Raw genomic sequence first — 72089 nt, 5'->3', positions numbered from 1 at the left:
GAAGGGAACCCGGGGTATGAGGGGGAAATGCCTAGAACCACAACCCAAAGGGCCGTGGAAATTTAGATGTAGATCAAGCTACCGTCATAAATGCCAAAATGGATGCAATGGAACATAACATGGACATGTATTTCAAACAAATGGCCCTAAACCAAGCACTGGTAAACATTGTACAACAAGAAACTAATTGGTGTGGAGTCTGTGGTAGTGGAGCACATGAAACCAAATTTGTGAGGCAAACCCGAATTCCATGAACTATGTGGGTAATGCGCAAAGAGGTGGAGGTCAGCAAAATTATGGTAATACATATAACTCTAGTTGGAGGAACCATCCTAACTTCTCATGGGGTGGGAACCAAAACCAAAACCAAGCGCAAGGGGCTAACCAATAATGTTCAGAAGGGGCTGGGCAGTAATACCAAAATCATAACCAGGGAGTAAATCCAAATGCACCAAAGAGGGGGGGGGGGGATGACTAATGAGGAGTTACTCCTTCCTTTCATCTGCCGTCGAACCGCTGCCCACCACCACTAGACTCCATTCGGTAATCTACAAATGGATCCAAAGTTTCACCACTTGTCCCTCTCACACTCTACATGAATTCACAAATAATCATTTCCTCTGATTCTTAGCCAAGCTCCATAGATCTGAGAAAAATTAAACACCAAAATCACTTTCTTTTTTAAATTCGCAAAGTTCAGGCCATCTTTATACCACACAACTTACATAGGCATGTAGTTCTCTTCAATATCTATTATTTGATATAAATTTCATGCCGAATTTTTGGTGAGAAGTTTCTCAGCGAATTTATCGCCGCTCATTGCCACCAGTCATCCAACCGTCTACCTCAAAATGGCCCCAAAATTTACCATTTCTTCCCCTCACCATCCTCTACACGAACCCACAAATAATTTCCTTTTATTCTTAATCAAACTCCATAGATCTGAGAAAAAAAACATTAGTTGCCACTTTCTTTCTAAACTTCAAAAGTTTAAGTCATCTTCATCCCACACAACTTATATAGGTATGTAGATCTCTTCAAGATCTATCAATTGATGCAAATTTCATGCTAAAATGCCAATAAAAAATGTTCTGATGAACTTTCTCGGCAAAACAACTAACAACATCAAACCACCACAGCTCCAGAGACCCAACCGAAATCCTCTTCTCCTATCCCCCAACTAAAGTTTTTTTTGTTACAGGTCAAAATTCCGGTGATGTACACTATTGAGATTTGGATAGAGAGTCAAAGATCCGGCGATTACATGAAAAATCAACTTTACCTACAGACTTTTTCTCCAGCATAATTTTGTTAGTATCTCTGATTTGTTTCACCTTTTATTTTTTATTGGTATTTCATCTCTTGTATGGTAGATGTGTTTTTTATTTACCATGGTTATATTTTTTTTACAGCATATCTAGATTTTCTTTATATTTTTATGGTATTGTTTTTGCAATTTTTGGCTAATTTTTGTGTTAATTTGATTCTGTTACTTTGTTATTTTCTATATAGTGAATGTTTGTTATTTAATTGCTATTTTATATTGCTTATTGTTCATTGTTTTAGATGCGTTCAACATTAATCATTTACTACCTGACACATTGTTGAGGATTTTTTTGTTGCTGGAACTTAATATTTGTTTGTGGAACTTTGATCCATCACTCATTAGACCACTATCGTTCGTTGACCATTATTTGAAATTGTGACACTGTGTTTCTAATGTGATTAAAAAGAATTATAGGTGGTGACTCAAAAAACAAGAATTCCTGCTAGTGATGTTGTATGGAATGGAATCTTGTTATTCAAGCATTCCAATAGTATGTCAAGAAAGACTTTTTGCACAAGTATAAGTTTAATCTTTCTAAGGCTAATTGAAGTTTGAGGATTAGTTTTCTTCTTAATTAAACCTTTTGGGTCTTGATTCAACTAATCTAAAACTAATATATTTAATTCATATTGCTTTTCCATCATTCAGTTGCATGCATTGTATTACATTTTATGGGTTTAATAAGCTTAAATTCTAACACTTAAATGTTGTCATACATTTTAAATAAATAAGCTACACTCAAGTGTTGACATGTTTCATTTTTAAGAACTAACGTAGTCAATTGCTCTTCCAAATAGAGACAAGACATGTTAACTAAGCACTGCAGAAATAATGTTGAGTTCATCATTGTTTGTTTCTTGCCTTATAGTGAGAGGATATTGCTTTGTATAAAGAGTTAATGAGCTACCTGTGTTCAAAAGATTTTGCTAGGGTTGCAAAATTTGGGGATGGAACCTTCTTGTTCTTGGTGCAACTAACAGATTTAAGAAGGTTCTAAAAGTTGTTCGTCCGCAATAGCTTTATGGTGTAATTTTAAAGTTTTGGACCAACACTTTTCAAAACCGTCATAAGCAAGTTAGAAGGTTCTATTACAAAATTTTCCAGACCTAGCACAATCTTTTGAACCCAGGTACCTCATAAACTAGGTATACGGAGCAAAACACGCTTCACAATAAGCCAAGAAGTGAACAGTGTTGAACCCAACATCATTTGCACAATGTTTAGTTAGCATGTCTAGGCAAAGCATTGACTACGTTAGGTCATAAAAAGAAACATGTCAACACTTGACTATAGCTTATTTATCTCAATTGGTGGCTTATCTCAATAAATAAGCTACACTCAAATGCTGACATGTTTCATTTTTAAGACCTAACGTAGTCAATGACTCTGCCAGATAGAGACAAGACATGCTAACTAAGCACTGCAAAAATGATGTTGAGTTCATCATTGTTTGTTTTTTGCCTTATAGTGAGAGGATTTTGCTTCGTTTAAAGAGTTAATAAGCTACCTGTGTTCAAAAGATTGTACTAGGGTTGCAAATTTTGGTGATGGAACCTTCTTGTTCATTGTGCAACTAATTGCTTTAAGAGGGTTCTAAAAGTTGTTCGTCTGTAATAGCTTTATGGTGTGATTTTAATGTTTTGGACCAACACTTTTCAGAACCGTGATAAGAAATTTAGAAGGTGGCACTAACAATAAGGTGGTTTCATTATCAAATTTTCCAGCCCTAGCACAATCTTTTGAACCCAAGTACCTCATAAACTATGTATACAGAGCAAAACCCTTTTCACTATAAGCAAAGAAATAAACAGTGATGAACCCAACATCATTTGCACAATGTTTAGATAGCATGTCTAGGCAAACCATTGACTACGTTAGGTCTTAAAAAGAAACATGTCAACACTTGAGTGTAGCTTATCATCTCAATTTGTGGCTTATCTCAATTAATAAGTTACACTCAAGTGTTGACATGTTTCATTTTTAAGACCTAACGTAGTCAATTGCTCTGCTAGACAGAGACAAGACTGGCTAACAAAGCACTGCAGAAATGATGTTGAGTTCCTTATTGTTTGCTTCTTTCCTTATAGTGAGAGGATTTTTCTTCGTATAAAGAGTTAATGAGGTACCTGTGTTCAAAAGATTGTGCTAGGTCTGCAAAATTTGGTAATGGAACCTTCTTGGTCTTGATGCAACTACCTACTTTAAAAAGGTTCTAAAAGTTGTTCGTCTGTAATAGCTTTATGGTGTGATTTTAAAGTTTTGGACCAACACTTTTCAGAACCGCCATAAGCAAGTTAGAAGGTGGCACTAAGAATAAGGTGGTTTCATTACCAAATTTTCCAGCGCTAGCAAAATATTTTGAACCCAGATACCTCATAAACTATGTATACGGAGCAAAACCCTCTTCATTATAAACCAAGAAGTAAACAATGTTGAACCCAACATCATTTGTATTATGTTTAGTTAGCTTGTCTAGGCATAGCATTGACTACATTAGGTCTTTAAAAAAACATGTCATCACTTGAGTGTAGCCTATTTATCTCAATTTGTGGTTTATCTCAATAAATAAGCTACACTCAAGTGCTGACATGTTTCATTTTTATGAGCTAACGTAGTCAATTGCTCTACCAGATAGAGACAAGACATGCTAATTAAGCACTGCAAAAATGATGTTGAGTTCATCATTGTTTTCTTCTTTCCGTATAGTGTGAGAATTTTGTTTCGTTATAAAGAGTTAATGAGGTACATGTATTCAAAAGATTGTGCTAGGATTGCAAAATTGGGTGATGGAACCTTCTTATTCTTGGTGCAACTAACTACTTTAACAATGTGCTAAAAGTTGTTCGTCAGTAATAACTTTATGGTGTGAGTTTAGAGTTTTGGACCAAGACTTTTCAGAACTGTCATAAACAAGATACACGGTGGAACTAAGAATAAGGTGGTTCCATTACCAAATTTTCCATCCCTAGCACAATCTTTTGAACCCAGGTACCTCATAAACTATGTATACAGAGCAAAACCCTCTTCACTATAAGCCAAGAAGTAAATAGGGTTGAACCCAACATCATTTGCACAATGTTTAGTTAGCGTGTCTAGGCAAAGCATTAACTACGTTAGGTCTTAAAAAGAAACATGTCAGCACTTGAGTGTAGCTTATTTATCTCAATTTGTGGCTAATCTCAATAAAGAAGCTACACTCTAGTTCTGACATGTTTCATTTTTAATACCTAATGTAGTCAATTGCTCTGCCAGATATGGACAAGACATGCTAACTAAGCACTGCAGAATTGATGTTGAGTTTATCATTGTTTGCTTCTTGCCTTATAGTGCGAGGATTTTGCTTCATTTAAAGAGTTAATGAGGCGCCTGTGTTCAAAAGATTGTGCTAGGGTTGCAAAATTTGGTGATGGAACCTTTTTGTTTTTGGTGCAACTAACTGCTTTAACAAGGTTCTAAAGGTTGTTCGTCCATAATAAATTTATGGTGTGATTTTAACATTTTGGACCAACACTTTTCAGAACCGTCATAAGAAAGTTAGAAGGTGGCACTAAGAATAAGGTGATTCAATTACCAAATTTTCCAGCCCTAGCACAATCTTTTGAACCCAGATACCTCATAAATTATGTATATGGAGCAAAACCCTCGTCACTATAAGACAAGAAGTAAGCAGTGTTGAACCCAACATCATTTGCACAATGTTTAGTTAGCATGTCTTGGCAAAGCATTGACTACGTTAGGTCTTAAATAGAAACATGTCAGCACTTGAGTGTATATTATTTATCTCAATCTGTGGCTTATCTCAATAAATAAGCTACACTCAAGTGCTGACATGTTTCATTTTTAAGACCTAACGTAGTCAATTGCTCTGCGAGATAGAGGCAAGACATGCTAACTAAGCACTGCAGAAATGATGTTGAGTTCATCATTGTTTGTTTCTTGCCTTTTAGTGAGAGGATTTTGCTTCGTATAAAGAGTTAATGAGGTACCTGTGTTCAAAAGATTGTGCTACGGTTGCAAAATTTAGTGATGGAACCTTCTTGTTCTTGGTGCAACTAACTTCTTTAAGAAGGTTCTAAAAATTGTTCGTTCGTAATAGCTTTATGGTGTGATTTTAACGTTTTTTACCAACACTTTTCAGAACCGACATAAGCTAGTCAGAAGGTGGCACTAAGAATAAGGTGGTTCCATTACCAAGTTTTCCAACCCTAGCACAATCTTTTGAACTCAGGTACCTCATAAACTATGTATACGGAGCGAAACCCTCTTCACCATAAGCCAAGAAGTAAACTTTGTTGAACCCAACATCATTTGCACAATGTTTAGTTAGCATGTCTAGGCAAAGCATTGACTACGTTAGGTCTTAAAAGGAAACATGTCACCACTTGAGTGTAGCTTGTTTATCTTAATCGGTGGCAGCATTGTGCCACGATTTAAGCATATTACACCTATTAAAAGTAATACGTGATTTCAACTGAATGAATAAAAAAGAGTAATAGTAATATAAATTAGTTACAAATTAGTCGAATCAAGACCCACAAATCTTAATTAAGAATACAGCTAATCCTAAAACTTTTATTAGCCATAAAAATATCCAGTATATGATTGTGCTAACAATCTTTCTTGACTGAATTTAGGAATGAATTTTATAACAATGCGTTGCAACTCCACTGATCAGCACCTTGTGGGAATTATATTCAAGCAGATGTATTTTGAGAGGTTTTCATGCTCGATGGAATTGCAACAACTCTTAGTAATAAAATTCTTTCTTCTAGGAAGAAGTAAACTTCCCCTTCCTATCACGTTTTGTTATTTTTCTTGTTTAATCATTAGCTTCATATTTTTATTGCATTGCTATTATGTACTAAATAAACTATCTCATCTTTACTTAAATTAGAGTTTGCAGCGACAATTAATTTTGAATCAGCCAAAGAGACAAAGAGTATTTATGTGTAATTATGATTTATATACATAAAAAATTATTACTTTTTTATAGGTATACACCACAAAATTGATAAGGATCTACTATAGTCACATCTTATGGAAGGGATATGTATATCGAGTCTCTATACAACTTTTAACACTATTCTCATTCGATAACAAAGTCTTGATATATGTAAAAATGTGGAAACTAGAATTTTTTAAGAAAGAAGAAAACAATATTAAGACATGAACAATTTACAGTCATGGCGTTGACATTCACATTATGTGTTTTGATATATTAAAAAATATTTTAAATTTGAACACTTCAGATATTATGTGAATTTGACTTCTTTTGCTTTCTTTTGTCCTCATTTTGTACTTAAGCTCTCATAGATGAAATCCAAACAGATTAGAATCAGAAATGGACATAAACAATCATTGAGGACATAATTTGGTGAACTAGAAACCTAATATGAGTTTGAAATATCTGACTCATCATGAAATTTTTTGGAGAATTTCAACTTTTTGTTCGTTGGAATCTGTTATAGCGGGTGTCACGTCGCTATTGTGGTGGAATTAAATCCTCCCATAGTGGGTGTTCATGCTATGGCGGAGCCGCTATAGTAGGTTAGGCTGCTATAGCAGGGTTAAAACATAGCTTATGCTGAAATTCCCCTACAACACTCATTATTCTATAATGCTCATTTTTGGAAGAGGAAGGCAAACCTAGGGTAATTTTCTTCACTTTTCTACTAAATTCTTTATTAAAGATAATTAATTCATTCCCCTACCTTATTATTGTGATTCCTAGGCCTTAGAATCCTTGTTGGGTGACCTTAGAGAGAGTTTGACTTGAATTAATGGTGGAAAACCTAGTTTTTGTAGGGATGACCATAGGAATCACATGGAGTTAGGATTTGATTATAATCCAAGTATTTATAGGTCATTATTCATTGATTGTATATTTTGTTATAGTTTTAGACTAGGAACAAGTCAATATTCATAAAAAGGGAAAGACTCATGTTCAGTAGAGCTTCCAAGGCTTGATTCATAAAAAGGGGAAGACTTATGAAGCCAATATTCATGATTATGTAAAAGTAAAGAATATGATTTGAAATTTTCAATGTTTTCAATCACATGCAATGAATGTATTTACTTGAGTGTATACGTGTAATGTTTATTCATTGTGGTTATGATTGTGATGTGTGTTTGATAGTTGCTCTGGTACTATGCCTCGTAAAGAATATCCACATGGTTGTCTCATATACCACGCATGCTTGGGTACCATACATGGTACGAGAATATCCATAAATGGTTTGCTCCGATACCACACCGATACACTAATGATTTGTGTGTGGGTTCCATGAGAGAACCTGGTTGAGTTGTTGTGCTATGGTTGTTTATTTTTGGATATGCATATCAACTCAAGGCGAGGACTCAGAGTCCGAGTTATTCTATAACTGTGATTTAATTATATATTATCTATTTTACTAAGTTGTAGTTTTTTGTTCATATTTCATATAATTGGAACTAGCCGATGATCCTATCAATACATGGTGGTTGTGTACTGATACCGCACTTTCTCTTTCTTTGTTGAGTACATGGTATATCTAGGTGGCTCATTCTAGACCTCTACTATGAGATGAGTGAAATTCAAGACTGAGCTACTTCTTCAGGGTTTCTATATATTCCTCTTATCTTCTTAGTTCATCTCTTCGAACTTAGAGTTTTTAGACTTATGTTTTCTTGGGTTTTTGAGGTTGCATCCATTATTCTAAACAATTATAGTTTTGGTAGACAACATTCAATTTCTAGGGGGTTAATTTCGCAAAGTTTTGGACTTTTATTTATTACAAAGGTGATTTTGGAATTATAAAAACTTGTCTTGATTTATAAACTGGTTATTTTAATTGTTCTATGGATTGTATGATAGTAATTAGTTTGTTCTCCCACCAGGGGTTAGTGTGGGTGCCACTCATGGTAGGTTGGGTTCATTAAACCATACTACTCAACCAATATGAATAAACCTAAGTTCTAACCTCCTAGAATCATTCTAAGGATTCAATAACATCAAGCAAGATTAAGGATCAACCTTAATTAAGCTTATCGACTATATACTAAGCTACTAACCAATGGCCAAAAGTATTGTCTAAGGATCATGCTAACCTAAAGCCTTAGACTACAGCCTTCCTGACGACCGATACTACTAAACATACATATATTCTAATTAATCCAAGTCAAAAAGAACGAACCATAACCTACCTCAAGGATGAAACAACACCTGAACCTTTATTCTTAATCTTTTCCTTTTTCTAAGGGCCTCCGAACAGTGCCACACTATCAAATAGTGACGAAAATGTCAAAAAAACAAGAAAAATGATACCTAATTTTCAATTAAAGAATTTGGACCCGAAAATCAGGTCAAAATAGGATCATTGGACCCTTACGTGGACTATTAATTTTTACTCTATTCACAAGGTCTCAACTAGATCAAGGAACTTGGGCCCCGAAAACACGCGCAATCCAAATACTAGTAAGCTCAAAACAGTCCCATCAAATTTAAACTCAAATATTATCAATATTGAAGAAATTAAGAGAGAAAATGATAGAACTTACGAGTTTAATAGATTACTAACGACCCACAATATGTTCCCATGCAATCAACTAACAATTTCCCACTAATTTCTTTCATGAATCAAGCTCCAAAATCATCCCAAGGAGTTGATGTTGTAAGAAAATGCATACTGAGTTCGTGGCTAAAATTTAGAATTGTCAATTAATTGCCTTCATGAATACGGGACCTAGTCAACGAACGCTGAGGTCAACTTGGCAGACCCTCTGCGAACGTGGGACCTTTTCCACGAACACTAAAGTTAGGTTGATTGATGCATATATGGTTGGCATCTATGGATATCATATACCTGGTCCGTGAATGTGTAGTACATGATGCACCCGCCAGGGCTGCATCAGGTGCACTTTGGAGTTAAGAAATATCTATGATGGGGGCTCAAGATTCATTTGGAACTCCGAATATACAAATTAACTCTGCTACCCCACTTAAATAGACATTTGGGACTCAATGCAATTGAAGAAACCATCAACGGAGGATGTCTCATTAAAATTTTGTCCCAAGTTAACACTTGCACAAAAATGAACAAAATGCAAAACATCACAAGCCCATCCCGATCACCTTGGGATCCAAATCAAAGGTCATTCTAGAAAAAACTTGGCATTTCAAAGCTAATAGAACTAAAATAATTTTTATCCAAGCACATTTACCAAGAATGTTGACCGAAGTCAAACATTTGCCAAGCTTCTCCCATAATGGCTCAAACTTACGCCGAAGGACTAGGAACCCGGGCCAACCATGCTACTAGACCAAATAGACCTTATAGAACTGATGGAACTAACGAACATCTCATACGATGTTAGATTCTTCAGATATTGACCAAAGTAAACTCTTTCAACTTAAAACTTCCATAAAGGGAAAAACTTCCACAAAAACTCCACCGACTACCTTAGAAAATGTGCCTACAATCCTAGCATAACACAAATGCTACACAGAAGCTACAGAAAAAGGCAAAATAATTAAAAGAAGCAAATACAAGAAAATGACCGCAAGGGTCTTTACAAAGTCCACTACTAAAATGACTTACATCCTCGAAAGTAAAAGAGAATGAAGTACCTAAAGGATTGAAAAGATGAGGATATTGGGTCCAATGTCAAGCTTGGCCTCCCAAGTAGCCTCCTAAACAAGATGTTGCCTCCAATAAACCTTCATCCATGGGATCTATTTAGACCTGAACTTCCTGACCAGGCTGTAAAAAATAGCCACAAGCTCCTCTTCAAAATCCAAGGACTCAACAAGCTGAACCAATCCTACTAAAGTATGTTTGAGACTCATCTGGAACATACCTCCTTAACATAGAGACATGAAAAATAGGGTGAACACCTAAAAGAGCTAGAGGTAAGGCGAACTCATAAGCCACTTCACCAATTCATCTCATCTCGGGTGCCCAACTCTCTCTGAATAGACCTTCAAAAATAGTAAGTGAACTAAGTACCACGATCTAAAATGATAGACATTAGCACCCATGCAAATGGGTGATCTTCCAAAAGTAAATCTGAGCTAACCTCTTTGAACTCTAGGAATTCTAAACCAACAAAAAGTGAGCAGACTTGGTCAATAAATCCATGATAGTCCAAATAATATAGAAACTCTTAAAAGTATGTGTCAGGCCTACGACGAAGTCCATAGCTATCAACTTCCATTTCCCCTCCGGATGTGTCACGACCCATACCTTTGTGAGTGGCACCCACACTCACCCTCTAGTGAGAAAACCAACTACTAACTCAAAATTTAACCCAATCAGCATTTTCTTTAACCAAGTTATTATATAAAATAGTAGGAAGACAATTTTAATTAGACAACTAAAGGATCAAGTCCCCATAAACTCAATCAATATACATCAAAATAAAATCAGGAAAGAAGAGAAAATGTCTAAAATTAGAAAATGTAATATTCCACAGCAATATTAAATCACTAAACCTTGTTTCTTCACATTCGTAGAAGGAAAGACTAAACAGAATGAAGCATTAGGGCTTTCTAGTGAAAAGATAGAAGCTAAGGAAGATGGTAGAAAAACACCATCAGTGATTTTGATTGTGTCATTTTCAATCTTGTTTTATTTCCATCAGAGGATTAAATTATCCAAATACATAACAAGTTTAGGAATCTAAATAAAATTGAAACAAAAGTATTATCTGATTCAAACAATAATCATGTTGTCTACAAGTGTGGTTTCAATTATTTAGATGCCTTTAGAGAGTCAGTAAAGCAAAGACCTTTGGGTTTTTCAAATGTTAACTTTAAGCTCACTTATCCATCCTCAAACTTTGAGATTGCACTTTTCCTGTTGAAAGGAAACAAGGGAAAGTCACAAGTAAAAGTAATTAAGTAAAATCTTAAGGGTGACATCAATCATGGAAAAATATAACAATACAAATATGATTGAGGAGAAATCATAGTTGGAAAGTCTGATAATAGGCTTACTAGAGGAGGAAAGTACAATGATACAAACAAATTCGTAGACATCATGCATAATAGGATGCCAAGTTGGTTGCTTCCACTTTGATGTTTTCTCATTTTATTTGTAGTGTTAGTATATTGTCCATCTTATGTCAATTAGGATGCTGAATGCACTTCTATTAGGTTCTTGTATGAAGTTGGAGCATAGGACTCTAGCTCTGTTTAATGGATTTTCTCTAGTTACTATGTTGTTGCATTTAATTTGATCAAGAAATTGTTTAAGTTAACTGAGGTTAAAGATAACATTTGCAGACCAAAAGGACTTTGTTGCATTGATTCTCTAAAGGCATTTAATGCATCTGAACAACACTTGTAGACAATCTGAACTTTGTTTGAATCAGATACTACTTCTTTACCTTGTATTTAGATCCCCAAACTTGTTATGTATATGAATAATTTCATCCTCCAATAAGAATGAAACACTAGTAGAAAATAACAGTATCAAAATCATAGATGATGCTTTGCTTTGATCTTCCTCGTCTCTTATTCCTCAACTAAAATTTCCTTGTTCTTTATTGAGTTTAGTCTTATGCTTCTTGGCATGGCAAGGTACATGATCTGGTGATTTAACATCACTGTGGGATATTATATTTCCTGTTTTCAGAGTTTTCTCTCTCTTCCTGATTTCACTTTGTGATATTGCTTGCAGTAAGATCCGTTAAAATATAATGAGTTTGCACCTTATATATCAAAATATGTCATTCTTAAAGGATGATCAAATTATTTATTTATGTAACAAAACATATCAAGTCATTTCTTCATCTAGTCTACTTTTTAATCACTTCATATATCATATTTAGTAGTGAATGAATTATAGGCCAAACAAGCTTTTCTACTACTATGATATTCAAGATGTTAGTAGAGAGTCTCCTTCTATTCAAAAATAGTAACTTGTAATATTTCTCAAGTCAATAAGATGGATAAATAGATTTGAAAATGTTGGTCAAACATTACATAATTCTAATCTAAATAAAACATAAAAGGTGCCACATACAAATGGGACAAAGGGAGTGGTATTTCATTGTGATCATGCAGATCATTTAGTCATGCAGTATTCATTTGCATTGAGAGGGCGAATAAAATTAAATAGGTCCACTACATAAAAAAAGATCTTTAGCAGCAATTAATTAATGGCAATAGCTCAATTGCAGCTAAATATGTATTTTTAGCGGCAATTAGTAGTTTTTGTATATGTCCCTAAAGTCTTTAGTGGCATTGGATCTAATGACACTTAACTAATGCCAGCAAAGACTTTAGCACTCTTTATTAATGTGTTTGTTTTTTGCCACTAAAAGTTATTTTTGTTGTAGTGGTGCCTGAAGCATGTCCTCCAAAACTTGAGTAGTCCTCTCATACTGACCATCAGCCTATGGATGAAAAGTTATACTAAGCTCAACTAGTGTACCCAAGTCTCTCTGAATAAACCTTTATAAATGGTAAGTACATTGTGTACCACGATCTGAAATAATAGACACTACTACCCATGTAGATGGGTGATCTTCCAAGTTTAGATCTGAGCTAACCTCTCTGAACTCTAAGAAGTCTAAACTGGCAAAAAGTGAGCAGACTTGGTCAATAAATCCATGATAATCAAAATAGCATTAATTCTCTGAAATGTATTTGTCAAGCCTACAAAAATGTCCATAGCTATTAACTTTCATTTCCACTCCGGATTGTGTCACGACCCTGGCCATTGTGAGTGGCACCCACACTCACCCTCCAGTGAGAAAACCAACTACCAACTCAAAACTTAACCACATCATTTTCTATAACGAAGTTATAATATAAAATAGTAGGAGGACAGTTTAAAAAGAACTAAAGGATTGAGTCCTCATAAAGTAAATTAATACATAAAAAAAATGAAATCAGGAAAGAATAGAAAATCTCTATAATTAGAAAACATAATATCCTAGAGATAGATTAAATCACCGGACCTTGTTCTTTTACATGCCAAGAAGAGAAAGACAAACCAGAATAAAACATCTGGCCTTCCTGTCAAGAAATAGAAGATGAGGAAGATGGTAGAAAAACACCATCAGTGATTCTGAAGGTGACATTTTCACCCGTGTTTCGTTGCATCAAAGGATGAAATTATCCAAATACATAACAAGTTTCGGAATCTAAATAAAATGGAAACAAAAGTATTATATGATTCAAACACTAATTAATCGTATTTTCTACAAGTGTGGTTCATATAATTTAGATGCTTTTAGAGAGTAAGTAAAGCAAAGTCCTTTTGGTTTTTGCAAATGGTAACTTTAAGCTCAGTTATCCCTCCTCAAACTTTGAGATTGCACTTTTCCTTTTGAAAGCAATTAATTGAAAGTCATAGGTACAAGTAATCAAGAAAAATCTTAAGGGGATGACATCCATCATAGGTTAATACAACACTAAGATTATGACTAAGGAGAAATCAGAGTTGGAGACTATGATAAAAGGCTTGCTGGAGAAGGAAAGTATAATGATATCAACAAACCCATAGCCATCCCTACATAACCGGATGCTAAGTTGTTTGCTTTAACTTTGATGTGTTCTCTTTCTTATGATAGTGCTGGTATATTGTCCATGTTATGTTTATTAGGATGCAGAATGCAATTCTATTATGTTCTAGTATGAAGTTGGATTCTAGCTTTGTTCAATTGATTTTCTCATGTTACTTTACAATTGCATTTACTTTGATCAGTATGTTGTTTAAGTTAACCAAATTTGCATGCCCTCACCCCCAAGCCAACCCAATCCCAACCAACCAAAACTAGAAGAAATGTAAAAATGCTCTCACCTTATAATTGTATGAATATCAAGCACAAATACTTAGGAAACTACTATATTCCTAGAAGATGACCATATATCAATTACAGTTAGTCCTTTAAAGGGCATTTTGGTGTCAAGAGGACGTTCTGAAAGTTTTGCAAACAATGATAAAAGTTATTAGGTTGCTAAATCTCACACAAATACTATAATACCATTTTAGACACTCTAGGTTGCTGCTCTTGGATTGCATATCACCTGAGTTCCTATTAAAAGAACTATGTCACTTTGATTAGAATATCCATAAATGCAAATTCGATCAACTCAAAAAACATATTGATCAAAGTAAATGGAGTTGTTAAGTAACTTGATAAAAACCAATTATATTGAGCTAACATTGTATGCTCCAACTTCGCACAAGAACCTTATAGAAATGAAATTCAGAATCCTAATAAACATAAGATGGAAAATATACTAAAACTATCAACAAAAGGAGAACATATCAAAGTTGAAGCGACCAACTTGACATCCTAGTGTGCAGGGATATCTTATAGGTTTGTTGATATCACTGTATTTACCTTCTCCAACAAGACTTTTACTACACTCTCTAGCTTTGATTTCTCCTTAGACGCAATCTTACCATTGCATTTCTCTAATATTGATGTCATCCCCTTCAGCTTTTGCCTTATTACTAATGCTTGTGACTTTTCCTTTCCTACTTTAAGCAAGCAAAGTAGAACCTTAGAATTTGAGGAGGCATAACTGAGCATAAATTTAACATTTGCAGATGAAAATGACTTGACTTTACTGATTCTCTAGAGGCGTCTAAAGCATTTGCACCACAATTGTAGAAAATATGAACTTTGTTTGAATCAAATTATACTTTTTCTTACTTTTTATTCATGTAACCAAACTTGTTGTGGCTAAGAGATTCTATAGAAAATGTCGTGTTTCCTTGTCCCATAGAGTTACTCTTATTGATTTGGTTTAGATTGATATGTTAGATTTTGATGTTATCGTTGGCATGGATAGGTTGCATTCATGTTATGCTTCTATTGATAGTAGAACCAGTGTAGTCAAGTTTTAGTTTCCTAATGAGCTCGTCCTAGAGCGGAAAAGGGGAAATTATATGCCTAAGGGTCAGTTTGTCTCTTGTCTGAAAGCTAGAAAGATGATTTCCAAGGGTTGCAGAGGGATGTAGATTCTAAAACCCCTACTCTTGAGTCAGTCCCCGTTGTGAATGAGTTTCTGGAAGTGTTCCCAGATGATCTACCCGGTATTCCTCTCAAAAGGGAAATAGACTTTGGTATTGATCTTCTCCCAGATATGCAACCTATGTCTATTCCTCCTTACCGAATGGCTCCAACAGAACTTAAGGAATTAAAAGAGCAATTGAAAGACTTGTTGGATTAGGGTTTCAGCCGACCAAGTATATCCCCATGGGGTGCCCACTGTTGTTTGTTAGAAAGAAGGATAGTTCTCTTCCGAATATGTATAGACTACCGTCAATTGAATAAGGTTACGGTTAAGAATAAATATCCTCTCCTGAGGATAGATGATTTGTTTGACCAACTCCAAGGAGCAAGTTACTTTTCCAAGATTGACCTCCGGTCAGGTAATCACCAATTGAGGGTGAAGGAAGATGATATTCCAAAAATGGCTTTTAGAACCTAATATGGTCATTTTGAGTTTTTGGTGATGTATTTTGGTTTGACTAATGCTCCGACCGCTTTTATGGATTTGATGAATAGGGTGTTTAGACAATAACTTGATATGTTTGTGATTGTGATCATTGATGATATATTGATTTATTCGACAAATGAGGATGATCACATCAATCATTTGAGTATTGTGTTGCAAATTCTCAAGGACCAACAACTCTTTGAAAAGTTTAGCAAATGTTATTTTTTGCTAAGGTCAGTGGCTTTTCTTGGTCACATTATCTCAAGTAAGGGTATTGAGGTAGATCCTAAGAAGACGGATGTGGTAAAGAATTGTCCTAGACCTCTATCCCATTCGGATATTAGAAGTTTCTTGGGTTTGACTGGTTATTACAGAAGGTTTGTTGAGGGGTTTTCTTCGATTGCCTCTCCACTGACCGCGTTGACTCAAAAGAAGGCTAAGTTTATATGGTCCAAAGCATGTGAAAGGAGCTTCCAAGAATTAAAGTATAGACTTATCCGCTCTAGTGTTGACTTGACCAAAAGGGACTTATTGTTTTGTGGTTTATTGTGATGCCTCGAGAATTGGGCTAGGATGTGTACTTATGCAAAATGGGAAAGTCATTGCCTATGCTTCAAGGAAACTTAAGATTTATAAGAAGAATTATCCTACCCATGACCTTGAACTAGCGGCGGTTGTTTTTGCCTTAAAGATTTGGATGCATTATTTGTATGGTGTTCATGTCGATGTTTTTACCGACCACAAGAGTTTGCAATACGTGTTTAACCAAAAGGATCTAAATCATCACCAAAGGAGGTGGCTTGAGTTATTTAAGGATTATGACATGAGTATTCTCTATCACCCCAGTAAGGCGAATGTAGTGGCGGATGCTCTTAGTCGGTTATCTATGGGTAGTGTTACTCATATTGAGAATCATATAAAAGAGTTGGTTCGAGATATTCTTATATTGGCCCAGTTGGATGTTCAGTAAGTAGACTCTACCAAGGGTGGTGTTATGGTTCAGAATTATATTTTGTAGCGGATGCGAAAGCCAAGCAAGGTCTTGATCCAACTTTGGTTAAATTAAAGGAAGCAGTGCTTAAGAAGTCCGTTGAGGCTTTCTCCCAAATAGGAGATGGAGAATTTAGATATCATGGTCGTTTATGTGTTCCTAATGTTGATGACTTGAGGGAACAAATCTTGTTAGAAGCTCATAGTTCTTGGTATTCCATTCACCCGGGAGCCACCAAGATGTACCATGATTTGCGGGAGATTTATTAGTGGAATGGGATGAAGAAGGATATTGCGGAGTTTGTGGATAAATGTCCAAATTGTCAACAAGTGAAAGTTGAGCATCAGAAACCCAGAGGTTTGTCCCAAGACATTAACATTCCTACTTGGAAGTGGGAATATTTGAATATGTAATTTATTAGTGGATTGCCACTCACGCAGCAACAACATGACTCGATTTGGGTTATAGTAGATCAAATGACGAAATCAGCTCATTTCATTCTTATGAAGGTTTATTATTCGGTGGAGGATTATGCAAATTTGTACTTGAAGGAGATGGTAAATTTGCACGGAGTGCCTTTGTCAATTATCTCCGATCGTGGTACTCAATTCACTTCTCAGTTTTCGAAATATTTCCAAAAGGGTGTTGGTACTCGTGTTAAGCTTAGTACAACCTTTCATCCCCAAATCGATGGGAAAGCAAAGTGTACTATCCAAACTTTGGAAGATATGTTGAGAGCTTGTATGATTTATTTCAAGGATAGTTGGGATTATCATTTGCCTTTGATTGAGTTTGCCTATAACAATAGTTATCATTCAAATATTTGTATGGCTCCATTTGAGGCATTATCCAAACTCATGCATTATTCATTTTCATTGAGAGGACGAATAAAATGTAATAGGTTCCTGAAGCATGACCTTCAACACCAAAATAGTCCTCTCAGACTGGATGAAAAGGTGTACTAAGATCAACTAGGGTATTCAACTCTCTCAGAAGAGACCTTCAATAGGAAGTGAATTGAGTACCACGAAAAAAAATTATAGATACTATCACCCATGAAAATGGGTGATCTTCTCAATGTAGATCTCAGCTAACCTCTTTTAACTCTAAGAAGTTTGAACCGGTAAAAGGTGAGTAGACTTGGTCAATAAATCCACGAGGATCCAAAACCCATAAGATATCCAGAAAGTATGTGTGAAGCTTACATTGAAGTCCATAGCCAGACCGTCCCCAATGGCACCCATACTCACCTTCTAGTAAGAAATCAATTACTAACTCAAAATTTTAATCAAGCATCAATTTCTAGAAAAAAAAATTAATACAAAATAGTAGGCAGACAGTTTAAAAACAACTAAAGAATTGAGTCCCTATAAACTTAATCAATATACCACAAAATGAAATCAGGAAAGAAGAGAAAAAAACTCTAGAATAAGAAAATGTAATATCCCACAGTGATATGATATCACCGGGCCTTTTTATTTCACATGCAAGGAAGTGAATGATTGAACTTAATAAAGCATATAGGCCTGCTAGTCAAGAAATAGAAGATAAGGAAGATGGAAGAAAAACACCATCTGTGATTCTGATGGTGGCATTTTCAACCATGTTTCGTTGCCAACAGAGGATGAAATTATCAAAATACATAAAAAGTTTTAGAATCTAAATAAAATCGAAACGCAAGTATTATCTGACTCAAATACTGATTGTATTGTCTATAAGTGTGGTTCGGATAATTTAGATGCCTTTATAGAGTTAGTAACAGCAAAGTATTTTTGGTTTTGCAAATGTTAACTTTTAGGTCAGTTATCCATCCTCACACATTGAGATTGTACTTTTCCTATTGAAAGTCAGTATGTTCAAGTCACGGGTACAAGTAATCAAGCATAATCCTAAGGGGATGACATCAATATTGGAAAAATACAACAGTAAGATTATGCCTGAGGAGAAATAAGAGTTGGAGACCGCAAAAAAAGGCTTGCTGAAGAAGGAAAGTACAATGATATCAACACTCATACATATCCACGCAAAATAGGATGCCATGTTAGGTGCTTCCACTTTGATGTTTTCTCTATTTATTGATAGCGTTAGTATACTTTCCATATTATGATGATTAGAATGTTGCACTCCATTCTATTAGGTTCTTGTATGAAGTTGGAGCATAAGGATCTAGCTCTATTCAATTGATTATCTAAATTTACTATATAGTTGCATTTACTTTGATTAGTGTGTTGTTTAAGTTAATTGAATTTGTTCCCCCCCGACCCCAAGCCAACCCTATCCCAAACCAACCAAAAATAGAAGAAATGTAAAAATGCTCTCACCTTATGAACTTATGAATATCAAGCACCAGTACTAAGGAAACTACTATATTCCTATAAGATGACCATATATCAATTATACTTCGTCATCTACAAAGTTGTTTGGAGTCAAGAGGACAATTTGCAAGTTTGCCAAGCAATGATAAAAGCAATTAGGGTGATAAATCCCACACAAGTACTATAATACAATCATAGACACTTCAGGTTGGAGCTCTTGAATGCATATCACTTGAGTTACCAATAGACAAGCTATGTCACTTTGATTAGAAAATCCATAAATGCAGATTTGATTAACTCAAACAACATATTGATCAAGGTAAAAACAATTTTATAGTAAATTGAGAAAATCAATTATACAGAGCTAACATCATATTCTCCTACTTTGTAGAAGAACCTTATAGGAGTGAATTCAACATCCTAATAAACAGAAAATGGAAAATGTACTAACACTATCAACAAAATTAGAACATATAAAAGTTGAAGCAACAAGCTTCAAATCCTAGTAGTAGGTATTCCTTATGGGTTTGTTGATATTATTGTAATTACCTTTTCCAGCAAGACTTTTATTGCCTCTCCAACTCTGATTTTTCCTTAGTCACAATTTTACCATCGCATTTTCTAATATTGATGTTATCCCCATAAGCTTTTGCTTGATTAGTTATGCTTGTGACTTTTCCTTACAAGCTTTAAACCAGCAATGTGGAACCTCAGAGTTTGAAGAGGCATAACTGTAACACCTTGGATTCAAAAATATGAAAAAATTGATTTTTTTCCAAATAAAACACTTGGGTACCAGCACAAATGGAGCCACACAGTCCGTAGGTCAGACCATGGACCATAGGTGGGACTGTGGTTGGCCATTCCAGTTTTCCAAAATGTCAAGGTTTCAGTATTTTAATACGGTTCAAAAGACGGTGTGTTGTCCAATGCACGAGTTGTAGGTAGGTCTCATAGGTGAGTCATAGACTTAGTGGAATTTTGAATGCAAAAAGTGGGACTTACGGTGGCCATGTATAGATTGTAGATTGACCTACAGACTATACATGAATCCCGTCATTCGAAGGCCTAGAAAAACAAGTTTACGAATAGTTATTTTAAAGGGGTCATGGGTCCAGCCGTCGATGATCGATCTGGACGGTCCGTTGTTGGACCTTTGGACCGTGGGTCCAGCAGTCGACGGGGTATGGCAATTATTTTAAAAGGGGCTTTTGAGACTTTTTCTAATTATTTAAACCCAATACTATGTCGTTCTACCCTTTACCCAGAGCCCTAGATAATAATTTTTAACCCCAAAACACCCAGTTATATTCATTCTCCAAAAGTCCGCAAATTTGAACAAGTTCTCATCTCAAATATTTCTCTCTCTAAGGAAGAAGAAGGAAGTTAGGGTTTCAAGATCAAGTCTCCTAATTCTCCATTGATTTCAAGCTTTTGGCATCAAGGTATGATAGTCTTCACCTATGGAGGTCTTTCCTCCATAGGGTTCCGAAATTATACAATTTACAAGTTAAAAATCTCCAATTGAAGTTAGGGTTTTCTTCTGTGTCATGGGTTCCTTTCAATATTGATATAAGTGATTGTTTTATGAACTATTATGCATGAATTGAGATAATTTCATTTTTTAAGATGAATTCCCATGAACCCATGCTTAACCCATGTTTTCTAGTTTATGATTATTGAAAGTAGGTTTTTGAACTATGCAAGAGGATTTTATAAATATATGCATGTTCTTATGAAATTAATGAAAATGATCTCAGTTTCTTTCCTATTAAAGCATAAATGTTGTTGGTGTTGATTGTTGTGAATGGATTTCTCACATAACACTCAATACATGAATGTGACAGGTTTGCTCATATAAAAGATTCTTAAAGGTTTTCTCAACTAAACTACGAATAAAGTTTTGGGAGCTATTCTAATGGTAAGACAAGAGGTGATTACCAATTTCCCCACAATGATAAGACAAGAGGTGATTACCCATGTCCCTTAAAGATAAGATGAATATGATTGACGACTAATCTGTGGGAATTATGCTAAGTAATTAGTGGTCAGGTGGTGATTACCGGTGTCCCATAAACTATGTGCCATAGTATGTTGTCTTAGATAGACGTTAGCTAGTGGATCAAATTTAGCTAGAAGTTTATGTTTCTTACCTTGTCAAGTGAGTAAACCTATTTTACGTGTGGGATAGACACTCGATTCCATGTTAAAGCTCACATGGTCTCTATGTCATTTAAGGCAAATTTTCCAGAACAGTAATGATGAAGTAAGGTTACTTCTAAAATATCTCACATTTGTTTTAAGATGATTTTACTTGAATTGACCATCATCATGATTGTACTTCTAATATACTATCTTATGTTTTAAATTGGCCTTTGCATGTCATGAAAATTTCCTTTTAGCATGATTGAGTACTTTTATGCATTGATATCATACTGGGTACATTATTGTACTAACACGTACTCTTGCCTACCATATTCTAAAAATGTAGGGTCCAACACTCTGATTTCACATCTCCATGGCTACGGATCACTTAGTAGATATTGAAGATTGGTGAGTCCTATGATCCGAGGACCGATCCTTTTTCTGATTGTCTTTACTTGTAAGTATTGTTTGTGATGTACGAGCTACGTACCGATCACTCTAGATGTACTAGATGGATTTGAGACTATGTAGACTTCACTTCATTTTTATCAAACTCTTTATAATATGAATTGTCGTTTAAAATCTCTTGAGTTTCTATTATCTTGTTTGATGCATTATAAGTGGCTTGTGTATGGTCTCTCGGGGTCCTATGCAACATGTAACGCCTAGGGTATACTTTGGGTGGTGAAAAAATTGGTATTTAGAGCACAATGTTTAGAAAGGTCCTAGGATGGCTCATAAACCACGTCGAGTAGAGTCTTGTTCATAAGTTTGAAGTGCATCACATTTATGAATAAGAAGCTATAATATGATTAGGGAACTCCACTTATTTCATTACTTTAAGTCGTGTGACAGAGTGTAACTCTATATGTCCTCTCTCCTAATTCCTACCCAATGTTTCTGAGGAAATGACCTGTTGAAAAACATACGGTAGGAGGAATGTGAATGAGAATATGGAAAAGAAGCTCCTCAAGTTTCAGTCGACCCTTTGGCCGAATAAGTGACTAATGCGGAGTTTAGAGGTGCTTTTCAAGTGTTGGATCAAGCCATGACAGCTCAAGCTAGTAGGGAGTTTGGGGTCCCTTGAACCCAAATGTAGGTACGGCGGCAACTAGGGTGAGAGAGTTCACTAGAATGAATCCCCCACAATTTCATGGTTCAAAGGTTGAGGAAGTTCCTCAAGAGTTCATTGATGAATTGTATAAAGTGTTTATGATCATGGGAGTGACGCCGATGGAAAAGGCAGAATTTGCCACTTACCAACTTAAAGGTGTGGCTCAAGTTTGTTTCAACCAATGGAAGGAACAGAGGGCGGTTGATGTGGGTCCTCTCGATTAAGAAAAATATAAGGTTGATTTCCTCGATAGGTTCTTTCCCCTTGAAGTGAGGGAGGCAAAGGTATTTGAGTTCATCAACCTTCTTCAAGGAAGCATGAGTGTGAAGTAATATGCTTTGAAGTTTACACAATTGCCTAGGTATGCTTCTAGTATTGTTGTCAGCCATAGGGAAAGGATGAGTAAGTTTGTTTCGAGCGTGTCTGAGATAGTGGTTAAGGAATGTTGTACCCCCATGCTTATCAATGAAATGTACATTTATTTATCATCTTATGGTTCATGCTCAACAAATAGAAGCGAACAAACTTAAGGAAAGATCTAGGAAGGTGAAGAAGGCAAGTACTGGTGATGGTGACTTTTCACATTCAAGGTCTGATGGACATGGTCGTTCGAAGTTCTGACAATGGTTTTCCAGTCATGGTTCCTCCAATGCTCCTCCTAATTTCAACAAAGATACGGTGTCTAACCCTAGGCCTCAAAGAGGAAATGGTAGTGGATCTTCATTGCCTACTTGTAGTAAGTGTGAAAGAAGCATGAGGGTAGATGTCTAGTAGGTTCTAATGCATGCTTTGGTTGTGGTAAGACAGATTTTAGTTACTAAGAATGAAGGAGATAATCGCCAACGGGCTCAACCTAATCCTTCATTCGGTTCTAGAGAGAGTCAGAAGCAAAATAGATTTTATGCACTACAGACTCATCGTGAGCAAGAAGATTCTCCAGATGTGGTTACCGGTATGTTGAAAGCCTTTCATCTTGATGTTTATGCTTTTCTTGATCCCGGTGCTACCTTGTCTTTTGTAATGCCATATGTGGTTAGGAGGTTTAATATTCTTTCGGATGCGTTGATTAATCCCTTTTTTGTCTCTACTCTTATTGGTGAATTAATTGTGGCTAAGAGATTCTATGGAAATGATCTTGTCACCTTACCCCATAGAGTCACTCATGTTGATCTTGTAGAGCTTGATATGTAAGATTTTGATGTAATTCTTGGTAAAGAGTTGGCTAGACCATTATCCCCTTTGGATATTAGAAATTTCTTGGGTCTAGCCGGTTACTATAGAAGGTTTGTGGAAGGTTTTTCATCAATTGCCTCTCCATTGACGACATTAAACCAAAAGAAAGACAAATTCTTATGCTCGAAAGTTTGTGAAAAGAGTTTTCAGGAATTGAAAGATAGACTTACTTCCACTCCGGTGTTGACATTACTGGAAGGAACCGATGGGTTTGTTGTTTATTGTGATGCTTCAAGAATTGGGTTAGGATGTGTCCTTATGCAAAATGGGAAAGTCATTTCCTATGCCTCAAGGAAACTTAAGGTGCATGAAAAGAAATATATCCTACCCATGATTTAGAACTAGTGGCGGTTGTGTTTGCTTTGAAAATTTTGAGGTATTACTTATGTGGTGTTCATGTCGATGTCTTTAACGACCACAAAATCTTGCAATATGTTTTTAAACAAATGGATCTAAATCTTCTCCAAAGAAGTTGGCTTGAGTTACTAAACCTTGATAAGGAAAATGTGGTAGCTGATGCTTTTAGTCGGTTGACAATGGGTAGTGTTTCTCATATAGAGGATAGTAAATGGAAGTTGGTTCGAGATGTTCATAGATTGGCCCGGATGGGTGTTAATTGGTAGACTCCACCAAAGGTGGTGTTATGGTTCAAAATTGTTCACAATCGTCCTTTGTGGTGGATGTGAAAGACAACAAGGTCTTGATCCTACTATGGTGGAATTGAAGGAAGCGGTGCTTAAGAAGTCCGTTGAGGCATTCTCGCAAGAGGGAGATGGGTTGCTTCGCTAATAAGGTCATTTGTGTGTTCCCAATGTAAATGACTTGAGAGAACAGGACTTATCAGAAGCCCATAGTTCTCGATATTTTATTCACCCGGGATACACCAAGATGTACCGTAACTTGTGGGAGGTATATTGGTGGAATGGGATGAAGAAGGATATTGCAGAATTTGTGGCTAAGTGCCCTTATTGCCAACAAGTGAAAGTTGAGTATTTGAAACCGAGAGGTTTGTCCCAAGATATTTGTATACCTACTTGGAAGTGGGAAGATTTGTATATGGATTGCATTGTGGGGTTACCTCGAACCCGGAGACAACATGATTCGATTTGGGTTATTGTAGATTGAATGACGAAATTGGCTTATTTCATTCCCGTCAAAGTTTCATATTCGGCGAAAGACTGTGATAGGCTATACTTGAGAGAAATGTTTAGGTTGCATGGAGTGCCCTTATCCATTATCTCCAATCGTGGAAAATAATTCACTTCTCAGTTTTGGGTTAAGCGTAGTACGACCTTTCATACGCAACCCAATGGACAAGCGGAGCGTACCATCCAAACTTTGGAAGATATGATGAGAACGTGTGTGATCAACTTCAAGGGTAATTGGGATGATCACTTTCCATTGATTGAATTTACATATAATGATAGCTATCACTCAAGTATTGGTATGGCTCCATTTGAGGCTGTATATGGTAGGACGTGTAGATCTCATATAGGATGGTTTAAAGTGGGTGAAGTTGCTTTGATAGGTCCCAAGTTGGTACATGAGCCTATGGAAAAAGTTTGACTTAAAAGAGAAGGGTTGAAATGGCTCAAAATCGACAAAAGTCCTATGCCGATGTTAGAAGAAGGGATCTTGAGATTGATATGAATGATTGGGTCTACTTGGAAATCTCACCCATGAAGGTTGTGATGAGATTTGTAAAGAAAGGGAAGCTTAGTCCCCGTTATGTAGGCCTATATCAGATTTTGAGACGTATTGGTAAAGTTACTTATGAACTTGAATTTCCTAATGACTTGGCAACGGTGCATCTAGTTTTCCATGTCTCCTTGTTGAAGAAATAGGTTGGTGATCTGACATCTATAATGCCATTAGAGAGTCTTGGCATAAAGGATAGCCTTTCTTAAGAAGAAGTACCAGTTGAGATTTCAGACCGGCAAGTTCGAAAGTTGAGAAATAAAGAAATTTTTCTTTGGTGAAGGTGCTTTGAAGTAATCAAGTATTTGACGGTGCTACTTGGGAGGCCAAGTCTGATATGATATCTATCCTCATCTATTTCCCTCGGTCCCTACTCTAACTTAAGGTATTCAGTTCCTCATGGGTTATTCTTTTGGTGTCATGTGTCTTAGATATTCCCATGATTTCCTCATTATGCATGATTATGAAAAGTTTAAATTTTGAGAAAATGAGTTAACTTGATTTATTTTTTCATGTTTATGTGCATTTGAATATGACTTGCATATATACCTTATGAAATGATGTTTTTTGAACATGATTTAGCTTGGAGTTTATATTTCCTCCTTTGATATGTGCATTTATGATTGCTTCATGATTAGGTTGTTAGGTATAAGTTCCTACCCTCCATATGATGTCTTGAATCGCATTCAAGGACGAATGTTCCCAAAAGGGAGATATTGTATGTCACACCCCGACGCTACCCCCTTGACATAACACGGGACCAAGAATCACGAGTGACCCCAAGCTAACCCTGTGTCTAGCATATATCAAGCATACTAAGAATAAATGAATAAGACATGTACTATGCAGAAGCTAAAATAGCGGATAACTGAAAGTGGGAAAACCCCGACTAGTCTGAATATATAAAATATAATGAAAGTCTAGTGATGACTAAAATAACACTTAACAACTCAAGTTGCATCTACTACTATGTCTGAAAAGCCTGTACTGAGTTGAGTTGCTAGGACATGCCCCCAGCTAACTCTAACAAAACTGAAACTAAAAATAATGACTAAAATGAAAGCATTTCTATTGTCCTCAGAATATGAGGACTCACTACTGAAGTTACTGAATGCGTACAGAGAATTGATCTAAACATGATCCGGATGTTGAGTACTTGAACCTACATAATGAAAAGATGTAGCGTACAATATGCGTCAATACTTGGAATGTACTGAGCATGCAGGATATAGATATACTAAGCTGAAAAATATATATAAGTTGAACAATGTATAACTGAGCAATGATATAATCAGAGCAGAGATATAGATACTGAAATATAACTGAAAAGCTAAGCTGAATGCAATGACCAAGTACTAATCAGGAAGATGACATGTTGAACTGTATACTGATATAAATGATGAAAACTTGGTCAATGCACTAAGACTCTGACTGTGGGAGCTACTGTTAACCGACATAAACCATGTGACCTAAATGTGTAGTTCGATGTATACACCCTATCGAGAGGACCCAATATACCTCTCTAACGGTATAAAGGCATAACTGTGGCGTGATCATTAAATTTGATGCCCAACAGAGGGGACTTATAATCCTACTGGGGCAAGTAGTTCTGGGACTATGAGGGTTTGCTGAACCTAGTGCAACTCAGTGCTAAGTCTACTCCCTAATGAATATGTATATGACTTAAATGTAACTGAAATACTGAATAGCTCAAAATACTGACATGACAACTAAGAATGCAACGTTTATATGCTGATAATGTGACATTCAAAATATGAAGTATGAATATTTGTTTAACTGACCTAACAAGTGTAATTGATGAACTAAGAGAATCTACACCGACTAGCGTTCTGAGTTTAACATAAGGAATTAAAACACGTTCCCAAGAAAAACATAATATTTATACTATGGATTATATAGAAGCTGAAATCACAATAAATTCCCAAGAATTTAAAAACCCTAGGTCTAAACAAGCTATGTATAATCAAGGAACTAACTGTATTCTAGGGACCTAGTGGATGAAAGCAACCCACTAGTGAAATCTCACATACCTGGTGACGAAATCTACAAAGAAATTCTTTTGATTTCGAGGTTTAAACTTGAAGAACATTGTTGCTTGTTCTTGAAAGAAACTGGTGCCTCTTTCTTTTCTATTTGTTCTAATTTGGATGATTTTTGGAGGATGAGGGTTCTGGGTATGTCTGACTAGGTTATAAGACTTATTCTGAGTAAAATGACGTAGTTTAAGTGCCTCAACACATAGAGAAAAGACCAAAATGACCATGACTTAAAAGGTGATGAAGGTCATCCACGGAGGGACCAACGGACCGTTGTTTGGACTACCAACCATCAACTACGGTCATGGTTCATGGCTGCCTGATAGGGCTTCACTTAAACAAGCATAACTTTTTACTCTGATCTTGGATTTTAGAAAACTTGGCGGCGCTAGAAAGAGGATTCAATTATCTTTGATTTGATAGGTCATGGGACACATAATTCGTTTTGTGAAAAAAGATATAACCGTTTGAAGTTGATCCAACAACCATTTTCCTCCAATATGCTACTGACCCTCACGACGGTCAGACCTACGGACCGTAGGTCCAACCTCAGACCATACTGGTCGACCATGGGTGGGATCAAAGACCATCAAATTGTAGACCTTAGTGACAGAACCCTACCTACGCTCTATGGTTCTACCTGCGGTCCATCGGTGGTTCTATTGGTACTGGCACCAGTTTTTTGAAAACTAGGATTTTCTCCATTTTGAGATCCGAGGTGTTAGAGTATCTCCCCCTTGGGAATATTCATCCTCGAATGAAGTCTAAACAAGCTGAGTATGGAGGGAAGGAGCTTCAATCCCTACCACCAAGTACTAGAAACTGATATCTAACTGAACTGAGTTCCATGCACATACAAATATGCTGAAATGCAATAATAACTGAGGGAACAAGATATTGAGACTGAAATACATAAGAGTAAACTGAGAGGCTGGAGAGGAACTATTACCTCAAGCTGAGACAGAATCGAAAGGGAAGAGGTAAGGATACTTGGCCATCATGGTTGCTTCTGCTTCCCAAGTAGCTCATATGGACTGACTCCTCCACAAAACCCTTACTAAAGTGACTTCCTTATTTCTCAACCTACAAACTTGACGATCAAGAATTTAATGTCACTTCTTCATAAGTGAGACTATCCTTCACAACCACAATCTCTAATGGTATTATTGATGTCGTGTCACCCACATACTTATTCAACAAGGAAATGTGAATGATTGTATGAACCGCTGCTAGTTCTGCTAGCAACTGTAACTCATAAGACACATTACCAACCCTTTTCAGGATTCTATAAGGACCAACATATCTAGGACTGAGCTTCCCTTTCTTGTCAAATCTCATCACCCCCTTCATAGGTGACACCTTCAAGAAAACCCAATCATCAATTTTGAACTCTAAGTCCATTCTCCTTACATCTGCATATGACTTCTGACGACTCTTGGCTGTCTTTAGTCTATCTCTGATGAGTTGAACTTTCTTCATCGCCTCATGAATGGAATCTATCCCAATCAAGGTTGCTTCACCAACAAACCAACCAATTGGGGACCTTTATCTACGCCCACATAGTGCCTCATACGGGGCTATTTTAATACTGTAATGGAAGCTATTATTATAGGTGAACTCTATGAGAGGTAGGTGATCCTCGCAACTACCCTTAAAATTGATAATGCAAGCTCTCAACATGTCCTCTAAGGTCTGAATGGTACGCTCTGCTTGACCATTTACTTATGGATGAAATGTCGTACTGAGATTTACCTGAGTACCAAGACCTTTCTAGAATGATTTTCAGAAATTGGAGGTAAACTGAGGACCTCTATTTGAGATGATAGGCAAGGGAACCCCATGTAACCTGACTATCGTATTGATGTAGAGTTTGTCGTAATTGTCCGCTGAATTTGTAGTCTTAACAACCCAGAAGTGAGCGGACTTAGTGACTCTGTCCACTATCACCCAAATTGAGTCATGTTTTCTGCGAGTACGAGGTAAACCTGTAATGAAGTCCATGTTTATAACTTCCCACTTACATGTAGGAATGTTAATCTCTTGAGTCATACATCTTAGTTTCTGATGTTCTACCTTAACCTGTTGACAATTAGGATACTTAGCCACAAAGTCTATTATGTCCCCCTTCATGTCGTTCCACCAAAATACTTCTCGTAGATCACGGTACATCTTAGTGATACCTGGATGAATAGAATATCTAGATTAAGGGATTCTGTAAGTATTTGTTGCCTCAAATCACCCATATTTGGAACACATAAGTGACCTTCGTAACGAAGTACACCATCTCCCCTTGGGAGAAAACCTCAACTTTCTGCTGATAAACTGTACCTTTCAACAAATCTTCTGTAATAACCGGTCAAACCCAAGAAACTTTTGATATCTATTTGAGAGGTGGATCTGGGCCAGTGTTGTACTGCCTCAATTTTCTGAGAATCCACTTGGATCCCTTCGCTAGATACCACATAACCAAGGAAAGAGACCGAATGTAACCATAATTCACATTTGCTGAACTTAGCGAATAACTAGCGATCTTTGAGAGTTTGCATAACAACTCTCAAATGAGTCACATGCTCATCCTCACTCCGAGAATAAATGAGGATATCATCAATAAAGACGATAACGAACAAGTCCAAATATTGTTTGAACACCTGTTCATTAAGTCCATTAAAGCTGCAGAAGCATTTGTTAGTCAAAAAGATATAACTACAAATTCATAGTGAACATACCGAGTCCTGAAGGCCGTCTTCAGGATGTCACTATCTCTGACTCTGAGATTATGATAGTCGGATCTAAGGTTTATCTTAGAAAAACAACTAGCACCCTGAAGTTGGTCGAACAAGTCATCAATCTTAGGGATGGGATATTTTTTCTTGATTGTGACTTTGTTCAACTGACGATAGTCAATGCACATTCTGAGAGAACCGTCTTTATTTTGCACAAACAACACTAGAGAACCTCATAGAGAGATATTAGGTCTGATGAAGCCCTTATCTAGAAGGTCTTTCAATTGTTCTTTCAATTCTTTTAGCTCGACTGGAGCCATTCTGTAAGGAGGAATTGAAATAGGCTGGGTATCTGGAAGGAGATCTATTCCAAAGTGGATTTCCCTTTTAGGAGGAAATCCTGGAAGTTCTTCTGGGAACACTCATAGAAACTCATTTACTACTGGGACTGATTCAAGAGTTGGGGTTTCGGAGTTTGAACCCTTAACCCGAATAAGATGATAAATATACCCTTTGGAGATTATCTTTCTATCCTTAAGGTAAGAGATAAATCGACCTACAAGAACTGAACTACTACCCTTCCACTTTAAGACTGGCTTGTTTGGAAATTGAAACCAAACGATTCTAGTTCTACAATCGACTGAGACATAACATGAATGTAACTAATCCATGCCTAGAATGATACCAAAGTTTACCATTTCTAACTCTACAAGGTCTACTGAGGTGAATTTTTGAGAGACTATGACAGGGCAATTTTTGTATACCCTTCTAGCTATAACTAGGTCACTAACTGGAATAGAGACTGAGAGGGGTTCTGAGAGAGTTTCTGGACTGACACCAAAGTTTACTGCTATATGACATACCGTGAGTTTACGGTATTTTGTTGCATTTCACTTAAAGTTTGTGTGTGTCTAGGGCTATATTGTATTAGAAATAATGTTGTGTGTATCATGTTTGCAGGAAATAGGCTTGGATGCAGTTGATGAAGTTGCAAGCTGAAAAGATGAAGAAGTGACCACCATTGGAGCCTCCCACAGACCATAGGTCCAATGACGAGCCGTGGGTGGGAAGTCATAAGTCTTGGTTTGAGAGTTGAGTTTTAGAACTCAAACCACGAACTGACAGGACAGACCGTAGCCCAACCCATAGACCGTAGGTGATGCATCATAGGTGGAACATCGGGAAGTATGACAAGTATGGAACCACGGAGCAAGACGACGGATAGTAGGTCGACCCACGGTCTGTCCTGCACATTCGTCGATGGTGATCTGAGAGTAGGAGGTTCCAGTACCTAATGAAATTGTCTACGTGTTGATCCACAGAGGGTACCTACGGACCGTAGTCGACCCACGGTTCGTAGGTTGAAGCGTCGTTTGAAACCACGTCCTAGCAGTTTATTTCCTATTTTATTTAGGATTTTTTTTCTATAAATAGGAGTTATAAACCTCATTTTTAGGGGTTAGACATTATTGTAAACTCTTAGTTTTTGGTGTTTTGGGAATTAACTTGCAAAGTTTAGCAATTTGATTTCCGAAATTCATTTAATACAATTTTCACTTTGAATTTCAATTGAAGATTTCATGTTTCATCAATTCTACTTGTAAGTTCATGAATTCTTCTTATCTAATTATGAATTGGGAATTCTCAAGCATGAGTAGCTAAATTCATAACTAGGGTTGTGGGAACCATGAGCAATTAACAAAGTATGAATAATAATTAAGTATTTTTTGAATAGTGTTTATGCATGTATTGTTAATTCATTCGCTTAGAAGTCTTTTTAACGATGCGTAACGTTAGAACTCGCCTCGTTCTACTTGTCGAACGAAGGAGGTAGTTAATGAGAAAAGAATTAACAACAGAGATTTAGTGGATTCTATCTAATAGTCTAATGTCAATTGGAGTGAGGGTGAAAACTAAGTCATATATTGATGTGATGTTTAATCTGGGGTAAAGGTAAGGGTTAGTAAAGCATACACCGGTAGTCGAACCAAGGTGCAATGTGAAATTCCCTACTTGGAGGACCAATCACTTAGGGATACCTAACTTACCAACTTTGCATGTAAAACACTAGGATTACTATTATTAGGATTACTGCGTTAAGAGCTTGTGAGGAACACACATACCCTAGTTTCTCTCTCATATTGATAATTCAAAGTTTGAATCTTGCTTACTTGTTACTCAATCAACAATTTGATACTTGCTTACAACCCCTCCCCCCCTTTCGTATACTTGTCTCGGAAATAGTTTGACTAAACGGATCTAATAGTGAGTTAAGTTTAAGTCTAAACCATATTACTCGTGGGATCAACCCCAACCTACAAGTTGGGTTCTTTATTTGACAACGATCGCTTATACTTCTTTAGGGAGGTATAATTTGAGCGTATCACTATATATGGAGTTACAAAAGACAGAGTATCCCCTGGATCTAACAATGCATTAATATCTAAATGAAAGACTCTCAACGTACCATTGACCACATCGAGAGAATATTCTTGGTCCTGGTGAGCCAGAAGAGCATACAATCAGTTTTGGCGTTGACCGCCACCTGTAGTGGACGAAGCACCCTGTTGAGTTGGGTGACCTACTGGTGTTGTTGGAGCTGTAAAGTGAGCGTTGTTGTTGTTACCTCCTTGCACATGTCTGGCAGAATGGAAATCTTTCAACCTATGGCCATGACCACAGCCAAAACACCCCTCTTTGCCAACAAGACACTCACCCAGATGGTTCCTACCACACTTTGGACAAGTTAGCATGATGCCCTACCCTTCTGATCCTGTCTAAACCTGAGGGATGTAGCACTAGCTGTTGAAGGTGCAGGGGTTGTACATTTCTGAAACACCCCAGAAATCTAATTACCTAAGCTAGAGCCCAACATGTACTCTAGTAGCCTAATGGAGTTAAAACGTAAGGTTAGAATCCTAATATAACTTTCCTTACATAGTACTAGGGTTCTAGTGCCTAGGACCCCCCAAGGGTCCTTGAGGAGGACCCAATGGAAGGTCCAAAAGTTGTCAAAAATAACTTGTGACCACGATTGGGCACCCACCAGTCGTGGGTGGACCCACGCTCCGTGGTTGGGAGGTGTGGGTCGAGACTTAGTATCCCCAAGTTGGTCCCCCATTTACCCCTGTCTGACCCAAACCACGGCCAGCCAGGACAGTCCGTGGATGGTGGTCCGTTGATCACCCCTGTGTTGCTACCTAGGTTCGGCCTAAGTGGGGGTAGTTTGGTAAATTACTAATTAATTAATTAAGGGTGGGGACGGTTATTATTAGTTCTTTTAGATATATTTAAGTATTCCTAACACTTCACAACTCACAAACTCAAAACTCAACCAACTTCCCTCCCAAAATATTTTCTCTCTAGACTCCATTGAAAAACAAAGAAGAAGGTCAAGATTAGGGTTCAAGCTCTGAGATTTTCACTCCAATTTCGTGAGGAAAACATCAATTAAGGTATGGGAGCCTTGATTCATGTAATACTTTTCTTCATGAATCCCTTCAACTCTTAATCTCGAAATTGGTAGATTGTTCAAAAACTAGGATTTTCATTCTAGCCATGGGTTCTTCCTAAAAACAATTTCATTATGTTAGTTGCCTTATATTATGGATGATTTGATGTTTAGTAGTGGTTTTTATTGTAAAATTCCCCATGAACCCATGAACTACCCCATGACCCCAATTTCATGAATTGGGATGGTTGTATTGATGCATGATGATTACGATGAATTGTGTCTATGTTAATCTAGTTATTGAATCTTGTTTTATTCATGCTTAAAGTAGTATTTCTAAGTGTGATTGTGAGACTTGGTTCATGACCCTTGAAGGGGGTAAATTGTAAGGTTTTGTGCATATTGATGAAAGTTGTGTGTGAACTTATTATTCACTTGAAAGGTAAAGATCATATGACTATTGGGTATATTGAGGTATTTTTGAAAGATCATTCTCCCCTTACCCTTACACATGTTCATGTATTATTTGTCTAGGATAATTATAATGTTGTTGTGTTGATTGAAAGGCTAGTTCTCATGAAAACACTATGAACAATAATGTGAAAGGCTTACTCACATGTTAATGTTGATTCTAAGGTTGAAAGTCCATCCTTACCTAAATGAATCTATGAGCTATTTCATGAGTTGTATTGAATGAAGGGTAGAGCACTCCTCCACACATGTAAATACAATTCAAGAACTAATTACGTATAATTTGGGAAATAATGTTTAGTACCGAGTGGATATGGAAAGTGAGGTAAAGGCCCTTCCGTCAATGCAATATGTCGGGTCATCTAAAGTAAATTCATGAGATGGAAGCTCCACCGCCAATGCAAGAGGTCGGGTTTCTAGAAGCAATCTCCTTATCCCATAACTATGTGCCCACATAGGACTTTAGCTAGTGGATTCACCTAAAAGCTAATACATGTAGTTCTACCTTAAGCAAGTAGGACACCTTTTTTCGGTGTGGGGTTACACGACACCGGATTCCATGTAGCTCGCATGGTCTATGTCGATTATGGCTACTCTTCCCTATATGATACGATAATGAATGAGACATGAACTATACTATGACTTCTTGGTGAGTTTTACTTAGTAGGAGTGGGGGTATGCAACTTCACTTTTACATTGCACAAGTAGACTTAGTAGGATGTTGTGGGATGGTTCCTTTATGTTATGATGAGACTTAGTAGGAGTACTTAGTATGGTTGGTATTATGGGATGCCAACCATACATTGCACAAGTATTCCTTAGGGGTTACTAAGGTATTGATGTTACCATTATATGAGTGTAAATGTGATTATGGCTTGTCTTTTACATTGAAAATGCATGTTGGTTTCCAAACTTGACAAATGCATACTTTTCAACAAAATTGTCCTTTTGATAATATGTCAAGGATTTAATGCATGCTTCCATACTTAGTACTTTATGTGCTAATCCATTTCTTCTACATCTACTATGAGTGTAGGTTCCGTTCGTTGAGACGTATTCATTCCTTCAAGTGAAGCTTGGGTTGACTATTCCCTAGGCTTTGTGAGTCCTCAAGTTCGAGGACAAGATGTTATTGTTCTAGTATATATTGTACTTCTTATATTGAGACTTTATTGATGTAAAGGGCTAAGTCCCAAACTTTGTATTCCTATGTTTTAGATGGTGAATGAGACAAGGTCTAGACTCTTATGATTTTCTTTATGAAAATGAAGTTTGACTTAGATTGTAAAAGTTTTAAATTTTTCGTATCATTCTTATAGCCTTATGTGTATGATTATTCTAAGGGCTTGTATGCGACCCTTTCGGGGTCAAGTACGTCGTGTTACGTCTAGGGGGTACCCCTGGGTCATGACAAACTCAATATCAGAGCATAAGGTTTTTGGATGATAATTAGGTTGATGTCTCATGAACCACGTCTAGTAGAGTCTTGTTCATGAGTGTGAAGCGCTCTACACTTAGGAATGAGAGACTATAAGATGTTTAGAAACTTTCACTTCCTTCATTACTCTTTAGCCATGCTTTAGAGTCCTAACTCTATGAAGTCCTTTTTTCCTAACTCATCTCCTATGTTTATAGGCAATGAATACAAGAAGGGTGAAAGAGGTTAATATGAATGAGGGTGTTCCTTCCCAAGCTCTTCAAGACCCTCAAATTCCTAATGATGAAGGGGTAATGACTAATGTGGAGATAATGGTGGCTCTCCAAACTTTGACTCAACTCCTGTCGGTTCAAACTCAAGTCGTCACCACTCAAGCCTAAGCTATAACGGCCCAAGCCAACCGAGAAGTTGGGCCCCGGGAAAACCCTAATGTGAGCACCATGTCCTCAAGGTTGAGAGACCTTACTAGGACGAACCCCCCTATGTTCTTTGGTTCCAAAGTGAAGGAAGACCCACAAGAGTTTGTGGAAGAGATCTACAAGATAGTGGATGCTATAGGGGTGACTTCTATTGAGAAAGCCGAACTAGCTGGGTATCAATTGAAAGATGTGGCCCAAGTATGGTACACTCAATTTAAGGAGAATAGGGTTATAAGAGCGAGATAAGTTGGGAAGTATTCAATAAAGCCTTCCTCGATAGGTTCTTTCCCCGTGAGAAGAGGGAAGCCAAAGTTGAGAAGTTCATCAACCTTCGTCAAGGAGGTATGAGTGTCTAAGAATACTCCTTGAAATTCACTAAGTTGTCCAAATATGCCCCATCTTTGGTTCTAATCCAAGGGATGAGATGTGTCAATTCGTGATCGGTGTGTTCGATGCCATTGAAGAAGAATGTCGTGCAGCAATGCTCCATGACAACATGGATATCTCACGGTTGATGGTATATGCTCAACAAGTTGAGGAGACAAGGCTTAGGAATAAAAATAGAGAGGTAAAGAGGGCAAGGACCGATGATGGAAATTTGTCTAAGGGTAAGTTTGAAGGTCAAAGTGGACCAAGGTTCAAGAAGAGGTTTTCCAACACAAAGCTCCTCCAATGCTCCAAAGACCAACAAAGATAGGGTGTCTAACCCTAAGCCTCAAGGAGGCAATAGGGATGGATCTTCCATGGAGAGACCTACATGTTCCAAGTGTGGTAAGAAGCATGAGGTCTTGCCTGTATGGGTGTGTGCTATGGATGTGGAAAAAGTGGACATCAATTGAAAGATTTCCCAACCCGTACAGCCAAAGAAAGAGAGGGTAATCAAGCTCCTCCAAGTGGTTCTAATCCCAATTCTCTCAAGAAAAATCGATTCTATGCTCTCCAATCCCGAAGTGATCAAGAAGGTTCCTGAACGTTGTTACCGGTATGTTACAAGTATTTTCCATTGATGTTTATTTATTATTAGACCTCGGTGCCACTTTGTCTTTTGTTAGTCCTTTTGTGGCTATGAAATTTGATGTGTTCCCCGATGTCTTAGAAGAACCCTTTTTGGTTTCTACCCCGGTGGGTGACTCCGTTGTAGCTAAAATAGTTTATAGGAGTTGTTCCATTTCATTGTCTCATAAAGTCACATTGGTTGATTTAGTAAAATTAGATATGTTTTACTTTGATGTCATATTAGGGATGGATTGGTTGCATGCTTGGTTTGCGTCCATTGATTGTAGAACCCGGGCGGTGAAGTTTCAATTTCCTAATGAGCCTACTTTAGAATGGAAAGGGGGAAACTCTACCCCTAGAGGTCGTTTCATTTCATGTCTAAAATCTAGTAAAATAATCTCAAAGGGGTGCATGTATCACATTGTTAGGGTTATGGACGTTGAGTCCGAGACTCCTTCTTTGGAGTCGATCCCCGTAGTGAGAGAGTATTTGGAAGTCTTTCCCGATGACTTGCCCTGTATTCCTCCTGAATGGGAAATAGACTTCGGCATTGATCTTTTGCCACATACACAACCCATATCCATTCCCCCTTACCGGATGGCTCCGACCGCATTGAAGGAATTGAAGGCACAACTCAAGGATTTGCTAGATAAGGGTTTTATTCAACCAAGCATATCTTCATGGGGTGCACTGGTATTATTTGTGAAAAAGAAAGAACGGTCCCTTAGGACGTGTATTGATTACCGCCAATTGAACAAGGTCACTATAAAAAATAAGTATCTGTTCCCTAGGATTGACTATTTGTTTGATCAACTCCAAGGGGCTACCTTTTTCTCCAAAATAGATCTTAATTCAGGTTACCATCAATTAAGGGCAAGAGGGTGTGACATTCCCAAGACGACCTTTAGGACCTAATGAATAGGATGTTTAGATAGTATCTTGATTCGTTCGTAAGTGTCTTTATTGATGATATTTTGATCTATTCAAGGAGTGAGGGCGAACATAAAGATCACTTGAGGATAGTATTGCAACTCCTTAAAGACCACCGACTATATGCTAAGTTTAGTAAGTGTGAGTTTTGGCTAAGGTCGATTTCTTTTCTTGGTCATATAGTGTCGGGAATGGGTATAGAGGTTGATCGTAAGAATACGGATGTGGTCAAGAGGTTGCCTAGACCCCTAAGTCCCACCGATATTAGAAGTTTTTTGGGTTTAGTCGGGTATTATAGGAGATTTGTTGAGGGCTTCTCATCCATCGCTTCTCCATTAACTGCTTTGACCCAAAAGAAGTCCAAATTTGAGTGGTCGGAGGCTTGTGAGAAGAGCTTCCAAGAATTGAAGGATAGACTCACCTCCGCTCCGGTGTTGACCTTATCGGAGGGTACCGACGGATTCATAGTATATTGTGATGCTTCGAGAGTAGGGTTGGGGGGTGTGTTCTCATGCAACACAATAAGGTGATTGCCTATGCTTCAAGGCAACTCAAGATTCATGAAAAGAATTACCCGGCCCATGACCTCGAACTAGCGGCGGTGGTATTTGCCTTGAAAATATGGAGACACTATCTCTATAGGGTGCATGTAGATGTGTTTACCGACCACAAGAGTCTTCAATATGTGTTTAGCCCAAAAAGACTTGAATCTTCGACAAAGAAGATGGTTAGAGCTTTTGAAAGATTATGACATGAGTGTCCTATACCACCCCGAAAAAGCTAATGTGGTTGCGGATGCCCTAAATAGATTGTCCATGGGTAGTGTGGCTCATGTAGAAGATGAGAAGAAGGAATTGGTTCGTGATGTGCATAGATTGGCCCGGTTAGGTGTCCAACTAGTGGATTCCACCAAGGGTGGCTTCATGGTTCATCATAGTTCCGAATCATCCTTTGTGGTTGATGTGAAGTCTAAGTAACATCTTGACCCTATATTGATGGAGTTGAAAGAATCGATTCTCAACAAGTCCACTGAGGTTTTCTCTAAAGGGGGACTGGGGTGCTTAGGTACCAAGGTAGGTTGTGTGTGCCGAATGTTGATGGCCTAAGAGAGCGAATTTTGGAAGAGGCTCACGGTTCAAGATATTCTATTTATTCGGGAGCCACCAAGATGTACCGTGATCTACGGGAAGTCTGTTGGTGGAATGGCATGAAAAAGGATATAGCGGGCTTTGTGACCAAATGTCCAAATTGTCAACAAGTCAAGGCCGGACACCTAAAATCGGGAGGTTTGTTCCAAGATATAAATATTCCCACTTGGAAGTGGGAGGAGGTGAATATGGACTTTGTTGTGGGTTTGCCTCGTACACGAAGGCAACACAATTCTATTTGGGTGATTATTGATAGAATGACGAAATCAGCCCATTTCATTCCCGTCAAGGTTAATGTTTCGGCGAAAAACTATGCCAAGTTGTATATCAAGGAGGTAGTGAATTTGCATGGGGTTCCTTTGTCTATCATATCGGATTGAGGTACTCAATTTACTTCATATTTTTGGAAGGCGTTCCAACAAGGGCTTGGTACCAATGTTAAACTTAGTACCGTTTTCCACCCTCAAACGGATGGTCAAGCGGAACGGACCATTCAAAACTTAGAAGACATGTTGAGGGCGTGTGTGATTGATTTCAAGGGTAGTTGGGATGATCATCTTCCATTGATCGAATTTGCCTACAATAATAGTTAGCACTCAAGCATTGCCATGGCTCCATTTGAAGCACTATATGGTAGGAGGTGTAGATCTCCGGTGGGTTGGTTTGAAGTAGGTGAGTTTGCTCTAATTGGTCCCGAACTAGTTTATGATGCCATTAAGAAAGTCTGACTTATAAGAGAAAAGTTGAAAACGGCCCAAAGTCGGCAAAAATCTTATGCCGATGTTAGAAGGATGGATCTTGAATTTGAGGCTGGTGATTGGGTCTACTTGAAAATCTCACCTATGAAAGGTGTGATGAGGTTTGGCAAGAAGGGGAAGCTTAGTCCTCGATAAGTGGGCCCATACCAAATCTTAAAACGTGTTGGGAAAGTTGCATATGAAGTGGACTTGCCAAAGGAGTTGGCTCCGGTTCACCCGGTATTTCATGTTTCCATGCTCAAGAAGTGCATTGGTGATCCGGTATCCATCCTTCCCTTAGAGGGTTTAGGAGTTGATGAGAACCTTTCTTATAAAGAAGTCCTAGTTGAGATCTTGGACCGGCAAGTGAAGAGGTTGAGAAATAAGGAAGTAGCCTCCGTTAAGGTTCTATGGATGAATCACTTAGTTGAGGGTGCTACATGGAGGCCGAGGCCAATATGAAGTCCCGTAATCCTCATCTTTTTCCTTCTACTCCTATTCAAACTTGAGGTAAGTAATTCCTCTTAAGTTTTAAGTGTTTTAGGAGTCATGTGTATGGTATGATTTTTCCATGATTTCTTTATATTGTGTATATTCTTGCGAGAATTCATGTTAAAGCATAAATTGAGTTTTCATGATTTATATGTTCCTCATGTTGATTTGCATTTTAGTATCATGATTGCATTTTTGATTTCATGAGGAGAATTGATGAACATGCTTAGTTATGTATTGATGAAATGACTTATTAGCTCCATATTGTTGTGTTGAGCTTACTTGAGTTGGAGAAGGTAGTTCCTCCCATGTTTATGTGAATTGGTGAGTTTCATGTTGCATTGACCATGGCTTGAGATGGAGTTGAAGTTTCCTCCTTTGAAATTGTGCATGATGTGATTAGTGCATTTTTAGTTTTTGCGCATTTTGATGTTTCATGCATGATGGGCTGTTAGTCTAGAGTTTCTAACTTAGTTGGGTATTTAGGTCGTCATTTGGGGATGAATGTTCCCAAGGGGGAGATAATGTAACACCCCGAAAATCTAATGACTTAAGCTAGAGCCTAACATGTAGTCTAGTAGCCTAATGGAGTTAAAACGTAAGGTTAGAATCCTAAAATAACTTTCCTAACGTAGTACTAGGGTTCTAGTGCCTAAACGTCAAGGCATGACCCCCTAGGACTCCCCCCCCAAGGGTCCTTGAGGAGGACCCAAGGAAAGGTCCAAAAGCTGTCAAAAACAACTTGTGACCATGATTGGGCACCCACGAGTCGTGGGTGGACCCACGCTCTATGGTTGGGAGGCGTGGGTCGAGACTTAGTAGGCATTTGGCCATGCGATACCATATCACGGTATGGTATCGTGAGATGGAATCAACGTTTGGACATGCGATTTTACGCTGATTCCATCTCATGATTCTATATCATGAGATGTGATTCCATATTCTCCAAAAACCATGATATGGAATTATATGGTAATTTCAGATCATGATTTGAGATATTTTAATACAAAAATTGATCCACAAGTTTATATTTTGTTAAAACAACCCCACATTTATATCTACTAAATAACCATTTATTTCATATGTAAATAAAATTTATAATCACATCATTACTTTTTAAAATTTATTATTCTCACCGACATAAAATTTATTATTTTCACCAACATATAGTCACTTTAACTCACACCAACCGATTGTTAAAGTGATGAAATATTTATGGTCTATGAGCATGAAAATATTGTTGCGGATGATATTGATCAACAAATGGCTCAAAGTAACAGTGTTGGTTCGTCTTCTCGGTCATATGATCGAGAAATGTAAGTTCAACGTGAGGAAATTGTCAGTACTATATGGGAGGATTATATTTAAGACTAGTGCACTACAATTTATGTTCAATTTTTTTTATTAAATTAAAGTTAGATGAAACAATTACTTAAGTGGAGAACAAATAGCTTTGTAATACTTTATTTTGCGATTTTATAAATTTTTATTTATTTGATAAGATTGAATAAAGAATTGGGGCTATTTTAATAGTTTTACAACTTATGGATTTTTATGTTTATGAGAAAATATACAACACAAAATTTCATATCGCATGTCCAAACAAAACTTTAATTTCATCTTATGATTCCATATCATGATACCATATCATGCTTCCATATCATGATACCATATCGCATGGTCAAACGGGCCCTTAGTCTCCCAAAGTTGGTCCCCCATTTACCCCTCTCTGACCCAAACCACGGCCAGCCAAGACGGTTCGTGGACCCATCCATGCTCCGTGGATGGTGGTCTGTGGATCACACATGTGTTGTTGCCTAGGTTCGGCATAAGTGGGGGTAGTTTGGTAAATTACTAATTAATTAATTAAGGGTGGGGACGGTTATTATTAGTTATTTTGGATATATTTAAGTACTTTTAACTATTAATCAACTCTTTTAATACTTTACAACTCACAAACTCAAAACTCAACCAACTTCCCACCCAAAATATTCTCTCTCTAGACTCCATTGAAGAACAAAGAAGAAGGTCAAGATTAGGGTTCAAGATCCAAGCTTTTCACTCCAATTTCATGAGTAAAATATAAATTAAGGTATGGGAGTCTTGATTCATGGAACACTTTTCTTCATAAAGCCCTTCAACTCTTAATCTTGAAATTGGTAGATTGTTCAAAAACTAGGGTTTTCATTCTAGCCATGGGTTCTTCCTAAATATGATTTTATTATGTTATTTGCCTTATATTATGGATGATTTGATGTTTAATGGTGGTTTTTATTGTAAAATTCCCCATGAACCTATGAACTACCCCATGACCCCAATTTCATGAATTGTGATATGCGTATTGATGCAAGATGATTACTATGAATTGTGTCTATGTTAATCTAGCTATTGAATCTTGTTTTATTCATGCTTAAAGTAGTATTTCTAAGTGTGATTGTGAGACTTGGTTCATGACCCTTGAAGGGGGTAAATTGTGAGGGTTTGTGCATATTGATGAAAGTTGTGTGTGAACTTATTATTCACTTGAAAGGTAAAGATCATATGACTATTGGGTATATTGAGGTATTTTTGAAAGGTCATTCTCCCCTTACCCTTACACATGTTCATGTATGACTTGTCTAGGATTATTATAATATTGTTGTGTTGATTGAAAGGCTAGTTCTCATGAAAACACTATGAACAATAATGTGAAAGGCTTACTCATATGTTAATGTTGATTCTAAGGTTGAAAGCCCATCCTTACCTAAATGAATCTATGAGCTATTTCATGAGTTGTATTGAATGAAGGGTAGAGCACTCCTCCACACATGTAAATACAATTCAAGAACTAATTACGTATAATTTGGGAAATAAAGCTTAGTACCGAGTGGATATGGAAAGTGAGGTAAAGGCCTTTCCGTCAATGCAATAGGTCGGGTCATCTAAAGTAAATTCATGAGATGGAAGCTCCTCCGCCAATGCAAGAGGTCGGGTTTCTAGAAGCAATCTCCTTATCCCATAACTATGTGCCCACATAGGACTTTAGCTAGTGGATCCACCTAAAAGCTAATACATTTAGTTCTACCTTAGGCAAGTAGGACACCTTCTTTCGATGTGGGGTTACACGACACCGGATTCCATGTAGCTCGCATGGTCTATGTCGGTTATGGCTACTCTTCCCTATATGATAAGATAATGAATGAGAGATGAACTATACAATGACTTCTTGGTGAGTTTTACTTAGTAGGAGTGGGAGTATGGGACTTCACTTTTACATTACACAAGTAGACTTAGTAGGATGTTGTGGGATGGTTCATTTATGTTATGATGAGATATGAATGTATGCAAGTATGTTTAATGGATAGTTGTTATGAATGACTTTCCTTATGTTCAAATAATGTATATGACTATTGATTATGATGAGGTCTAAAGATGATATGTATGACTAAGGTAGCTCCAAAGGAGTACTTAGTATGGTTGGTATTATTGGGTGCCAACCATACATTGCACAAGTGTTCCTTAGGGGTTACTAAGGTATTGATGTTACCATGATATGAGTATAAATGTGATTATGGCTTGTCTTTTACATTGAAAATGCATGATGGTTTCCAAACTTGACAAATGCATACTTTTCAACAAGAATGTCCTTTTTATCATATTTCAAGGATTTTATGGATGCTTCCATACTTAGTACTTTATGTGCTAATCCATTTCTTCTACATCTACTATGAGTGTAGGTTCCGGCCGTTGAGACGTATTCATTCCTTCAAGTGAAGCTTGGGTTGACTATTCCCTAGGCTTGGTGAGTCCTCAAGTTCGAGGACAAGATGATATTATTCTAGTTTCTATTGTACTTATTATATTGAGACTTTATTGATGTAAAGGGCTAAGTCCCAAACTTTTTATTCCTATGTTTTAGATGGTGAATGAGACAAGGTCTAGACTCTTATGATTTTCTTTATGAAAATGAAGTTTGACTTCGATTGTAAAAGTTTTAAATTTTCTGCTTCATTCTTATGGATTTATGTGTATGATTATGCTAAGGGATTATATGTGACCCCTTCGAGGTCAAGTACGTCGTGTTACGTCTACGGGGTACCCCTGGGTCGTAACAATTTCTGTTGAAACTGTGAGCGATTTCCATCGCCCGACTTAAGCTGAGCGTATTCATAGTTACCTGCTCTAGCCTTTTTGTTGTCCTTAGCCATTTATCTAAGCTTATCTCCCTCAAACTGCTGAGCGTGAGTCATTTGCCTGGAGTTGTCCATATCCCCTAAAAGCATAGCATTCCTGCACTTAGTCTTCACCAGATTATTATTTTCCTTTTCAGAATCTAAATTAGTAAATACTCAAAGTCGATTGTATAAAAAAATATTTCAATGTTATTTCAAAGATTTTTTTTCTTGTTCCAATGTATGAAGAATTTTATGTTTCGTGGTAACAATGATTTTTAGAGAATGCTTTTTAGAACTTTTCAGTAAATTGGACAAATCCCAAAAATTAAATGCAGTAATCTTACACTTGGAAAAATAGACGCACCATTTCAGCAATTTTGCATCATATTTTGATATTTATAGAAGAAGATTCAAAGACAGAGATGAGAAAGGTATGAAAGAGAGGAAGAAAGATGATAAACCTGTACGTGTTTTAATTTTAAAAAAAATCATTAATCATTAAATGTGTAAATATATTAATTAAAATAAAAAGAAAAATAAGTATTTCTAAAAATGAGTTGATTGTGTAATTTTCTTGTCCACCGTCAATGGATACTAATTAACTTATATCCAGTGACGGACTGACGGTGGACAAGAAAATTACACAATCAATTCATTTTTAGAAATACATATCAAAAAATTTAAAAATAAATCACATAATACTTATATTATTAAAAAAAAAAAAAAAAAAAATATATATATATATATATATATATATTATATGGTAACTTGGACTCTAAATTAATTATATGAGTTTGTTAAGAATTCTTACTTGACTTGTCAGAAGTGAGAAGGATTCTTTCATGCTTTCTTTGAAAAATATGCTACCAAATAGCAATAGAATCATTACAAAATAAAACAAAATAAAAAAAAATGAAAAATAACCCACGCACAATTCTATAATAAATAAAATTCTAATCCCTTAATTTACTCCATTTTGTTATTTACTTTCCACAAATATCTCAATTGTTATTTAATGTTTCTCTTTCATAACCTCAATATCATTCATTTTTCCATAGTTAATTCTGAAAAATATTTAAGAATTGATTGTTGTTTTTAATTATTTTGAATAAATATTTTTTTTTCTTCAGAATAGTTATGTTATAAATGATTGCATAGTGATTCAATTGTTAAGAATTTTTTAAAATGGTGTTATTTTTTCAATTATTAATTTTATTTTTATTAATTCCAACCATGTTGGTTTTGTTATGGTTTAAAACGAATAATTTCGAACAAAAAAGACGTAAATCAATTAACACAATGTTAATATATTAGAAAATATTTATTTTAAAAATATCAATATATTATATGATTTCACATTGAGGGTGAAATATGGTATAAGTTAGTATATTATATGATCTCTAATTGGTAGTATTTATTTCAATAAAAATTGTTATATTAAACGAAATCTTGTTGATATGATATATGGTATAAGTTAGTATATTATATAACCCTGAGGGGTAGCTCAGCTGGTAAAGGCCTGAGGACAAAGTCCTTCAGGTCGCCAGTTCGAGCCCCAACAGGGCCACTGGAGGCATTACAAACCGGCCGCGTCTCCAGGGCCCCGTGGAACTAACCGTGGTGCACCCGCCTTGAAACAGCGGGACCCGATGGGTACAGCTAGTCGGATTCGTAAAGCAACACCCGGAAACCACGGTTAAAAAAAAAAAAAGTTAGTATATTATATAGTGACTATATGATAGCATATATTTCAAGGAAAGTTGGAGTATATTATATGATATCATGTTGGTGTGATATATGGTATAAGTTACTATTTTATATGATGTCTATATGGTAGTATTTATTTCATGAAGGTTGGTATTTTATATGATACCATGTTGGTATGAAATATGGTATAAGTTAGTATATTATATGCTTACATTATCGAACCTTATACTTATTGTACACTGCAAGAAATTTGTACGTTTATATTGAGGTATATTGTTGGATTAAAATATGATATACTATTCTTACTAGATTGATGTCTGAATACCAACTTTTATACAATAACTAGGTAAATTATACGCGCTTCGCGCGGTGGTGAACTACGTCAATAATCTACTTCTGAACATTTGATAATATTAGTGTTTTCGAGTGGGTAAAGCCCCACGATAGCCCTATGATAAATTGTCAAGAATATTTTATTCAAAAATGAAATGAAATATTTTTTTAATCTTAAAATCAAAAAGATTTTAGTCAAATTGCTTATGCATTTTGTTATTAATTCTTCATTTTACTCTAGTTCTTCATTATCAAATTCTTTAGAAAAGATATGTAATTATTTCATTGTCTATATTTGTATTTTTAAAAAGTGGTACAAACATTTTATTCATCAATTGCGAGAGTTTTTCTCCTATTCAAGGCCTCTACATACAGAATCTAAATGTTATACATCTTATGTAATTAGTTGTGTACTTGATAAGTTAATTAAATATAAAAACACATCTCTTGGAGTTCAATGAAATAACGTATGTCACTCAAATAATTTGGATTAAATGATGTCTTGGCAAGTCCCTTATTCAAAACCATTCGCAATCGGTGGCACTACTTTGATAGACAAAAGGCATATTTTGTTGTTTATGTTTCGATCAATATGGTTAATACTTTAATTATTTGCGATTTTTAATCTAATATTTATAAGGAGATAAATATTTCTTTAAGATTTGATTAATATGGATTGATCCTACTTTGAGGGGTAATTCATTGATTCCAATTCGAAATTTGAACCCCAAACTTTTGATTAAGGTTGGGTACAATACTTACCATCCCATTACATTCCTTTTTTTATGTCACTAATCGATTGAATACCTCGAGAAGATAAAAGGTTGAATAACTAAAACTCTAAGGTAGTATGAAACCACCACAGCTTCTGAACACTCAAAAGTCCCTTCGTGGACATCCCATGGATCTTTTGGCCACTGAAAACTCTACAAAAATCAAAGCCATTCATTTCACAAGTTTAAGAATTCTAATCTACATGACACCAATAGTCTAATGATTACATCAAACTCTTGATTAACATATCTTTACTTCAACATAATGATCAAAATCATAAACATAAACAACAAAGTTTAAAACATGTATTCAAAATCAGCAATTAATAACAAAAGCATAAATTAATGACTGTAAAAAATCATACTACAATCTGTAACAATCGAATGAAACAGAAAGGAAAAATGGAGCCCATTGAATTCACATTGTCCCCGTAAGAAAATTATTTCCCTCTAGTACCCGAGTTTTAAAGAAATAGATCCTCTCAGGATAGAATGATTCTATTCAACAGTGTATTGATACAAAAATAACGGTGTCAGTGAGCCACTCAACAGGAGCAAAGTACATGAATATTTAATTGTGTAGAAGAAGAAGAAGTTCAGAATTTTCGTTGTTTTAAAATGAGAGGAAATCCCTCTATTTATAGACAACAAAGGGTGGTGTGAACAAATGCTTATTGTGCCTTATCGGAAAAGTCACAACTCTTTGGAAAAGTCACAACCTTTCATAAAAAGTCGCAACTTTTCATAAAAAGTCGCAACTTTTCATAAAAGTTGCAACTCTTCATAAAAGCCACAACTCTTCGTACAAGTCGCAACTCTTCGTAAAAGTCGCAACTCTTCATAAAATCACAACTCTTCATAAAAGGGAAGGCTAATTTTGGAAATAAATAAATTAAAAAGGAATCCTGGTTTGTGGTGGTGCCAAGTAGGCGGGCCTAGTGTTCTCTTTTATATATATATATACTAGTAAAATTATCCGTGCTTTGCGCTGAAATTTAATATCACAGAATTTATAAAATAATTCTTAAAACCTATCAGTCATTAAAACTAAAACACTATATTATCTTACATACAAGATTATGTAGTAACAAACATTAATAATTTAAAGAGAAATGAAAATTATTACATCTTATCATTTATCCTTAATGACATAAGTATAAATTAATGATTGTAAAAATACATACCAGGATATGTAACATAAGCAATGGTGTCAGTGAGTCACTCAATAGGAGCAAAGTACACAAATATTATATTGTGAAGACGAAAAAGAGGTTCAGAATTTTTGTTGTTTTAAAATGAGAGAAAACTCCTCTATTTATAGACAACAAAGGGTAGTGTTTATTGTGCCTTATCGAAAAAGTTACAACTATTTGGAAAAGTTACAACCCTTCGGAAAGGTCACATCCTTTCATAAAAGTCTCAACTCTTCGTAAAAGTCGCAACTCATCATTAAACTCATAACTTTTCATAAAAGTTACAACTCTTCATAAAAATCGCATTTTTTCATAAAAGTCACAACTTTTCATGAAAAGGGAAGGCTAGTTTTGAAAATAAATAAATTAAAAGGGAATCCTAGTTTGTGGTAAATAAAACAGTATTCCACGTTAAAAAAAAGGTGCACTAATTATATTGTTATTAATAAATTGTCATATTTGTAATTAAAATGTTAATGTTATAAATAAAAAAAATTAAAATAATATATGTAAATTATGGTCTTAAATAGTATAAATAAACAGTAACGAAGCAATGAGAGAAAACATATGAATAATATTCAAAATTAGGTGCCAACAATTATGAATCAATATCAAATCAGCCACCAAACACATAGTAACACTATTATATTTATTTAAACCTAACATCAACAAAAATAATTATAATAATATTTGTTAGCACAAAATTTGATAAAATAAGTAGAATTAATATTATTATTATTGCCCCACGAATAAAATAAATGTTCTAATGAGTAAAATGACAAAAGGAAAGGAGTGTCAAAATTGAGTATCATAATCCATACCATATGGTCGTTGTCGGTGATACGGCGGAAACTTGTGGCCCGGAATGACTTGTATCATGAATACAAAATAAAGGGACAAAAAACATATATGTCAATCAGATATATCCATACGAGACCCTAGATATTACCGAGAAATATGAGTTGGTGCACATAACGATATTTCAAGGTGGAACATTTCAATTGGACATGTACTTAAAGGATTGAGTGGACTTTCCAGTAGCTAATATATTGCCTTAGTTACCCATAAATAGTAGTTATATTCAGTTGAAAGACAGAAATTCTAGACAACACAAAAACAATATACTAATATTCTTGTGGTTCAAATTTTCTGTTCGTTTCTTATTCTTTACTAAGCCTTTGTTATCAAGTTTCATTGCATGTCCACCCTTGTTCTTCCATTTATGCATTTCTCGTCCCAAAGATGGAATAGATTTTCTAAAAGAAATAGGGCACACTAAGAAATAATCTTCAGTCGAAAACCGATAGGCCAATGAACAACGAACAGCAACTCAAGTGATATTCTTACTACTCGCAAAATTCCGATACTTACTATTGATCTGTATTACATTTTGTACACCCATTGCAACATCAGACACACAGGACAACAAAATGGTGCACACGGCTGCGCCAAGTTTCAAAACCAGATATATACTAAAATATCATTACATTGCCAATGTGCATCCAGCAATGTGGAAACTATCATGGTCTTTGACGATAAACCATAGAGAGTGAAGAAGGGCAAGACCTTCCCCAGAATTGTGAGCTGAACAGATATTTAAAATCTCGAGACAATGATGTTTATTTCTCCGGATATAGCAACACAAGAAGCATAGTACCACATCATTGCATTAGGCCTGAAATTGCACCAGAAGTTACAGGTAAGAGATTTTATTATTTTTTTTTAGAAAAGCTGAGTACTGTAATGATGCAGTTACTGCATATACCTTGCTGGCGATGTTGTTTGAAAGCCAATCCAGTCCCTCATATAGCCCTTCTCCAGAAGTAGCACATGTACTCTGGATATACCTGTGAGGGGGGGGGGGGGGGGGTCTTTAGATGCCAGCTTATCTAAGAGGCTAATTGACAGAAAAACGAACTTGATGTTGGTGCCCATATAAATTACCAGTGTCGTTGTCTGAGAGAATGAAGGCCAAGCTTGTCGGTGATTTCAGCCGCATTCATTGCATTTGGAAGATCTTGCTTGTTCGCAAAAACAAGCAACACAGCTTCTCTTAATTCATCCTGCAGAAAACGTATTCAGATATCAAGAACTGCTGTACCCCAAGGAGGTTAGACGGATATCCAGTTTAACATTTATCAAAGATATTTCTAACCAACTATAACAACATCACAATTACCTCATTTAACATCCTGTGAAGCTCATCCCTTGCCTCAACTACACGGTCTCTGTCATTGCTATCAACCACAAAGATGAGGCCCTGTGTGTTCTGGAAATAGTGCCTCCATAGAGGTCTAATCTGCAAGTGCAACACAAAAGATAACAGTAGAAACACAATTTTAGGCTTTTAGCTCTTCTGGAATCAGAAAGAAATATACCTTTAACTTTAAAACACATGAAACCCCCAACAGATCGTAGAAACGACAATTGAAAAGAACCAAGATAGGTACACTTATGGACAAGGTGCTATAGCCAATTCAAATACAAAAGAAATAACGTAAGTCCACTTATATCCATCAAGGGTCGTTTGGTTGCTGGTTAAGACTATTCATATACTAAAACTAGCATAGCAATATCATGCATGGTAGCTTTTAGTTGCTTTGTATAAAATCCAGCATACCAAGAACTGTGTTTGGTTATCATTTTACAATTCCACATAAATAAAACATGTATAAGTTGTGGGTCAAAATCTGAATTGTATAAAGCAGGGTAGAAGATTGAATAACTAACACAGGGATATTCTATTAAACATGAATAACTAGTACATTCATTATTACTAATACCTGCATAAGTCATAACTCTATTCAACAATCTAACGTTCCCTAAGTGCTCAACACACTGCCTCATACTCATCACTTTTGTAAATAATCAACAAACCACAGGTTACGCATAGGAAATTGTGCGACTGAAACTACAATTCTAAGCCAAAACCTGGGTCCACGGTAAAAAAATTCTTTTTTATCGTTGGACACCAGTTTCCATCTTAGCTTTATGTAACTGAAGTTCAGTATGATCAAGCTTTCACGACTGATGCCTCACTCAGACGGGGACTCTTACGAGATAACTTGTTGCCTGCTCTACGGGACACCAATTTATGCCTTAGCTATATGTAACTGACACCAGTTCAGGAACTATCTCCTCAGGCTAAGAGCAAGTTCTTGCAATTTGCTGCCTCCATGAGATCTCAAGGATGAAGAGATAACCAATGTTTACCATGCATCTCACTCTTGACCTTCCATTCAGGGTTAAGGGTGTAAACATGCCAGTTCCACATGTTTGGATCATACACAAGCTTGAGCATAGCTCATTAGCATGTGTTATGATCATCTTGAACAGAAATTCAACTTGGGTCGAACATGTATAGTTAAGCTTTACTTGTTGTGGATCAAACTAGAAAGACAAATATAAAGAGAAAAATCATTTGTGAGCTCGTTTTTGCTTCAATTTTTACTTTTCCTAGTTTGAAACAAAGACTATAGACCATTTTGAAAAGCTTGAACACAACAAATTAGATCTCTAAACAGGTCCAAATGAGCAAGCATATAATCAGCTCTATAATCTTTTTCATATTCCGCATCTCATTTTGATAAAATCTTTTTCACATCCCTTATGTCGTTTGGATAATCTTTTCATATGTTGTATCTCATTTGGTTGATATGAGAAGAGGGTTGGCCCCAAGGGATTTGGTCTAGTGGTGAGAGCACAACATGGGATGTTGGGGTTAGGGCGCATGTCACGGGTTCAAACCATACCATAAACGAACGCTTAGTATTTAAGAGGAGAAGGGCAAAGTTACGGCCAATTATTCAACCGAGTTCCGAACTGTGCACCACTGGCCCTTGAGATATTTTTGGTTGTCCGAAATAAATATGAGCAGAAGGGAGGTAAAGAGTGAGGAGGAGGGGGGTTGGAAGCAATGCCTAAGAGTCGGTAAGTAGCAGTTTTCCACGAAAAGACATGACAACAACGACATGAGGAGAACCGTGGAGAAATGAGCAACGAGCATGTTCTGTGTGGTTGTGTGATCTGTGTATAAAAAATGTGGAAAAAGAATGAAGCAAAAAAGTGTTCCTTATCAAAAAAAAAAAAGAAATGCTGATAGAGAATACATGACTTAAGCCAAAGCTGAGCAAGGATTTCTAACTATCAAATAATACTGGCTCAAGTTAAGTAAATGAGGTGGTGCTGCATTAAAAGCAGCCAAAGCCTAGCATTTTCAGCAAAGACTCGACTCGTTAACACGTCTAATTGAGTGGGAGAGTAAAATCCTTTCCTTCTAACGAATTACCATATCATTATTACCCTTCTCTTCTGACTTCTCACTTCAGGTCATACATTTTCCAACATAAATACATGGTCATAAATGCCTACATGCTCCAAATTCTAGAATGTTTCATACAGAGGCTACACTATAAGCTAACATGTCTCACACATGAAAACCCACAGAAAAGAGGATTTAACCAGTGCAGCAGGTGTTTTTTATGTTGAAAGTCATCCGAAACTTGCAGTCACCTTTATTTGCACTGCCCCATCACTGCTCAGCTTGTGGAGTTACAGTGGGTAATGCTACAGCAAACTAATAAGTCATTGAAGAATTGGAGCGGAAAAGGGTTGGCCGAGAGAAAAGAGGATTTGTGCAACATTAAACCAGCTACTGTTCAGTGCCTTGGTGGATTGTTTGGATTGAGAGAAAGAGAAGATGCTTTCAAGACATGGAAAACATACAGAAGTTGAAGTCAAATTATATTGTTTTTGGTGTAAGATGGAACAAGTAGATGATGTTAAATCTATTTTAGAGGGGTTTAAATCACCACAGGTTTAGAAGGATAATGTGTAAGACTCCCTACTTTGCTGCACATGTACTGCTTCAACAGCATACTCCCTTTCAGTTGTTTATTTACAAATTACCTAGCATGACCTCAAAACAAATGCTACCCTCGAAGCTTCTATGAAACCTTCTCTTAGCCTCACAAAACTCGCCTTCAAAGGTTATATTCCTATAGGTCTCATAGAACAATTCCTTATTTCCCAACTTATTTTCTAGGTTTTTGAGTCTCCCACAGCAAATGCATATTCATAGTATGGTAGAACAATTGTGTAACACATGATGTGTGGAGTAGGATGGGTTCGAACCATGCTGCAAACAGAAGTCTGGTATATTTAAGTAGAGAAAGTTAGAGGGATTGGCCCATTACCTACCAAGTCTCGGACGGTGTGCCACTATAGCACTCAGATTTCTTGGTTATCAAAAGAAACCAAAAAAATAAATTTAAAAAATCCAATGACAGTAGTTTATGAAAAGTCAAAAACATGTTTGCCACAAGATAATTTGCTATTCTTTAGAAGATAGAAGACATGAAACTAGCTAACTCAGTTCAGTATAGCATTGATCATGTTAGGTGTTGATAAAAGTATAGTCAACACCTGACCGTCCATAAGCTCATTAATTCCACATTAATAGAGGTATTCTCAGTAAATTAATATCAATGGGCCAAACTATGCTCAACTAGTTATGGAAGCTTATCAAAGTCAGAAAAGTATGTACTTCTTCATCAGATGAAAAAGTCTTACAAGAAAATCATGCAACCAACACAAATTTTCAGTGAAGGGAGAGAGTGACATAAAGGTTTCGCGTGCTAAAAAGCTTCTTCAGAGTTGATAAACTATTACCAGAAATTTGAGTCATGAAGAACTGACGTACTGCAAGACCCCAGGTAATATAAGACAAAACCAGTTAATCAGGGCATAAGAACTACTTGTACCTTGTCCTGACCACCAACATCCCACACAGTAAAGCTGATGTTTTTGTATTCAACAGTCTCCACATTGAAGCCTATCATTGAAATAGAAAATGGTTCAAATTACATGGCATGATCAAGAAATCTCTCCTAAGAACACCCATGATAAGCATTAGATTAAGATACAAAATTTATGGCTATAATAGCAATCTGCGAAAATTGTTTGATTCCCCAACATATCATCCCCATTCTCAGAGAATACAATATCTCCCATATTAGCACATGTAAATGCAAATAATGTCTAATAATTTTTCTAGAGTAAGCCAATCTTTGGAAGTACACCTATCAAATAACAGTAATCAATGGATAGACAAAACACATTCCTTTTGGCCATACAGATCAATATAAGCTTACTTTCAAGTAGCATACCCCATGATGAGTTAAATCTCTAAACATGCAAAATGGCGAATCAAAATAGGTAAAAGAAAAAGTAAAAGAAAACTAAAACAGATTCCACAGAATGAAGCTTACCAATGGTTGGGATAGTGGTAACAATTTCTCCCAACTTGAGCTTGTACAGAATTGTGGTTTTACCAGCAGCATCGAGACCAACCATAAGAATTCGCATTTCTTTCTTTGCAAAGAGGCGACTAAAGAGTTTAGTGAAAGACAGACCCATCTCCGTTAATCTGAAAAATAACATAAATACTTAATATGAGGGATGAAATCTAAGAAAGCAACTACTTTCCAAACAAAATAATTAGCATATGAATTATTTCCAGGCCAGAACCCTTTCCCCTGTCCTCGTCATTTCTGTATCAATACTTAACAAATCTCCAGTGTTGACGATACCCACCAACACCCATCAATTTCTTCTTAATATTATTAATATGGGGAAGAAGCAGACAAATTTTACCACTTTTTCTTTTTGATGACAAGAAAAACCCGCAGCCGCTATCCTTTGGGTGCACACACAGGGTAAAACTCATACTCCTATGCAATAGCTCGCAAGAGCTCGACCCAAAAGGCAAACCTCTTGCTTTCGAACTTGAGACCTCCAACTTGGAAGTGCCAAGACCAAACCACTAGTCATCCCTTGTTGGAAGTCCCAAGACTAAACCACTAGCCATCCCAAACTGTTAAATTTTTACCACTATAAACACACCATTTATGGTCACAACTTCAGAGGATATCAAAAACAATATTATTGTTACCCTCTGACACACTTTTCCATAATGATCCTGAACAAATGATGAGTTATGAAACATATAATGCTACATGTAAATGTAATAGTAGAGAGGAAGGAGCATCATTTAGTGGCTAAAATTCCTTCAAGGAAACAAAAAAATCACAGATAGAGCAGATATTACAATTTGAAAACGTTGTGATTTCGGAAAAAAAAAACAGAAACTAAGGTCCAAACCACCTTCAATTAGGAGAGTTTCAGTTGGGTAAAGAGATAGATCTGAGATGAGATATTCAAACAAAAAAAGGAAAAGCTGTGTGGTTACCGAAGATCGGCCGATGAGAGAGGATGAAATCAGTAGATCTCTATTGTCCAACAGCACCCACCACTCTCAAAATCTCTTTTGCTCGGTCACCGAAAAGGAGAGGAAGACAATTGTTGTGCTCATCCTGCTATTTATATATAATCTAAAGAGGGGAGCATGGATTCATGTGAACCCACGGCACCCCCTCTAGATACGCTCCTGTATTTATTTCCTTGCAGTTAAATTTTTTTTATTCACTGTGTGTCAGATATTCATATTAGAGTTCGATTAAATTTAAATTTGTGTCGAAAAATACCATACCAAGAAGCTCGAACACCAAATTTCTTAATTAAAAATAAAAAAATATTTATCACTTTATCACAATTCTATTAGTCCGTCAAGTGCTTCTGATTCCTTTATAACTTTGCGGTAATGCGCAGCACTTAAAACGAATTTATCCCCATTTTTTAGGGTAAAAAACAAGTTGTTGATAATAAAATAAAGGTAATATACTAAACTAAGAAGAAAATAAATTAAAATGTTATTACCTCTATTCATATTAGATGGATCTTATTAAAAATATTTGTTTTATATTCTTCCCTTCATTCATTTTTACTTATTACTTATACCTAAAATAGATTTTCATTTTTACTTGTCAGTATTGACATATCAAGAAAAGAAAATAATTCTTTTTCATGTTTTATCATCAGTATTAATTACTTATTTTTCAAAATATCATTTAATAGGGGATAGTTTGATAAAATACATCTATCAATAATATTTTCTTAATGTGTGTGCCAAATCAAAATGTGACTAGTTAAAGTGAACGGATGGAGTACTTGATTACTTATAAAATTAGGATAGAATTAATTATTTTATTCTCATTTTTCCCCTATAATTAATATGACTTTGGAAGTTTGAACGAATTTTAAAGATTCAAAGTTTCTTTTTTCAAGAGGCTAATTAATATGAATAAAGAGCAAAATAGTAAAGTTGATTAATCTATTAATAAATGTGTAATATAGAAAGTGTCCATCTAATATGGGACGGAGGGAATAAGTAAATTATTTTTCTTTTCACTTACTTTTACCTTATTTTTTGTTACAAGAAGAGGGATATAGTTATTTTCTAAATGTGTGTATATACTTGGATATCAGGTAAATTATATGAATATGTATTTGTCATGTATATTGTATATATTTGAGCAGGGTTGTCTTAACCCCTAGGCCACTAAAACCATCGCTTGGGGCCCCATATATTTTGGATCCCCCATTTTTAAAAAACAATTACTTATATATATTATTATTATTTAAAAAAAGTATATGTACTATGAGTGCTATGATTTCTACTAAAGAAATTGCTTATGACTTGAATATAAATATGGTTTTCGTAAGAAACAATTTGATGAAAATATGAATAACGAAATCACTAAGTCCCTCGAAGAATCTTTAGAGTTGATTACGTTATATATATAGAGTAGATCAAACTATTTTTTCACTTTAAAATAGATTTGAACCAATTGAAGCATATAAAAATATTTTTGATTTCTTATTTAGTGGTAAAATATTGAGATTACTAGAGGATGAATTTTTTAAAAAAATATTGTCTTAACCTTGAACTTTCTTTAACACATACTAGTTATTCTGAATTGATGGTTTAGATTTATTTTTTGAAGTAAAAGTGTTAAAGATAAATAATACAAGTAGAAGATAAATGATGTAATGAAAATATTCAATCCAATAAAAGATTTGATTCTTTTCCAAGTACACATATTGTGTTAACAGTTCTTATAACCGTTGCCTCAACCAAATTTTTCTTTGTTCGAAATTAAAATTGATTAAATCTTCTTTAAGATCAACAATGTCTCAAGATAGATTGAATGAATTAACTATATTATCATTTGAAAAGGAATTATTAAAATAAATTGATTATAAAACAATACTTAATGACTTTGCATCTGAAATAGCTAGAAAAGTATACTTTAAATAAAAGCATATAATGAAAAAAAAATTAGGGCCCCTTTCTTAAATTTCGCTTTAGGCCTCCAATGTTATTGAGTCGACCCTGTACTTGAGCACCAAGTATATTATATGGATAGCTAGTTTACAACACATAATATATTGTGTATATTTATCTTACAACACTACGTATATTGTGTGTATATGTATATTACAACACAAAATATATTATTTGTACATTTGTGTTACAACACAAAATATATTTATGTGGACATTCATTTTACAATACTCCCTATTGGATGTCCATGTAAAAACAATAGTGAAAGAAATAATATAGTCATATGCTAGGTTTGTTGACTCATTAAAAAAAATTCCCAAGGAAATTCAGTGGGATAAAATCCAATTAAGAAAAAAGAGTGTAGCGTGTATTTACTCCCCCGATGAAGACATCACTTAACAACTCGAAGACAACCCATTCTAATACTTAGCATAGTTTTGACATATCTATGTAGTTTCTTGAAGATATCTACAGGTTTTTTGAAACTGGCTTATTCTTTATTCTTCTTTAATCATTATCGAAAGGGAGGATGACACTTAGTAAAGCTGTCAATATGGGTTGACCCACTTCATTCGGGCTAACTCATATAGGCTTTGAGTTTTAACAGGTCAGGCCGAGCTAGCCCATTTTTTGTGTGGCCAAAAAATGGTAGGTCCAGCCCACAAGTATGTGGGCTACGGACTTTGTCAGACTAGCCCTTTTTTCTTAAAAATATATTATTTTATAATTTTTTAAATTAAATTATAATTCGAAAATATCATCATAAATATCGACAATATAATATTGCATGGTGTTAGTGTTACTACTTGTTAATCAAATACACAAATAAAATTATTTTTATAATATTTATTAAGTTTGATTTCAAGTAAAAGCATAAATAGCTAAATAGAAATATTATCATAATTATTTTTCAATGATCATAATAAAACACAAAAACTATGACAATATTCCATAGTCTATCACCTATGTAGTGATTCCCTACAAATTTTAGGGAATTTTTTATTTTATGCAGTACATATTTTATAAACATAATTTGTATTTAAATTGTAATATTTTAAACTTTAAACAGATTTTGAGTTTAGACTCTTGTTATTTTTAATAGGGAAACTTACATAAATATACTATATTAAGAAAATATTTACCATTTATAGCAATAACATTTTCTTTCACTTGATCACTTTTAATATATTTATAATACAATTTTAATACATATTATAGAGAACAATTTATAAAGCACATATAATACAAGTTTTATTGGTGAATAATACATTTATCACACATTTTAATACACTTATAATACAATGTGTCAATTTCTTACCAAACAAGCATAATATATTTTAAAACAATTATAATACATATATATTGCATACATAATTCACTTTTAATACATATTGCAGATTTATCATAGTATTGCTACATATTGCTATAAATGATAATAAATAAAAAGTATTGCTAAAATTCGTAATTATTTATTAAAAGGTACATACTAAAGTAATTTTTCCTTTTTATTAATACTCTATTTTTATTTTTTATTTTTATTTATTTTTTATTTGGCCCACAGGCCGACCCTATACATGTTTCTAAGCCCCGCAAATCGACAAGCTTATTCAGGCCGAATAAAAAATTATTTTCTTAAATGAGCTTAAAAAATCGTAGTCCAACCCTATCAAATCACGGGTTAAGTTAGGCCGGCCCAACGGGCCTAGCCCATATTAACGGCTCTAACACTTAGGAATAGGTATTGGTGTAATATACCACAATAGAATAAATTATAGTTAAAAATAAAATAATAATTATAAATAATCATTTAGGCTGAGGTGCGGATATTTTGCCCTCTTTAAGGAGATTCAAGTTCAGTACGACATAATCTACACTGATCCAGCAGTATCACTCTGGACTTATCCCCTCCAGGATACATAGCTCAATAACGCCGTACAACTCAAGTAACCCCGTAATAGTTGAAGAGCCCAAAGCTCCACTAAAAGAATACCTTTGTTCAACATATAAATATTCTCTTTTATATAGTGAATATAGTTGAAGACTTAGAATATTTTTTTTGTCTCAACTCTCTCTTTCACTACTATACACTACAATATTATTTCACATTTTTCATATTTCTTTTTTTACCCCACTTCACAAAGGAAGAAACACCACTATTTACAGATAGGAATAAGCTATATATAAATATAAAGCTAGATATAGAAAAGGTGATGTGGCACCTTTCTATGACCAGCATTTGGATTTTTCTTCTTTTTTTCTTTTTTTTGACATTATTTTATTTTTAATTGCATTTTTATTTCATTTCTGCTACTAATTAAATGACTACTAATAAAAACTTCATAAAATTCAATTAAACATAAGATTGCAGTAAATGCCCAATTGAATATGATTGCAGGCCACATTGTGTCATTCATTCATTAACCTTGAAGGATTTATGAAAATAAATAGATAACAATAAAGATGAGAACATGGGGAAAAAATGTAACGTAAAAGAGAAATTAGAAAAGGGCTTTAGAAATGGGTTAAATAGTATTAATGATTATTATCAAAAAGAATTTATCATTCTACAATTAATGCATATAATACTCATTTATTTATAATTACACTCAAATCCGTTAGTATTTTTTATATGTTATGTTATTAATTTTTTTTAATACTAATGAAAATCATTTACACTTCATAACATTCTTCCTTTTTCATTCAATAGTTTTCTTCTCAAATCTTCATTGTAGTTACTAATTCACTCCTTCATTTGAGACTCTTTTTCCAGAAAAAAAAAAAAGTTCTTTTTGATTGGATCGGTTGCCACGTTCAGGCATAAACATGGGATCGGTTGCCACGCTCCGTCATAAATATGGAATCAGTTGTCACGTTCCGACATAAGCATTGGATCGGGTACCACGTTCCGGTATGCTAACAGTTTGGGTGTGGGTTCCATGAGAGGACCATTGAATTAGGTTCCATTAGAGGACCATTGAATTGTGTTGTGTATCTACTTGTGATTATTACGTTCATATCTAATGATGATTGATATTGGAAGACTGTATGTTGCTCTAAATTGATAACCAATGTGTATTTATTGAGAACGTGTGATGCTACATTGATCCTGAAAAGATGACTAATATAGTATATGTTCGGTATATGTTTGTTTTATAATGTTGTGGTTACTTGCATGTGTTTCTCTTGTTGGGATAGCCGCGTGATCCTACCAGTACACTATGGTTGCGTACTGATACTACACTTGCTTGTTCTTTGTTGAGTACAGGGCATAGGCGGCTATTCATAGACCTCAGCTAAGAGACTATTCAGCGTGACCTGATTCAAGTGTGAGCCAGCTCTTTCAGGCTGCCATGGATCTTTCTTGTTTAAGTCCACTCTTTTCGGACTTTGACTTTTGTTTAAGGTGTTGTTTAGTTTCGGGGTTGTCCCCCTTGTTCTTAGACTTGTCGTTAGTAGAGTTTTGGTACATTGACTTTCAGGTTCTAGGGGTTGTTTTTCCACATTAGTTTGGTTAGTTAATTGTTTAAACCTTGGAGTTTATGGGTACTCCATTTTTATAGTCATTTAAACATGCTTTCGTATCTTTAAATGTCTTGGTTTTCATAAAATTTGTTTGTTTTGGTTGTAGTAATGGTTCTTCCACCGAAGGGTTTGTGTGGGTGCTAATCACGACGGTTTGGATCATGATAAAATTTGTATCAGAGCCATAGGTTCGTTGATCTAATTGTACCAAAACGAGTCTAGTAGACTCTTGCAGAACGGTACGATAACGTCATTAGTTTTCTTCGAGAGGCTATAGGACTTTAGGAAAAACTCACCAATTTTTACTCCGTGGTATGACTTGAATCCAATTGGTATCTGGGTGATACAAATTGGTATCTTTTCTCATTTACTCTATGGTCCAAGCTAGAGCAACAACAACGGTAACACCATCTCTAGCAAGAGAGGATGTGAATAGACTACCGACATGTGAATAGGGTCACCATTCAGAACAAGTATCCATTACCTCGGATAGATGACCCTTTTGACCAATTGCAAGGTGCATCAATTTTCTCTAAGATTGATTTAAGGTTTGGTTACCATCAGTTAAAGGTTGAGATGGTTAAGAATTGGGTTCGACCAAGTTCTATGATTGAAATTATCAGTTTTGTGGGGCTCGCTAGCTACTATTGTCGCTTGTGGTATGATTTGAGTCCAATTGGTATCTCAACGAAGTGAACTAGATGTCGTAGTCCAGACTAAAGAGACACAAGCAAGTTAATTGGAACTGAGAAGGTTCTAATTGGTATAAGGCCTTAGGGGCCGTATAAGGAATAGATGATCAGTATTGGTCGTTTATGGAACAACTAATTAAAGAATTTGGACTTGTCTGCATTTTGTAACTACTTGAGTGTCGTGAAACTTGTTGTGAAAAGAAAGTCATCACGAGAGTAGGTGCAAGGGTCTAGATAAATTACGATGTTGTTCGTAAGCAAGAAATTTGAACGTGCGTTGTGACCAACTGATAACTGTGTGAGAGTTTGGGTGTATCCTGGGATATGTGTGTGGTAGTGTTGAAACGATGAAAGGATTCTAAAGTGCGTACTTCGTTGGGTTGACTCAGGGTAGGCAACGATTATCCTAGCTAAGGGGATTGAGTACTCTAAAAATGTTTGTGTTGAACCTTTGGGGGAAATTGGGAAAGAAAAGAACCCCAGAAAAATTATTGGCGGGGATTCTGATTCCGTTGCATTACCATTTCCCCGGCCTCCACGGCCTGACTGATTTCCTCTTCATATTCCGAGGTTCTCCACAATTTTAACACACCTTATGACTTATATTCAATTGTTGAACACTTAATTAGATCACGATGGTTAGTTCAGGTACTATTCAGGGTCCATAATTGTGACTAGGGGAAAACATAGGAGACATGGCTGAGATTCTATCTCGCCCTATCCTGCTCTGGCGGGAGAAATCCCGTACTGGCGGTCTCACCTTGGCGGGAAAATCCCGCCCCAACGGCCATAACGGAAACAGAATCCCCGCTAACAATTTTTTTGGGGTTCTTTTCTTTCCCAATTTCCCCCAAAGGTTCAACACAAACATTTTTAGAGTACTCAATCCCCTTAGCTAGGATAATCGTTGCCTACCTCGAGTCAACCCAACGAAGTACGCACTTTAGAATCTTTTTACATCGTTTCAACATTACCACACTCATATCCCAGGATACACCCAAACTCTCACACAATTATCAGTTAGTCACAACGCACGTCCAGATTTCTCTCTTACGAACAATATCATAATTTATCTAGACCCTTGCACCTACTCTCGTGATGACTTTCTTTTAACAACAAGTTTCATGACACTCAAGCAGTTACAACTTGTAGACAAGTCCAAATTCTTTAATTAGTCGTTCCATAAACGACCATTGCCGATCATCTATGCCTCATACGGCCCCTAAGGCCAGATACCAATTGGAACCTTCTCAGTTTCAATTAACTTGCTTGTGTCTCTTCAGTTGGGGACTACGACATCTAGTTCACTTCGTTGAGATACCAATTGGACTCAAATCATACCACAATCGACAATAGTAGCTAGCGAGACCCACAAACTGCTAATTTCAATCATAGAACTTGGTCGAACCCAATTCTTAACCGTCTCAACCTTTAACTGATGGTAACCAAACCTTAAATCAATCTTAGAGAAAACTGATGCACCTTGCAATTGGTCAAAAGGGTTATCTATCCGAGGTAATGGATATTTGTTCTGAATGGTGACCCTATTCACATGTTGGTAGTCTATTCACATCCTCTCTTGCTAGAGATAGTGTTATCGTTGTTGTTGCTCTAGCTCGGACCATAGAGTAAAGGAGGAAAGATACCAATTTGTATCACCCAGATACCAATTGGATTCAAGTCATAGCATGAATGAGTAAAAAGAAGTGTGTTTTTCCTAAAGTCTTATATCCTCTCGAAGTAAAGTAAGGACGTCATCGTACCGTTCCGCAGGAATCTACTAGACTCGTTTTGGTACAATGAGATCAACGAACCTAGGGCTCTAATACCAATTTTATCACCACCCAAACCGTCGTGATTGGCACCCACACAAACCATTCGGTAGAAGAACCATTACTACAACCAAAACAAATAAATTTTATGAAAACCAAGACATTTAAAGATACAAAATCATGTTTAAATGACTATAAAAATGGAGTCCAATAAACTCCAAGGTTTAAAAAATTAACTAACCAAACTAATGAGAAAAAACAACCCCTAGAACCTGAAAGTCAATGTACCAAAACTCTACTAACGACAAGTCTAAGAACAAGGGGGACAACCCCGAAACTAAAAAAACACCTTAAACAAAAGTCAAAGTCCGAAAAGAGTGGACTTAAACAAGAAAGATCCATGGTAGCCTAAAAGAACTAGCTCACCCTTGAATCCGGTCACGCTCAATAGTCACTTAGCTGAGGTCTATCAATAGCCGCCTGAAAATGCCCTGTACTCAACAAAGAACAAGCAAGTGTAGTATCAGTACGCAACCACAGTGTACTGGTAGGATCACTTGGCTATCCCAATAAGTGAAACACATGCAAGTAACCACAACATTATAAAACAGGCATATACCGAACATATACTATATTAGTCATCTTTTCAGGATCAATGTAGCATCACACGTTCTCAATAATACACATTGGTTATCAATTTAGAGCAACATACAGTCTTCCAATATCAATCATCATTAGATATGAACGTGTAACACCCCGTATCCAAAAATAGAGATTTCAGATTTCTGGTGTTACAGGTGGCACTCACGGACACCATCCACGGACCGTAGATGGACTCACGGTCCGTCCTGCAGGTCTGTGGTTCGTGACAGAAAACTTCCCCAGAACTCAGTCATAAAATTTGGCTAAGTGTTGACCCACGGCCGGACTTACGGTCCGTAAGTCAGGTCACGGACCGTAGTTCGTGTTCGTGGATCGATGCCCCAAAAGCCCAGCTTCAGTCCCGAACTACGGTTGACCAGCACGGACCGTCATTCGATCCACGGTCCGTAGGTCTGACCGTAGATGAGGATCAACAGCCAATTAGATGAAAAATATTGATAGGTCAACTTCAGATGGTCATAACTTTTATCACAAAACGAATTATGTGTCCCATAACCTATGGTTAGATAGATAATTGAATTATCTTTCCAACTCCACCAAATTTGCTAAATTCCGACCTCCCAGTAAAAAGTTATGCCCGTTTTAGTGAAGCCCTGTTGGGCATACTCGACTTACGGACCCAATCGACGGACCGTCGATTGATTGACGGACTGTCAGTCCATTCCGTCAGTCACTCCGACAGCAGTTAATTCAGGGGTCTTTTGGTCTTTTCCTATTTCGTTTAACCCCTAAGATACGTCGTTTAGACCCTAAATCATGAGGTTTTAATTAGTTTAAGCCTAGAAACATAACTAGAACTTACCTAAGTCAAATCATTAATCAAACTTAGAAGAATTAGAACGCTAAAAGGAGAAAAGAAGTCAAGAACCCTAGTTCAAGAACGCAGCAAGTTTCCTTCAGTTCCAGCCCCGAAATCGAAAGATTTCTCCGTGGAATTCGTCACCAGGTATGTGGGATTTCACTAGTGGGTTCCTTTCGCCCATTAGGTCCCTAGAATTCAGTCAGATTCTTGATTCCATGATTATGAACAGACCTAGGGTTTCTAGAATTTGAACATATCATCATGAATTAATTATTTAAATGTTCCAAATCAGATTATCATGTTATTGCTCAGTTTATCGTATGAATTTCAGAACCCTAGCTATGTATTTCTTTAGTTCTTGAATTACACATGCTAGGTCAGATATTTCAGTATTCAGTTTTACATGCCTCAGTTTATGAATGCATCATTATCAGATTAGTTGTTGCATTCTCAGTTTGCATGTTCAGTTTCGAGCTATCCAGTATTTACAGAAATTCAGTCATAACTAGCTAACCACTTAATTCATTAGGAGTAGCATAATACCGAGTTGGACTAGGGTTTCAGCGTACCCATATAGTCCCAGAACTACGAGCCACGTAGGTGTAAGTCCCCTCTGTGGGCAACATCAGTTTAGTGATCATGCCAGCATGCCTCTATACCTCTGGCAGGGTATATTGGGTCCTCTCGATGGGGCGTATACATCGGACTCCACATTTAGCTCATGTGGTTTTATGTCGGTTATTAGTAGCTCCCACAGTTCAGTCAGACTCTATTGCATTGACCACATTTACAGTTCATTCAGTATTCAGTCAACATGTTATAAATTGGTCCTTGCATTCAGTTAGCTCAGCCTTCAGTATCTATATCATGTTCAGATTATTTCATTGCTTTATTGCTTTGTTCAGTTATATGTTATTTCAGCTTTACTCTATCCTGCATGCTCAGTACCTTTCAAGTACTGACGCATACGTGCGCTACATCTTCTCGTGATGTAGGTTCAGGTTCTCAGTATCCAGATCACGCTTAGATCGGTTCCCAGTCTTCAGTTCAGCAGCACCAGTGGTGAGTCCTCATTCTTCGAGGACTGGTGACATGTTTATCTTTATCGCTTTTAGTCTTTAGTTTCAGTTTTTCTAGACCTAGTTGGGGCATGTCCCAACATTTCTAGTCAGTTTAGAGGCTTATTTCAGACATAGTTAGATTCAGCTTAGTATCTTGAGTTTGATATTTCTTTTGTATTAAACTCTCAGATTTGATATATTCAGTTATAGTATATGGGTATTCCCCATCTTTTCAGATTTATTTATGAATTAGCTTCCGCATCAGTTTATTATCTTTAGTATGCTCATGATCATGCCAGCAGGGTTAGCTTGGGATCACTTGTGGTCCTAGGTCCCGTGTCCGCGTCTTGGGGGTAGCTCGGGGCGTGACAGAACGTAATCATCACAAGTAGATACACAACACAATTCAATGGTCCTCTCATGGAACCCAATTCAATGGTCCTCTCATGGAACCCACACCCAAACTGTTAGCATATCGGAACATGGTACCCAATCCAATGTTTATGCCGAAACGTGACAACCGATCCCATATTTATGTCAGAACGTGGCAACCGATCCCATGTTTATGCCGGAACGTGGCAATCGATCCAATCAAAAAACCACAATCACAATCACAATGTATATTCTCACAATCATACAACAAGAGATGATTCATGGCATACAATTATTCAATTATCCTCATTTACGATTAGGGTGATCAATAATGCAACATTCACAAACATACATGCATTATAATGAGCAATTACAAACATATATCACACCAACATGAAATCACAATCAGCTTGAATCCCCTAAGGCACTTGAATCTTTCCTTTCGGATTCTTCCCGCTTGTTCGTGGTCTAAACATATACAATTAACGCAAGGATCAACAATCAAACATCTAATTATCCGGTTTATAACAAACCCAATAACCCTAGACCAACCCAAGATCCCAATACCCAAATTAAGGCCTTTTCCACCATTAACTTCAGATCAAAACCTTTCCCATCGATAATTACCCATGAATTTATATTCTACAGATTGAAAAATGATTTGGGGAGTTAAAACCTTACCTTTACCCTCAAGAATGGTGGAAAACTGTCAAGAAAGCACCTGGGGTCGTTCCTTAGCTCTCAAAGTTGAAAAGTGCAGAATAAAATATTTTAGGGTTTTTTATTTTTGACTTAAGTCGCGTCTATCCCGCTATGGCGGGACCCAACCCGCCACAGCTTCCCCGCCCTGGCGGCACTAATCCTGTTTTGGAGGCTTGCACGGAAACAATGAATAAATTTAAGAATTCCAAACTCCCATTTGACAACACACATTCATCCCATGACACTCAAAAAATACCCAATCACGCTAAGATCAGTTTCGAGAGTTCTACTCACCCGAATTCAATTCTGTAAAGTCGTACGGGTTCCTTAACGTCTTAGTTATCCACTCATGTAATCAAATTTATTAATAGATCTCTCATTTGTTAGCATATTTCCCTAGACCTCATTGACTCTAATTTCGTTCAAATTTGGACTAGGCTAGGAAATCTCAAGTTACTATGAAAAGGTTTTCTTGCCCCAATTCTTTCCCCATTGGCTTTTCCATAACGATGGAAATCGGGTCGTTACAATAGTGGATCTATAAAAATAAGTAAATGACGCAACAATTAAAATTTCATTACTCTAAAGAGTATTTAAGTTAGGAAAATGGTCTGAAATATATCCGAACTTTGCCCGAAAGTGTTGTAGACCCTGGCTAATCCAAGTGGCTTGTTTGACAAACATTAGCGACAAAAATATCGTAAATTGGTCCGTAGGCATCGCGACAAGTCCTCTGTCCTACTACAGGTGTTGCGACAACCTTTACCAAGTCCGAACAATCCCAAACTTTGGGCAGGACCTATTACCCCTGCACTATTTAATAATGTATTTTAAAGATATATAAGTGCCTAGATGTACAAGTTACTATTTATAATGATTCTATATTTATGTTGTCCACGTGGGCACATATATATCTTTAAAATATACTGTTAAATAATGTAGGGGGTAATAGGTCCTGCCCAAAGTTTGAGATTGTTACAACAATTTCGGTCAAAGTTCGGATATATTTCAAACCTTTTTCCCTTTTAAGTTATGTCTAATCAACTTTGACAATCTATCTATAGTAAACTATGTTGGCAATCATGGAATATATATATATATATATATATATATATATATATATATATATATATAACCTTAAAAGTATGAACTCCTAACTTGAATGTTAAATTACTATAATATTCCTAACTTAGGTTGTGACTTTTTCGATGAGTTGTGACTTTTTTCAAAGGATTGTGATTTTTCGATGAGTTGTGACTTTCCAATGAGTTGTGACTTTTCCATGGAGTTGTGACTTTTCCAAAGGTTTGTGACTTGTCGGAATGTTCATGACTTTTCAGATAAAACACAAAAAACTCTTGTTCATACTACTCTTTGTTGACTATAAATAGAGGGGTTTCCTATCATTTTTCAAACACTATTTTTTTTAATCTTCTACTCTTCTTCTTCTTGCATTTTAAAAAAAAGTCGTGGGATTTATTGACGTTGAGTGAGTTCAAAGTTTAGCGGAATATGAGGTACCGCTATTCTGATGAAGTAAATCGTTCTATCCTAAGATTTTATACTCCATAACATCAAGTACTTGAGGAAAATAATTTTGATGATATAATAATAATTTTTTTTACTTAATATATACATTAGTATGTAATGTTCCAATATATGAAGTTAACATGATGTAGTCTAAATTCATTTGTTTTTGTTAACAATTTTTCTTGTGATGTAGATATATGCTTCTGAATAACGTTTTCCAAAATTATTAGACTTCTTAATAGTTAGATAATTGTCACGATTTGTGTTTTTGATGCTCAAGACAAAAAAATGACTTTATTTATCAATTCGACTTATGTGATTTAGATTGTCAAGAAGTTTGCTACAAAATAGTTATTACTATATAAATATTTTCCTTTTGTTTTTACTTATTTACTATTTCTTAAAATTTGAGTATTTTAGATAAAGAAAAGTTCACATGACTTGTAATAATGTCAGTTGAAGTTTGTATTAGTTTAATTTTTATTATTTATTTAGTAACTAATTTTAATGAGAGAAATATTTTCATTAATGCACGAATGTATTATAAAGCTAACAACATCTTCTAACTTCAAAAAAAAAAAATTATAATGTTTTGAGTTCTTTTTTTTAGAAAAAAAAACACACAACAAATGTGAAAATATGTGAATATATATGAATCATTTAAATTTATCATTTACAGAATAAATTTTATATTTAGTAATATGGAATAAATATTTTCATTTTGTCCCTACACTAAATTAAAATCTAATAACTATAAAACAAAATAGTAACATTAATTAAAAGTCCTATTTATTTATGTTAGTATAAAATTTATTAGAAATTCAACTATTGCACACTAATTTTTTAGTTATAACATTATAAATTCTCTTAGTCATTACTAAAAATTGCAAATGTTATTCACCCTCTTTTACATTCTTTAGCTATAATATGATGGATTTTCATAGTTATTACATTAATTATTTATATCTTTCATCTTTCCTTATATTAATCTTTGACCAATTATTTTTCATATTATTATACCGCCCCTATATATGTGATAACATGTTGTTGTTATTTTTCCTTAGACGAATCATGCTTAGTTGAATAAATTGAAAATCGTTTACAAGTATATGAACTATATCTTTGTTAGGTGTAAGATAAACAAGTGATTATATATATGATTTCACAAATATAATATATTCTTTAATTTTAATTTTTAGTTTTTTAGTAAAATAAAAAAGGAAACCTTTCTTAGTTAACTATAGACAATCAGATAACTATCTATGATTTATGTACACAGTCAATCGAGAAGTTAAATATGAGAGCCAACAACAAGAACATCATCTATTATGTTATAACTTATAAAATAAAAATTAATGTGTACAAAAAATAGTTCTAAAAAATAAAATTTGGTTGTTGTTTTAACATGTTCATATGACATTTAAACAATTTAATATGGAATACACGTGCAAAACACATCTGGTTAGATGACAAGAAAATGCACAACAAATATTGTCTATAAGGTAATATTAGTGAGATACGACTAATATACAAGATTGAACCTCATCAAATTGAAATAAATATATACATTATTGCATTTAACTAATAAAAGTTTTCATTCATCATCTTCATAGGTTCGCATGAATAAAAGATATATATGACGATCCACATTGAGCATTCATAAAATAATCTGCAATATTATTTTGTGCCAAACTTATTATTTAAATCTTCGATTAAATAAGCAATACTATTTACTATAACATATATTTTCTGAATTGGTAATCACGTGTAACACACTTGTCGAAAAACTAGTTACCTTAAAAGCATGAACTGTTAACTTGAATGTTAAATTACTATAATATCCCTAACTTAGGTTGTGAATTTTTCGATTAGTTGTGACTTTTTCCAAAGGATTGTGATTTTTCGATGAGTTGTGACTTTTTCAGTAAGTTGTGACTTTTCCAAAGAGTAGTGACTTTTGCAATAGTTGTGACTTTTCCAAAGAATTGTGACTTTTTTTCAATAAGGTTGACTTTTCCAAAGAGTTGTGACTTTTTCAAAGTGTTGTCACTTCTCGGAAATGTCATGATTTTCCAGATAAGACACAAAAAAATTTGTTCATACTACCCTTTGTTACTATAAATAGAGGGACTTCCTCTCATTTTCCAACCACAGTTTTTTCTAATCTTCTATTCTTCATCTTGCATTTTAATTTTGTTTGTATAATTTATTGTCCTTGAGTGAGTTTGAAATTTAGTGGAATATGAGGTACCACTATTCTGATGAAGTAAGTCGTTCTATCCTAAGAGGGTATATTCCATAACCTCGAGTACTTGAGAAAAATAATTTAATTTTAATGATATAATAATTTTTTTTTTGCTTAATATACACACACATTAGTATGTAATGTTCCAATATATGAAGTTAACATGATGTAGTCTAAATTCATTTAGTTTTGTTAACAATTTCTCTTGTGATGTAAATATATGCTTCTGAATAACTTTTTCCAAAATTTAGAGAATTGTCACAATTTATTTTTTATGCTCAAGACAAAAGAATGACTTTATTTATCAATGTTACTTATGTGATTTAGACTCCGAGAAAGTTTGCTTCAAAATAGTTATTACTATATAAACATTGCCTTGTTTTACTTATTTACTATTTCTTAATATTTTAGTATTTTAGACGAAGAAAAATTCATATGACTTGTAATAACGCAGTTGAAGTTTGTATTAATTTAATTTTTATTATTTATTTAATATTTAATTTCATGAGATAAATATTTTCATTAATGCCAATATATATTTATATTAAGATAGGTATTTGTATTTAAACTAACGTATTATATATGTCACAAATGTATTATCAGGTTAACGAGATCTTCTAACTTGAAAACATATTATTTTAAAAAGTTTCGAGTTTTTTTTTTTGAAATACTTGATATATTAAAAAAATACATTATTAAAATTGTTCGAATATTACTTTTGAAATTCATTTGATAGCAATATTTCAGCATGATGAACCTTCTACTGATAATAATCTTGATTGAATAGGCTCACCATTCATTGGTTTGAGTTTGTATATTTTCTCTTCAATTACTATGCAAGTTATCGCACAATGATCATCTACTAGCCATCTTAAGGAAGACATAGATTGATCAAATTTCTATGTAACTTTTGCAAAACACTACTCTCATTCGACAACAACTTCTTAATGCGTATGCAAATGTGAAAAGGTGGACACTTCAATTTCTTAAAAAGAAGATGAAAAACTTAAGACAAGATTTAAATTATGAGTTATGACATATTAAACAAAAGAAACTTTTATCAAATTGAATACTTGATATATTATAGGGATTGCATAATTGAAGTTATTGGTTTGAGCTATATTTCTCTTCAATTTTTGTGCAACTTGTCACACACTAATTATAATATTTTCAAAGTTCTTGTAATAATTAAGCATGAG

General features: G+C 35.6%; 1 protein-coding gene across 2 annotated transcripts; it reads right to left on the bottom strand.

The window, feature by feature from the left end:
• Positions 1 to 49606: 49606 nt before the first annotated feature.
• LOC125809044 (ADP-ribosylation factor) lies at positions 49607 to 55669 on the bottom strand. 2 transcript variants are annotated; one of them, XM_049488717.1, is made up of 7 exons: positions 55535 to 55669; positions 54555 to 54712; positions 54048 to 54118; positions 50465 to 50584; positions 50230 to 50348; positions 50051 to 50132; positions 49607 to 49960 (listed from the first exon to the last, which is right to left on the bottom strand). In XM_049488717.1, the coding sequence occupies exons 2-7, from the start codon at positions 54700 to 54702 to the stop codon at positions 49955 to 49957; spliced, it is 546 nt and encodes a 181-aa protein (XP_049344674.1). In that variant the 5' UTR covers positions 54703 to 54712; positions 55535 to 55669; the 3' UTR covers positions 49607 to 49954. The 2 variants fall into 2 exon arrangements, with proteins under 2 accessions (XP_049344674.1, XP_049344675.1); XM_049488718.1 differs by having other exon boundaries at positions 55450 to 55622.
• Between the last annotated feature and the right edge of the window lie 16420 nt (positions 55670 to 72089).

Source organism: Solanum verrucosum, unplaced genomic scaffold (assembly GCF_900185275.1).
Source record: "Solanum verrucosum unplaced genomic scaffold, falcon-dt-bn FXZP01000296.1, whole genome shotgun sequence".
NCBI lineage: Eukaryota > Viridiplantae > Streptophyta > Magnoliopsida > Solanales > Solanaceae > Solanum > Solanum verrucosum.
The sequence above is the reverse complement of the archived record's forward strand: the minus strand, read 5'-3'. Positions and strand labels throughout refer to the sequence as shown.

Bases quoted from the DNA above. Each gene is read 5' to 3' on its own strand.
- LOC125809044 (XM_049488717.1), bottom strand. From the start codon at position 54,702: ATGGGTCTGTCTTTCACTAAACTCTTTAGTCGCCTCTTTGCAAAGAAA. The intron at 54,119-54,554 runs GTAAGCTTCATT...TTTCAATGATAG, and splicing joins TACCACTATCCCAACCATTG to GCTTCAATGTGGAGACTGTT. The intron at 50,133-50,229 runs GTAATTTATATG...CCCCCCTCACAG, and splicing joins TCTCTCAGACAACGACACTG to GTATATCCAGAGTACATGTG.